Source organism: Coptis chinensis, chromosome 3 (genome assembly GCF_015680905.1).
Source record: "Coptis chinensis isolate HL-2020 chromosome 3, ASM1568090v1, whole genome shotgun sequence".
Taxonomy (NCBI): Eukaryota; Viridiplantae; Streptophyta; class Magnoliopsida; order Ranunculales; family Ranunculaceae; genus Coptis; species Coptis chinensis.
This window is the reverse complement of record NC_141458.1, coordinates 14547952-14620040: the sequence shown is the minus strand read 5'-3', so window position 1 is coordinate 14620040 and position 72089 is coordinate 14547952. Positions and strand designations below refer to the sequence as shown.

The 72089-nt window shown below is 35.6% G+C and overlaps 4 protein-coding genes and 1 pseudogene across 4 annotated transcripts in view; 4 read left to right on the top strand and 1 right to left on the bottom strand.

The window, feature by feature from the left end:
- LOC147508126 (homogentisate phytyltransferase 1, chloroplastic-like) overlaps positions 1 to 4144 on the top strand; it is a 4486-nt gene extending 342 nt beyond the window's left edge. The window contains exons 3-13 of the mRNA XM_086599106.1: positions 234 to 505; positions 616 to 699; positions 779 to 853; positions 976 to 1059; positions 1194 to 1283; positions 1549 to 1650; positions 1764 to 1859; positions 2010 to 2081; positions 2224 to 2319; positions 2484 to 2588; positions 3903 to 4144. Of these exons, the coding sequence (XP_086455232.1) occupies positions 234 to 505; positions 616 to 699; positions 779 to 853; positions 976 to 1059; positions 1194 to 1283; positions 1549 to 1650; positions 1764 to 1859; positions 2010 to 2081; positions 2224 to 2319; positions 2484 to 2588; positions 3903 to 3944 (1118 nt within the window). The 3' untranslated portion in view covers positions 3945 to 4144. The remainder of the gene's footprint in view (positions 1 to 233; positions 506 to 615; positions 700 to 778; positions 854 to 975; positions 1060 to 1193; positions 1284 to 1548; positions 1651 to 1763; positions 1860 to 2009; positions 2082 to 2223; positions 2320 to 2483; positions 2589 to 3902) is intronic.
- A 16651-nt stretch (positions 4145 to 20795) lies between these two features.
- Positions 20796 to 24839, top strand: LOC147508125 (uncharacterized). Its single transcript, XM_086600699.1, has 2 exons — positions 20796 to 21338; positions 24253 to 24839. Exons 1-2 carry the CDS (start codon positions 21135 to 21137, stop codon positions 24760 to 24762), a joined length of 714 nt encoding a protein of 237 aa, XP_086456825.1. The 5' UTR covers positions 20796 to 21134; the 3' UTR covers positions 24763 to 24839.
- A 21212-nt stretch (positions 24840 to 46051) lies between these two features.
- On the top strand, positions 46052 to 51290 carry LOC147508124 (geranylgeranyl pyrophosphate synthase, chloroplastic-like; annotated as a pseudogene).
- Positions 51291 to 55978: 4688 nt separating this feature from the next.
- On the bottom strand, positions 55979 to 63380 carry LOC147508123 (protein POLLEN DEFECTIVE IN GUIDANCE 1-like). The gene is made up of 11 exons (XM_086600696.1): positions 62793 to 63380; positions 60197 to 60348; positions 59458 to 59561; positions 59120 to 59208; positions 58915 to 58988; positions 58654 to 58804; positions 58396 to 58563; positions 57659 to 57756; positions 57419 to 57541; positions 56881 to 56949; positions 55979 to 56785 (listed from the first exon to the last, which is right to left on the bottom strand). The coding sequence occupies exons 1-11, from the start codon at positions 63286 to 63288 to the stop codon at positions 56585 to 56587; spliced, it is 1725 nt and encodes a 574-aa protein (XP_086456822.1). The 5' UTR covers positions 63289 to 63380; the 3' UTR covers positions 55979 to 56584.
- A 78-nt stretch (positions 63381 to 63458) lies between these two features.
- On the top strand, positions 63459 to 64177 carry LOC147508122 (large ribosomal subunit protein eL39z/eL39x). Its single transcript, XM_086600697.1, has 3 exons — positions 63459 to 63610; positions 63687 to 63790; positions 63888 to 64177. The coding sequence occupies exons 1-3, from the start codon at positions 63608 to 63610 to the stop codon at positions 63934 to 63936; spliced, it is 156 nt and encodes a 51-aa protein (XP_086456823.1). The 5' UTR covers positions 63459 to 63607; the 3' UTR covers positions 63937 to 64177.
- Positions 64178 to 72089: the final 7912 nt, after the last annotated feature.

Genomic DNA, 72089 nt, shown 5'->3' with positions numbered 1-72089 from the left:
CTGGAATACAAATATAGATAATAATCAAAATTGGCCTGTATACTTGAACCATTTATTAATTGTGTATGGTGAGTACCATGACAAGGGCAACTAGGAAAACTATTTCATGAATTCCTTGTAAATATGTTACTTTATGTACAACCTCTTTCAGTAGACCAAATACAACTTGTTTATGGTTTTCCATAGTTATCTGATTAGTAGTCTGTATTAAACTTCAGTTTGCGTCTGTGTAGGTCTAAATCTCAGATTTCCAGAACCGAAGGGTCGAGCATATAATATCCCAAAAAGTAGTTCAAAAATTTCGGCATCATTACCACACAATCTTGGAAAGATTGACGAGCCACTTTCAAGCAACACAGATTCACTAAGCAAATGCTATTACTCTGCGACAGCAGAGCATGGGGATGCATTTGTACAAGAAAGCTCAATTTCTTCATGGACTAAGATCTCCAAGCAATTACATGCACTATATAACTTTACGCGCCCTTACACAATATGTGCCACTGTAGGTTCCTAAACATACATACAATTATGCTGCCTTAACGAGATACGATACAATTATAAGAATGACGAATGAAGTATAACTTACACATTTTGACTCGTGATTGTCATCAGATCGTTGGAGTTACCACAATGTCATTTCTTCCCTTGCAAACATTCTCTGATCTCTCACCAACGTTTTTCCTCGGGTTATTAAAGGCAAGGGGAATAAAATGAGCTACTCTTGTTGAAAACATAAATTGGGATTTCAATTTACACTAAGCTATTGTTTCTGCAGGCTGTGGTGCCCATGGTGTTGATTAACATATATATGGCTGGTATAAATCAGTTAACCGACATTGGGGTAGACAAGGTACACGTACAATTCGTTTTACAAGATTGTTAAATATACTAACTATATCAGAACTTCCTACACGCTTTTAGAACATTTCCCTTAAATTTTATCTTTTATGATCTGACCATTGATTTTCCCAGATTAACAAGCCAACTCTGCCCCTTGCTTCTGGAGAGTTTTCGTTTGCAGCTGGAACAACAGTAGTAGCCCTATCCGTTATTCTGGTACATTTATTCAGGAGCTTAATGACTACCTCTAAACTTAACTAGAAGAATATATATCGGCAATCTCAAGTGCAAGCTAGCTTATAGAGTTGCTCATCCGCTCAATTTTTTACTTTCGATTGTCCGTCCTGCAGAGCTTTGCCATGGGAGTAATGTTCAAATCTTTACCTCTATTATGTGCCATTACCGCAGTCTTCTTTATTGGGACAGTATATTCAGTTAAAGTAAGTTTATCAACACTCAATTTTCATTTGTCTTTAGCAAACTTTTGCCCAACCTTAGCTTCCGCGAACTTATTATGAACTGGTATAACCAATCGGTTCCCTCATTTCGATTTTCTTCAAGGTATTGGAACCCAAACTCCCACATCTTGGAAGTATTTCCATATAGGAATCTTAGGACAGTTCAACGGGCGCTGGTCATGACATCATCTCACTAATGTTATGCTTGTGTTATTTTCTTTCTAAACATTTTTCCATTTTGTATTAGCTTCCTCTTCTCAGATGGAAAGAGAATGCATATCTTGCTGGACTAAGTATTATAGTAGTGAGAGCACTTGCAATCCCATTAGGGATCTTTTCCTATGTCCAGGTATTTAGGAACTCCCCATTTTACAAATTACAAAGCAAAAAGAAAAAGAAAAATAAGAAAATATAAATTGACTATAACAATTGATATTCATTCTGGTTGATGAAAAATTGCAGACATCTGTCCTTGGGAGACCACTGGTATTTACAAAACCGGTGATCTTTGCAGTGGCTTTCATGAGCATTATAGCCACCCTAATTGCAGTGATCAAGGTAAAATTCCTAAATGAAATCATTGATAAGAGTTGTGCAAGGGTCTATATAAACTAATTCAGTTGATAATGTTAATGTCCTAAATGCATAATTCCCCTGTTTCTTCATATATATTTCTAAACTTTGTTGTTTGATGTCAATAATCACTAGGACATACCTGATGTGGAAGGAGATAAAGCTTTCGGCTTTCAGTCCCCAAGCATTGTCTTCGGGAAAGAGAGAGTAGGTTTTTAAAGTTTAACTCTTTCGAAAGTTTGGAATAAGGGTACACTCAGTTCATAAATCAAAAGATGATTTTCTTATGTCCAACTGGTATCTAAAGGAGCAACAGTTTTTCAACACCTCATTATTATTCCTTGGGTAGGTATTCTGGTCCAGCGTTTATATATTGATGGCAACTTATGCTGGTGCCGCAGTTGTTGGAGCGACTTCATCACTCTTGCCGAACAAGATTATTACAGTACGTTGTTTATAATTAGATCTCAAATATTAATACAAATTCTAAAAGCGATTTGTAATGGTATTAGCTTCTTTTTTATTGATAGTAATTTCTTCTCTCTTCTTTCCCTCATATTCTTCCATTTACAGAAGTGGAATGCTTAAAACAAATTTCTGTGTGTGCAGGTATTAGGACATGGCATCCTTGCTTCTATCCTTTGGATTCGGGCTAATTCTGTCAACATATCAGCTCCACCAGAGACATTAGCCTTCTACCTATTTGTATGGAAGGTAGTAATATAAAATCTTTCGCCAACATCCCTGAAAACTCAAGTAGAAAGAGACTTCTTGATATTGTAACAATCTGAGCTACAAGACCAAGCGTAATAGTTGTATACTCACTGAACCAGAAAAACAGAAAAAATGAGTAAGAAAATCATTAACCCATGATCTAATCGAGTTCATACCGACCAAACTAGAGCCTTAGAACCCTTGCACTCTAGCGTTAAAACAAATAATGACTAGCTCGAAATAATATAGGAAAAAATGAGTTCAAACCCAAATCATCACCATGAATTCAACTTTATACTAATCGAGTCAAACACTCAGCGTAGACTAATTTCAGATTTGTAAATTCTTAATAGGTGCATTCTCTTTGGATTCTAGGATCTGTAAACCTAGAAGTCCTTGAAACACCTATCACCTTGTGCTTTCTCTTATTCATCAATACTTTTCTTTTTTTGCTAGGTAAGTTTTGTATAAAAATATATTAATAATAAAAGTATAATTACAAGTATTGATACTAGACTAGATGCGTCCTTGCATAAAAAGCATCTAGACCTCATTCAAACTTCAAATAAGTAGTGATTTTTTGCTCCCAGCGATATTGCTCCAAGGCCTCCAAGGGACAGCCAACCACCTGTCCAGCATAATTTGAAAGCCAGCCTAGCAGTAACTGACCTTATTTCCGACTTTCTAATTTGTCCCTTAATGTATATCAAAATTAACAAAATGGAATTTCTCCTCATCTTCTCCATTGAGTACGTGATTCCCGTTTCGAAGTTGGTGGTAATGAAAGGCTGCCACTGATAATCATTCCAAATTTTTCGACCTTAATTCTTTCAACTACTACATACTAATAACAGTAATTAATGAAAGGCTACTTGTATATCTAACTAAATCAAAATTTGTAGTGTTGTTCAAAACAATGGGCTATGGCTACAACACTGTTATTTTCCTCTCGATGAAAGAACCCTGTTCTCTCTTTTTCATTTTGTATTTTATAGAGGTAATATAGGAAGTCAAGATTTTCCATAGTTTTTGCCTAGCTGGCTTTCTGATTTACTAACGGGTGGTTGGCTCTAGAGCCCTTGGAGCAATATCGCTGGGAGCAAAAAATCACTCCCATTCATCAATACAACAAAAACTTAACTAGCAAAGAAAAAGTAGACTAATTTAAGTGTACAGGACCAATAGGCATAGTTTAGCAATTTATATATCGTCATAGTCAATACATTTTGAAAACTACATATGATCAAAGTGCGACGATACAGAACAATTGAGGTACAATACAAGAATTTTTATGATTTTTCTTCTTTGACGCAGTTACTATATGCCGAATACCTTCTCATCCCATTTGTTCGTTGAAAAGACCAATGGCGTTTTCCTTTCTCGATTATAGTTGATTTGGGAGCACAAAGGAGTTCTTTATGTTTATGTACGCTGTAGAAGTCTGCTGTGAGTAATCATATTCTAATATTTTAATCGTGTTGTATAAGAATGATACTCGAAGACTAAGGGCGACCAGGTTGTTTGAGGAGTAATAATGAAGTGTTTTAACATTTCAATGAACCAGATTCTCCAAAGATAGAGTCTCTCGATCTGACTTGGATATGTTGGAGGTCCTAGGCATGGAAGTGGTGGTAATGTCTACAAAGTCCAACACAAACAGAGTTCCTCTGTTTACACTCTTAAAGTCATTCCGTTAAAATAGTGATGGCTAATAAGATTGAGTTTCGTAACTTCTGTATGAAAATGCAATTTGATTTTATCATGATGTTAACATGTTGCTGGACCAAGTATTGTTAACATGTGCTAGCATCGCCCCCAACACCATAAACTCTTGAAACAGTCTCGTTCTCGGAACACTGCACAATGTTGGGCACAGTCTCGTAGATACCGAGCATATATATAGAGCTATCATAATAGAGGAAATTGCTTCTAATAGAGTTGTACTTGTAATAGAAAATTACTTAACTTGCACTCAAATAGTAATGTGGATAAGAAGAGTTTTAATTAGACTCAAACATTTAAATATTCGAGAGCCACTTAGGAGAAAGAAAAATATCTCTCATATTAAAATGTTACCTAGGAGAGAAAAAAAATCACTCCTAAATATCTCTACTTTAGTATAGTATATAGATAGTAGACTCCAAATTATACAACTGCACTCATAATTATTACCTTTTGATCAAAATCGATCTATCTATATACACATAACGAAAGAAAACAATAAAATTTGCACATGGTTATTCACCGGACTTATCACTAGTTAGTACATATGTGTAAGGCAGTCAATGGGTTTCGATAACCTGACAACCGACCCGAACCAAACCGATAAAAAACAGTTTGGGTTTTGGAAATTTAGTTTGTCATCCACCAAACTTATATGATATTGGTTTGGTTTTGGGTTTGTCCTCCACTGAACCGATATGAACCAAACCAATAATATGACATTTTAATAATATTTTATGATTAATTTTGTATAGGTTTTATCAATTGTTTGTCAAAACTTAATTGATTTGATTTAGGATTTAATTGATTTTATAGTTTTCAATTCAGGTCGGGTTAGTTCGGTTCGGTTTGTAATATATCTTATTGGTTCGATTCGGTTTCGGATGAAATATAAATTATCGATTAGGTTCGAGTCAAACGGTTCGGTTTGTAATATATATTATCGGTTCAGTTTGGTTTCGGATGAAATATAATATTATCGGTTTAGTTTCGGATTTTCCATAATCCGACCCAAACCAATCCATTGACAACCCTACATATGCGGAACTTGAAATAGAATAGTATAAGACTACAACAAACACAAATGAATTTGACATTAATTTTGTGGCTTAGAACTCTCAGCACCACTCCACGGCCGCACTACTCCAGAATGATTCCTTTCTATTGCCCATTTCCCATGATTGTTATTCTCTTTGGCATGTTATATCCATTAACCGGCCTTTTCGAAGAATAGTGGACTACGACAATAGAATCTTAATGTTTCATTGACAACGAACTAATGTTAAGTAGGGCCAATGTGACCGATCAACTTGTGCAAATCTTTCTTGATTTTTCTAAGGTCGTATGCCTAAATCTTCTTCAATTCAATTGTCTTCAAATACTCACATTATAGAAATTGTAATGCCTAAATAATCATATGATCGACAAGAGAAAGCACGACTTCGCTCAACTTATCCACCCAAGGCCGAAACACGACCATGAGGTTGGGGGTTTTCCTCAAAAGGCTTCGAAATTTAGCAAATTCAGGTAATCAGGTTCCATGACGTCTTCCTAACCTCCGTTCACAACTCATGGGTTAGGTGTCTTTCCAACATACCCATTGAGGTCGATCTAGTACTTAAATTGTGTTGAACTCCGACTTTGAAAACCAATATTAATTATAATGACCTGTCCCATTTTACCACGTCGATGATGTCCCTACTTAGCCACTACAGACATCTGACAATATAAGGTTTTCGGACTCTGGACAGCAACTTCTTAGGAGGTCACCTATCTTTGAACTATTCCTATCCGAGAACGCTTAACTACATAATTTCTATGGAATCCACAACCAAACGATCTGGAAAAGACATCAACGTTAAGATTTAGATGATCAATTACTCATAGTCGAGATATTTGGACAACCGTCTAAGTGAAGTTAGATCACACTATGGTGCAACCGTCACCCATACCCGGGCTAGGCATCTTTTCATTATACCCCTCATCGGGCCATTCCCAGAGTATCACAAATATTATACGAGTATATATACTTGGGCAGGGTCCGTTCTGAGGGGTAGTCAACATAAGCGGTTGCCTAGGGCCCCAGTTGTTTGACAAAAATTAAGGCCCCCAATTGGCTATACATACCCACTACCACGTCCATATTCTTTTTCTTTTTTAGTTTGGTTTGGCCCATTCAGTCATAAGCCGAAGTGCAGCTTAATATATACTCACAGAAAGCCCAACCCTTTAGCGAAGCAAAAGAAACAAAGCTACTGTAAGTAAGTCAGTAACTCGTCTGCTTCCGCTATTTTAGTTTCCTCTTAAAAAAAAAACTATTTTTGGGAAAAAAATTAATTCGATTACTTGGCCGAAAGGTTCAAAGAGAGGGTTTAGAGTTTAGACCACTCCACATAGTCGACATTATTTGCGTATTCTTCTAATAAATGTATGATGTCTCAAATCTAAAATTATTTGAATTGTTTGTTCTATTATTTCAATTTAAATTCTTTTGTTTAAGATTTTGAATATATAAAATGTTAGACAACGTTTTGAACTGAATTAGAACTCTTGCTAGCGGATTGGTTCTATGTTCTCTCTATGCAAATTATGAATAACAAAAAAATAAATAAATAAAATTGTGCATGTTTTTTTCCCCTAAGACAAAGGGCCCATTTTTAGGAGCTCGCCTAGGACCATCCAAACCTCAGAGCCGGCCCTAGGATACAGAGGCTCCCATGCCCTCTTACCAAACGGTAATCGATTATATATGTTGAATGTTTTGGAAGCGTTTTGGTTGTTGGTATAAAAAATATATATTTCATTTGTGAGTGCAGCGCAAATCCAAGACTAATAGTTGTCCACGCAGCCTAACTTCAAGTATTTAAGGGTGGATCTCAATTAAATAGTGTAGACGTAAAACCTTGTGTCCCGACTCCCGGCCCCGACTGGTCCTTTAGTGGGACAACTAGAATTTGAACCCGGGCATACGCCCAAGATCTTTTAAGTATCTTTCGTGATGTAAAAGAAATACTTTATTATGATAGTTTTTATATTTAAAAAATTTATGGTCTAATTCAAATACAAAATGTGTGGCTATTTCGCATAAGACTCCTAAGAGCATAAGCAAATAACCCAACCAATGAGGCAGTGACCCACTACTAATTTTACTATCATCACTTGACGTTTCCAAGTTGAAGTAGAGTTTACAAAAAAAAAAAAACTTTCAAAACTATTATGTTTATTCTTATGACTTGCGTTGCTTGGAAAGATAGTCTGCAGCCAGATATGTCATCCCTCCAAACCCCATGTATATATTGTTCCAATTGCAGTTTTTTAGTACTGCCAACTTGTTTCATATGTTTGAATTGAAACTATTGAGAGTCATACCGGATTCGACTTACATATAAACCGACTTTAATAGCTAGTACTTTAATGGGCTTTGGGCTTGGCCATTGTAATTGGTCCAAACTTAGTTGTTATTAGAGTGAAGAGTATATGTCTCTTGAGTTAGAGCATGTGTCATGGTGTCTCTTATTTCAACCTTTTTTCATGAAACCCGTATCCAATTTTTTAGTTGAAACTTGAAATTGATAATGAAGTTATTACTTTATTTTTCTTTGGATTAATTTGAAATTATTATATTCTTTTTGGATTTTTAAATTCCTTTTATGTTCTTCATTAGTTTCATTTGTCTCTTTCAACAATTCTTCTTCGTTCTTGACAGTGTTATTGCAGGTATTTATTTGATATATTTGTTTTTAAATACATATTTTAGTGCAATGAGTAAATCCATTTTAGAGAATTGGTAATTTATTAAATCTGTAGTAATGTATAGTATATTGTTGCATTGTTTATTGTTTCCTTCGAAATATACTACTTCGTTGACCATCCCACCTCAGCACCTCTTTAACCTGTCCAGTATTTTAGTTCACGGTAATGTGATATAGGTAACGATTCGGTTGTTGAATTATTTAAGTAACACTAATGCTATGGGATATTCTGAGAAGTCTATTCTTTTTTTTGTTGAGATTTTTAAACTAATAGGCCATATAAGTTTCTATTCCTGTGTGGGCCTATTATATTAGAGAAAGAATATTTTGTTCTCCAATCTTTATTGTACTTGGTCATGTGTACTATAATTGTGTATCACTGTATTAGTGTATATCATTGTATATTTGCATTTATGTTGCTTTGAGTAATCAGTATACATGCTCCAGTTTCTACATCCAAAATAAGGTCAAATCATTAATGATGTCTTATTCTCACATTTTAATGATTCAACTATATTGTCCAGATAATTTAGATATATATCCATCCCTGTCTAGATGTTGTTCTTAACACCGCCACATACAATTGCCCATGTGTGAAAATTGTAATAGATTCACATGAATTTCCAACCTGAAATTCCTATTACCTTGGAAAGCAGTGGAGGGTCTTTATGATTTTGGCAAGTCTCGTGCTATTGGTATTAGAATTTTTGTCAAAAAAGTTGGGAGAGTTTTTGGAAGTTTCAAGTATTCTTGTTGCTGTCAATCAGGTGGAATGCCACCCAACTTGGCAACAGTCTCAATTGCATGCCTTTTGCCAGTTGAACGGAGTACACCTATCCGTGAGTTCTAAGTTTTAAGGACCTTAAGTTTCTAACTTTAATATTATACCCCTTTTTGCAGAGTTTTTTTTCCATATCTGGCCTTCACTTTGCAAGGATATTAACCATTAGGTTCCCTTGGTTCAGCATGGCTAAAGAGTATTGTGCGTAAGCATATAAGATTAAGTATGGTGTCAGAGAAATTGTTGAAGACTCCTGCACAAATTTCTCTTAGTTGGGGACTCCAAATGGGTAACAGTGTGCTACCTAAGAGGCATGGATGATGAAGAATCTTTACTGCTTTGATTGGTCGATTCTTGAGGACTCTTTTGTGAAGTTCTCTGAAATTGAACAGGCAATAACGGATCTCTTGTAATACTTTTATGGAATTGTAGATAAATTTTGTTCTTTGCGTACTCTAACCACACTTAATCAATCATTACATGTTGTCCTCTTATGCATCTGAAGCCATTTATTATTTTTTATTATTCACAAAATATGATCGGGGGTTGAACACGATTTGATATGTACCATTCCAATGCTAACTAGTCATATTTTCTGTGTGTTTGGTATTCTTGAAAATAGTATGTTGGTAACCAACATGTTAGTTATTCACTTGTGTTTATTGACTTGTCTTCTACTTGTTCAGTTGTGCTTTTGGTGGTGTTGTTTACAAAATTATTCTATAATTTTTAGACATCAAAATTATGTATGTCGTAGTAGGTAGTACTATTTATGTCTTGATGTGGTGGTCAGACACTATATATTAATTTTGTTTTTTGTTTTGAAGTAACTGTAAACTTACCAAATGGTTTCATGACAATATTTTGACGCATTGAGTGAGAAGGTGTTGCAAAAGATTGGTTTGGGAATTGATACGCAAGGTAATGTCCATAAGGAGTCTAATTCAACAATCGACTTTATAACTTAGTTATCATTAAAAATGATTAAAAGTTTGGTTTTTCGTGAACGACTACCACGATCCTCGGTTGACTCTTCTTCAGTTTCTAGTTCTTCAAAATCATCAACCAATTTGTATGACTACCGACTCGGGTTCTTCTCCTACCCGTATCAAATAGAACATGCATGCTGAGCAAAATCTTCTTCATGTAAAACCTGATTGATTTAGATCGGGAAAATCGTACAGATTTTATGAAACAGTGTGGATTTTATGAAACCGTGTGTTACGGGCTCGAATCCTTAGTCACCTGTCTCCCTTGTTTGATTTCTTTCCTATTTTATTGCATTTCATATATTAGAGGACCTATATTTGTATTTAGTCTAATAAAAAATGATTTTATCATTGATGTATCCGCAATTCAATATGGATGGATATATACCACACACACACATATATATATATGCCTCTCTTACTCTTATTTTTCCCTATAATTTTTTATTACTTGAACGGTCGATTCTTTTTTTTTTTTCGCCTTATCCCTAAGGCTAATAAGATTTAAACTTCCCATATAGATTGAGAGTTTCCTAAATAGGAAATGCTTCATTATTTTGATAGATTTTACATTTAAAATTTTTACGATCTAATTCAAGCACAAAATGTGATGCTTTAGTTAAACTCTTCAATATACAAAAGGTTTTAACTACGCATTTGGTAGCAACTCCTAACTCCACACGTGAACACCCCAACTAATACATCACAATTAATCTATGTAGGTACAAACTGTAGCAAACACTTATAGTAGTAAGAACTTATAAGTTATAAGTTATAAGTACAAAATATTCAAGTTCTTTTATCTTATCCAGTCCCCTTAATATTAAACTTGATAGCTTAATTCGAAAACTTTTGGCCATCTCAACAATTAAGAGTCTCCTTGTGTATTTGCCCTACTCAAATTATCTTCTTATTTATTTCCTTCTTATAGATTTTGAATAAACTATGGTCTTTTTCCAAGTTACAGTTGGTCGATCTCATCCCTAGCGGTATTCTAGCCACCTGTCATTATTTCAAAATAGGTATTTATTTGGACCAAGTGTGTTCTATGCTCCAATACGCCTATCATCAGTCTATCCCATATGTCCCATTTCCCAAACCCCTTTGAAGTCCAAGCAAAAGCCCCATTTCCAATCAAGGTTTTTGTGATGTTATATCAAATGGATTCTATGTTAAGATGGAACCTAGACACGCACAGAACATAGTTTCTAGATTTTTTTCATGATTTTTTGACAAACACACAATTTCTCTAATTGAGTCCCGTTTTGTGTTTTCTTAAGTGGCAATGAGGTTACTTGGCCACAACAATAATGATCTTCTTTTCTTTAATTCCAACATGAAATATCAAAATCTATTCACAAGGGCGGATGGAGATGTCTTGGTGTCAAGTCTTGTTTAATTCAATACAATGGTCATTCTTTTACAACTTTGAATTTAATGAGTGTGTTTCATTTCAAGTCCCATTATGCACATTTATTTTGGTGGTGTCAATTCCTACAATTTTATGACGACATCCTCTCACTCATATTTTATGCTTTTACCTATAATTAAATTGCTAATACCATTGGGAGTAAGATAATGCGTATGTGACATATCTATATACACGCGGTTTATGCTGCAAATAATAATAATAATATGAAGTCCATTTATGTTGTTGAGAATGGAAATCAAGGCATATTTAACATTGTTCTTTCCATGATCACCGTGTTATGCTAGTTTCCGGTCAATTTGTATTCTTTTCTACTGTGATTTTATAGCTTCATTGCCTATTATCTATTCTCTCCGAAACTTCCAATTATTTTTAAGATTTTTAGGAGAGAACTTCAGATTTATGTATTTTTGAGAAAATAATTGCTAGTTAAACATAATTATTTTTGTGGAATTTGTGGGGTAATTTCTTTCCTATTTTTGAGGAAATAATAGCTAGTTAAAAATAATTATGTTTTAGGAAATAATTGTACATACTAATTTGAATTGCACTTAAGTTAAGAGAGTTGTACTAAAATAGTATGTCTTGTTAAATGGCTTATGTTGATCTTTGATTCCAACATTGAAGAAAAATCTATACGTTCGTATATAATTTGTGGTGGTAATAAGATCATATTTCCTATTTTTTAGGAAATAATTGATATATTCTTTATACGTGCGGAATTTGTGTACAATTTCTTTCCTATTTTTGAGGAAATAATTGCTAGTTAAACATAATTATATTTGCGGAATTTGTGGGGACTAATTTGAATTGCACTTAAGTTGGGAGAGTTGTACTAAAATAAGAAACCATGTGGTAGAGCTATATTAATCGTAAGTAGGCACTCTTTTAGAAAGTGGAAATTGAATCAAACTCTCTAAAGAGTCCATGTGGCATGGTAGAAAGCATTATAGAAAGCCACGTAGGAGAGAGAAAAAGTTATCTCTCATATTAGAATGCCACCTAAGAGAGAGAAAAATCTCTCTTACAAGTCTCTGCTTTAGTATATAGATAGTAGATATTGGTACTAGTGAAATCCATAAGCCTGGACACATCATCCTTCAAGCCGCCAAATGGGATGTGTTCGGACGTAGTTAATTCCCATGCAATCAGCTGTGCTCTTTTTTTGCTCGCTTAAATGTATCAGGCACTCAGCATCAGTCAAGTATGACATCCTGTCCTATGGTTCTTCAATTCCCTCCTTTTTCTTGGGAGCAATAATGGCACATACTAGCCTTCGGTCCCTTAGAGCATCTTTAATGGTGAGACCTGAAAAACACCAAATATTTTGAGCAAATAAATACCAAACCAAATAAACACCAAACATCTTCAGCCAAAACATCAAATATTCGACATCAAATCCCACTACTTTGGATACACCACAAGAAAAATCCCGCGCGACTTTCAAAAAACTGTGTCATATAAGCCCAAAGAACAGGCCCAAACCCACGTGGTGTTCGATAAACCGTGTGGTGTTGGGTATACCGCGTGCTATCTCTTTATAAGCTAGGAATACTTTGCGGCTTTCCTCATTTCTCACATTCTTCTCTAGTAAACTCCTCTCCTTAGCAAAAAAAAATACTACTGAAATTCTTGAATTTTTTCTATGGATCTTAATGATTTTGAACCTTTCGACGATAATGGTGAATATTGGCATTACAAAATTGATATTGGCGATGACATACAACAAAATGATGTATAAGAAGAAGAAAACGAGGAAGCATAAGACAATGAGGGAGAAGAAAACGAGGAAGCAGAGTCGACTGATTTACATCCATAAGTATTGACTACCAAATGCACGACTTCGATTGGCAATTTCATACGAATGAAATGGTGGATATGCAAGTAGTGTCTTCTACACATGATCCAAAACACGTGTCGAGTCTAGTGACTAATTCTCATGTAAGTAATTAGTTTTGATTAAATATTTTGAATATTACGTATTAATTTAAATATTTAGGTTTAAATTAATTGTTTATCTTATATGCATTATTTTTTTTATAACACCAGAGAGTAGTAAACTACCGGGTTAGATAAGCTTTACATGGTGTAAGAGAGTGGTGGAACCTTTTTAAGAACTCGGATGAGTTTATACATATTAGAGATAATATTTTGCAAACACTTTTGGGTCCCTTGGTAGATGTAGATTATGAAAGGGTTGATTGGACAGTAGTGATTGCTTTAGTAGAAAGATGGTGGAACACAACTCATACATTTCATTTTTTTTGTACGGAGTTGGGGTTTGCACCACTAGATTTTACCATGATTTTTGGGTTGAGTATTGGTATAGGCCAACCGATTTTTTTAGTACAAACTACGAGAACATTCTGCAAATGATGACATGTACATTTTCTTCTTTTGCCTCCGGATACATATGATTCTTCTGGGATTAAGCTTTCTCACATGGATCCTCTCTTAGATGCTCATACACGAGCATATTTAGCTTTGACCGTTCTACCTGGTAGTGAGAGTGTTGGTGTCTATGTCAGGGCTTTTTTGATGTTTTTCATTAGTCATGTTCTGTTTCCAAATGGTTATTCTACTATACGACTTGGGTATTATGCCTATGTGTCTTATTTGCATCGTATGAGAGATTATGACCTTGGTAGTTCAGTATATGCGACATTGATAGCGGCATTAGACAAATCTTCACAGACATTTAAAAGTAAATATCCATAAATTGTAGGATTCACAGGACTTTTGGAGTTTTGGTTTTATGAGTATTTTCGTTGTTTTTGTCCTAACATAGATATGATTGCTGACACTCGCCCTAGATTTGCAAGTTGGTCCCTCACTTGACTAGTAACAGAGGGCAGATTAAAAATAATGTGTGTATGGCTCGTGGTCATATTGATATTAGATCACTGTCATCTATTGAGTGGAGACTTTGGCGATCGTCTACTGCCTTTAGTGATCCAAATTGCCACGTCCGCGAGCATCTAGTTGTTTTTTGCCGCGTGGATGTAAGGTTTGGTAATCGTGGGCGGCGAGATGTTGGAGACAGTTGACTGGACGTTTTGGAGTTCCATTTTCTCCCCTACCAGATGTTAGTGATGCTAAGTCGTGGAGTTCAGCGAAAGTTCATGAAGTTCATGCTAGTGGTGGTCCTTGGCCAGATGCGTCTTAGTTTGTTGTTGAGCAAACCGCTGATCAGTATTTTAGATGGTGGCAGCGTGTTTCTATGAGTCCATTGTTGCCCCCTGTTGGTCGGGGTAGCAACTTCGAGTTTGTGGGTCTACATAGGATGAGACGTGAGCTATGTATTCCTCACCTGTCACAGCTTGTTTACAACCCACAACCTCTTAATGCATATCATCTAGCTCCTGTGTCTGCCACTGATTCGATGATGTATGCCGTGTATGGACCTAATGGGGAGCCTACTTACATTCCCATTCCGGAGGTGCCAGATACTCGTGTATATGAGTTAGAGCCGCAAATTGATAAATTCACCCTAGTGAGTTTAGTTGTTTTATTTATCTTAGTGATTTTATTTATCTGCTCTATTAATATAATACGTACTCACATTGTATATTTTTGGATTTTTAGGATGTATTGTGGCAAAAATATGAGTACAATCTTTGTATGCTTGATGGGATGAGGACTGGCATGTATCACTACAACCAAGAAAGAGAGGATGCATATTCTCAGATATATCAGCAATTTCAATGTGCATATGAGGAGAATCCCGAAGCGTATGAGGAGACTCAGCAGATGTACACTCAATAACATTAGGCATGTGAGGAACTTCAGGCTGAGGTAGTTAACCTTCGTGCAGACAAAGAAGATCTTACTACTCAGATTGATATCTTAGAGCAGCAGGTTCAGAGCCTCCAAGTGGGCAGAGGAGAGTCATCGACTGGTAAGGTGCGTAAGAAGAGAGCTCAGAGATGATGTTGGTTTGTAATGTATAAGCATATGTAACTTTTGAGAAATGAGATGTATATATTTTAGTTTGGTAACTTTTGAGAATATGTAGCATGAGATGTTTGTTTCAGGTTATGACAGGATTTGTGTATATGAGAATGTCAAAAATATAGAGGAGACTCTGCCAAATTTTTTTAAGAATGTGATGTTAATTTTTTACACTCATTTGTTACATTCCACTCATTTTTTACACTTACATTCACTTATCACTTATCACAGAGGAGACTCACATTTACTTATCACTTGTTACTTTTTTACACTCATTTGTATCCACAACTCCAACCAACCACATTCACTTACACTCATTTATATCCACAACTCCAACCAACCACATTAACTTACACTCATTTATATCTACAACTCCAACCAACCACATTTTCATTTATATCTACAACTTCAACCAACCATATTCACTCCACCATTCTTATATATCTCAGTGAACACTCTCTTTTACATACGCACATTCTCTTCTACAATCTCTTCTAAAACCATGGAGAACATGTATGAATACTCTTCTAAGTCTTCATCTTCTTCTTCTTCTTCTGATTCATCGAGCTCTTTAGATGATAACACTGCAATTAGGCATTGTTACCATTGTGGATTTGTGGTTTAGTTGAGAGTTTGTGAGAGTAGAGAGTTTGTGAGAAGAGTAGAGAGTTTGGAGTGCATGAAGTTATAGTGCAAGAATGAGAAATATAGCCATTTTTTGACCGTTTTTTCAATCAGAGCACGCTGCTTTCAATACACCGTGTGGTTTTATCAAAACCGCGTGGGCCTGAATATAAAAGTTCACGCTGCTTTTAGAAAACCGCACCGTAGACGCCCATAATTCACTAAAAGCCCATGCAGTGTTCGCAAAACCGCGCGGTGTTGGGTAAACCGCGATGTACATTTAGTTTAACACCAAAGCAAACACCAAATTTCAGCCAATTTGGTGTTTGGTTTGGTGCTCAAGAGGTCTCACCATTAAAAATGAAAAACACCAAATTTTTAAGAATTTGGTGTTTGGTGCTCAAGAGGTCTCACCATTAAAGATGCTTTTAGTTGCAACACGTGGGATGATGTTAGCTTTAGACCCTGGCACCCACGCATTCTGTGCTCATCTCAAAATATCCATCGATCTCAGATCCGAAGTACAGACGTACAATTCTTACCTTGAGAATCGATGTTATTTTATCAAGTTTAAGACTCTCAGGTCTACCTTAATGCGGGTGCATCAAAAAGAAAAATAATTTGTGTTGCAAATGCCTCGCTCCTAGTTATATACAATGATATCCCAGATATGTGTGCCTCGCTGCTAGCCGGCTATACACAATTCAAGATATTTATTCATCACGTTCTATAAATACAATATTATGCTGACAATATGAAAAAAAATTACAATAAAATAAATTAGTAAAGAACTCTAAATGTTTATGAAAAAGCGTGATACCAAATGTGAGATTGGGATGATTTTATTTTGTGATCATGGGTGTCACCAATTAACTAATAAATTCTATCAGCTATAGAATATGGGCAAAATAAATAAATAAATAAATAACAAGGAACGTTATATGCTTAAATATATACATATATTGAGAAAGATTTTAAACTAGGTTAGAGATTTCTAAATGAGACGAATTTTTGTGAAGATGTTATCAATGGTTAGTAGATCATATCCACAAATTATTAGCACTTAACTCATCTTATATAAACTATGGTATAAAAAGTATGGTAAACGGAACCTGTTCGTATATATTGGGTCCCATAATATATATATGGTTTTGCTCTTATGCGAACTCTTAAAATACGGACTTGAACGGACTTAAATTTGTATAGGAATCTCACGTGTATCTCCTCCCTTCATATTTATGTTTCTCTCACCAAGTCACCAAATATAACTAAATATTGGGTCTCACGGGCCACTAAGCAAACACCGATTCCTCCTTCCACTTGCTCGTTCCAAGAAAACAAATGAACTCGGATCTTCAAGAATCCTGTGTAAAGACGCAGCTTCCAAGTTGTCACAGGTTGAGGCTCAACTTGTAGAATTGTCGAAAGGCAATAAAACTACTAGGAAGCTACCAAAAAAGATTCAAGCGTCACACAGATTCTCCTCCGGTTTAGAATTAGAGATCAATTCTCGTGGAGATGCCAAATCATGGGCATTTTATTTTCTTTTATAATTAGAGAATGCCCACAACGAAAAACCAAGGGGACCACCATTATACAAAAATGTTGGAGGTTCAAACATGAGTTTGATGGACGACTTCGTCGAGATGGAAAAATTAGCAATAGTTTGCATGGGATACAACGTTTGGTGACTCCAATGATTCTTCAAAAGAAGCAACTAGCAAGGAACTAGTTCCAGTTGTGACACTGAGAAATCCTTATGACATCATTGATCAAGGATCTCAAAGTTGCTTTGGCATATATGAATTACATGAGCCCTAGGGAGATTGATGATGAAAAAGAAAAATTAAACCTTTCTAGCCCATCCAAGCCTCTGTATATTAGTGGTAACTGTTAGGGTTATATACTAAAAGCAATACTTTTATATTAACTCTAATTATTTATATTTTGAATGAGAATCATATGGGCAAATGTTATGCATATTATATATGTTATTAGTTATATGTATGTGTCTAATACTTTATGTTGTAGATGATATGGTGTGTGGTGACACACAGAAGATCATATCATCGTGATCTTTATAAAGTATAAAATGTAAAACGTTCACAACCTAAATGGATTTGGACAAACCATTGGTACGGTTGTAGTATAATATGGTATTAGTCTATCTTGACTATAGGATTACACTAGTACACTTTGTGTATATTGAACAGGACCAAGTGAGGTTGTTTCTCTTTATACTGACTATATAAGAGAACAAACACCTCTGTTATTATGGATGTTTGTCCTCTTAATCCGGATATAATAACGGGCACTTACGTGCATTATACATTGTTTTAAATCATCAATGAGTGAGATTTATTTGTGAATCAACAAACTCGATGAATTGGGTAATGACATTGTATGTAAGGTGTGCTATTGATTATAGAAGGAATCCGTGACTCGCAGGAAGTCGGGCTGATGATGTCCCGTTGAGGAGCTCATAAGGATTGTCATGTAAATCCTGCAGGTGGATTTAATCCGACATGACAATGAGGTTGAGTGGTACTACTCAAGGACATAAGAAGTTGATTAATGTAGTTGTCAGTAACTTAACTTAATCAGCGGGCATTCGATATCTTAAACACGGGGAGATCAACAAGCATATAATATGGAGCCCATAAACGTAACACGTAATTTAGGATTAGGGTGGTAGTGCAACAATGGCCTTTAGTAGAATAAGCCATTTGTTGACGGACTTGGGCCGTGTTTTCTGGGCGAACATGGGAAGCCCAAGCCCATCAGGTGGCCCAACCCTAATTTCTCCTCATGGTCCCTGTTGTAGCCTATAAATAGAAACCTCTTTCTTTGGCCATTTTTTAACCAAGGTTTTGCTCAAGAAAAATAGATCCAAAATCGGTTCCAATTTTGTGAGTGAGAGAGGCCAAGAGAGAAAGAAGAGGGTGGTAGATCGTTGCCCACACAACGTCCATTCCATTGATAGGAATACAACAGAAGATCAAGAGGTTGATTCGGATTCGTAGAGCTTGGATTCTTAGAGATAAGAAGCCGATCTAAAGGTATGATTTCTATCCAAAATTGTGGACACCCCTTATTCCGCTGCGCGTGTGTTTTTGCGGTTTGTAATCATTTGGTGCAACCATAATGGTTCCTACAGTAACATCTCCTGGAGACCTCTAAATTCCTCATCCAATGTCTGGTATAAGAGTTTTTTGGAAGGAAATAAGCACCAAACAGCTCCAATCAGGTCTTAATGATTATATTTGCAAAAATGATGAAGCTCATCATAGAAGGAATAAACCAACAATCTTTGACAGACTTCAGTGGCGAACATATACTATCAGAAGAAAGTGGGAGTCATTTACGTAATATGAAGGTGATATCATCATAGTCATCTACAGGGTACACATACCTTGCTTCCCATCATGAGAGAATAATCAGTAGAGTGAAAGATGAGTGAATCCAGGAGAGAGAGAGAATCACGAAAGGGGAGCAAAAATAGAAAGGGACAGGAGCAAAAATGGATAGATATTTATATTTGGTAGGACTTGGTTATTTTTTTGGTAAAACTCACGTGAGATTCCTAAGTTTGATTGAGTCTGTTCAATCAAACTTTTGAACTATTTCATTTAAAAATAGCAAAATTTCAAAATTTCGAACTATTTCAAAAACTAAAAAACGAAAAAACGCAAAATTGGTTTGGAAAACTCATCTCGGTCTTCTTCTTCTGCACTCCAGAAACTCTCAATTGCAAAACCTTTCCAAACCAATAGAGATTAAAACGAAAATCACTTCTCTACAGGCATGTTGAGCTAAGACACCTCATTACAATTTGATCAAATTTGGTTTACTTCTTGCCTCTCTACAGGTAAATGTCAATCTTTTAGGTATTTGTTATATATATATATATATATATATATATATATATATATATATATATGACACCCTTATTTTGCCACCCTTATCTCACACCCCTCCTGGTCCCTCAGATCTCATCCTGAGATCATCAGATCTAATTCATTTAAAAATCGCAAAATTTCAAAATTTTAAACTATTTCAAAAACTAAAAAACGAAAAAAACGCGAAATTGGTTTGGAAAACTCATCTCGGTCTTCTTCTTCTGCACTCTAGAAACTCTCAATTGCAAAACCTTTCCAAACCAATAGAGATTAAAACAAAAATCACTTCTCTATAGGCGCGTTGAGCTAAGACACCTCATTACAATTTGATCAAATTCGGTTTACTTTTTGCTTCTCTATAGGTAAATGTCAATCTTTTAGGTATTTGTTTGTTCATTGTTATTATAGTGACTAAGTTTAATTTGCTTGGTGAATTATGATTTGATCTTTTGAAGTTAACCATTCATACATTTGCGTGTAAGTTTGTTTATTGTGCAATGTCATCAAAGTCTGATAATGTTTGATAATTTTCAAGCAATTTTCGTTTGATAATGTTTATTTTTTCGATAATGACATCAAAGTCTGATAATGTCATTCATACATTCAAGCAATTTCCGATTATCAAGCATTCTGTGTATTAGTAGAGGTGATGGTGTCCTCAAAGTCCGAAAGCATTCTGTTAGTAGAGGTGAAAGCGCGCGCTTCGTTTACCCTTCTGGAAGGCGTGCACGCACTCAGGGCTTTTGTTTGGGCTTTTATGCGAATAGTCTTTTGTTTCGCTTGTTTTTGGTAGGATTGGTTTGGTGAAATCACCGCTTGTTTGTTTTAGGTTTAGAACGCCTATAACAACCCTATTTTTTTTAATTAAATAAATAAATATTTATAGCATGTATTTTATTAGTATTATTTGGACATGGGCTTAAGTGGGCTTTAGTTAGAAAAAATAATAATAAATAAAAAAAAAATAAGGGGGGATAAGTAAAAAAAGAGAAAAAGGTGGGAGAGATAGGGATAGGGGGTTATAACCACCGAATCTTTTTCCTTGTTGCAAGAGGGAGGAGAAGAGGAAGTTGCGGGAGAAGAAAAGAAAAAAAAAAGGAAGAAGAAAAAGAAAGAGGGGAGAGAAGAAAGGTTTGTACTAGTACTGATGAAGAACTAGTTGAAGAAAAAGGGTGTTAACATTAACATCGAAGATAGCTATGTTGCAAGTTTTCTTAATGAAGAACCTGAGCAGTCGGAGAAGCAGCTCACAAATAACAACCAGTTGCAAGAAGATGAGGAACAACAAGGTTCATCACAATTCGAGGAACAGCAAAGACGTAAAAGGCAAGAACTCCAGAACGAGATTTTTAGCCTCCAGGTAATACTTCGTGATACTAAGCAATGCTCATCTTGCAATATGGCAATCTCTCGAACTGCGGGTTGCAACAAGATGGTATGTGGAAACTGCACACAATGCTTTTGCTGGCAATGGAATAAGGCCATTAGTGATGGTCACTTCAGGGAAAATGGATGTGACCAGATAGGAGAAACTCCGAAAAAAGAGAACAAAAAGCCGCTAGTGGTTCAAAGGTACCCTTGTTCATTTTGTGCGGATGCAAAGGTGAGTATTTATTAGTTTAGTTAATTGTTTATTTTTATCGGAAAGCATTAACTTTTGGGACATTGGTGAAAGTACTAATCTAGAAGGTGGGTGCAAGTATTGTACCATAGTGATTTTCTTATGACTCTGTGGTGACATTCTTGTCTTGTCCACATGGTTCCAGATTGTTTCTCCCTAGACAGTTAAGTTATTAGCTCACCACATACAACTAGTTAGGCGTAAAAATCAAATAATAGACTTACCTTTAGATCATCTCGGTGAAGCACAAAACTCCTTTAACAAGTGCAAAAGTAGGTGCCATATCCCATAGTGGTGACAAGTTGACATTCAGAGATGTCGCAAGAATGAAGTTCCATAGGGATGCCATGTATGGGGTAAACCACATACATCTGGTTTGCTGGTTCGCTTTGTGACAAATCAGTCTTTTATTGTCCACCAGCCTTATCCTTATCTCTCCAGTACGGACCGGTTCTTTTCACGTCTTTTGTTCCACCTTGGCGATAAAGAAATTCCTTGATCCAGGCTATTAAGTGTTTGCCAAGTATAATTTCTTACTAAGGAAACCTTATAGCATCTTTTATCGGACGCAGTGAGCCTCACTTAATTTGGATGAGTGACGGAAAAGATATATATGACCTCGACAATTCTATGCGTCAGATATTCTATTCGTCAGAAAACAGTTTTCTGCATAGGGTTTGATCACAAATTGCATAAAGCCAGCGAGAGAGTTAGAGTTTTTGTAAAACATGAAAAGTTGAGTTTTATGAGTCTTCTTTCTAACTCAATTGGCCTCGTCCTATTCCGAGTCTTGTAGAGACAGCTATGATGTCTGGAAGTTTGGTTGATAGAAAATAGTGCGGCAGAATTCAGTTTCTGTGCACTGTGTTCGAGTCCAGTTTTCATATAGTTAGAGTACGAGTTAGTATTTTTGTAAAACATAAAAGAGTAAGTTATGGGAGTCTTCTTTTCAATTCAAAAAGCCTTGTAGCGTTTGGACACTTGTGGAAAGAGTTGTGGTCTCCGGAAAATAATGCGTCAGAATTCTAGTTTGTTGAAAATTGAGATTTTTACCGTTTTCAACATAAGTTTTATTTTAGATGGGCTGAGGTTGGGACTTCAAGTTCTACATGAAAAACTAAGTCTACCTACCCTAGTTTCTAAATAATAAAGTTGCGTGTCTTTTTGAGGAATGTAGGAAAACACTATAGTATTAACAAGTTTGCTAGAAAACCTACCGTGGTATCTTTTTATGTGCATGAACCTGTTTTGAGAAATATATCTAGTAATGAACTAAGAGTCTCTTAAACTTTTCTTGGGTGTTTATATAGAGTTTGTAGCCTTCTTTTAGAATGTGGTTTTATTTGGAACCGACAGGGTTCATGAGATCGTTTTTGGATAATCGAAGTAGAGAAATATTCATTTTTAGCTTTTTGGACTTAAAGGTTCATAGTGTATCTCTGGGGATGAAACTTTATGTATATGATTGTGGGAGTATTTGAAACTTATTGTATGTGATTCTATATAGTATAAATTGTTGTTTTCTTTAAAGGCACATACAAGTATATTGATAAATTGGTTAAGAGCTACGTAAGGCTTGATTCTAATCTTGAAAGATTGGATACGTAGGCAGCCTTTTGTAAAGGTGCAGTCACCATATTATATATTATATATTAGTTTTAGTGATAACTATATGTGTACAATGTTAGTACTAAATTGGGTACATGATACTGGTTGTTTAAAAAAAATGGTATTCATTGAAGGTGTCATGAATGACCTATTGGTGTTATGATGGGTATTCCTTGAATGTGGCGAGAATTACCCAAGATATTCATTGAATGTATCATAAATGACCTGTTGGTGTTATGATGGGTATTCCTTGAATGTGGCAGGAATGACCCAAGGTATTCATTGAATGTGTCATGAATGACCTGTTAGTGTAATGATAAGTGGTATTTCTAAATATGAAGGACAAACCATGTTTCATCAATTAGACTTCAATGTCTTAAATAAGGTTTGATTATGAATGGAAATTTGACTGGCTGAGATAAATCATTTTATTGTGATGTCTAACTCTGTTTTGCAAGAGGGTAGGATCTATTAATCTTTTCTGCAGGGACGTAAATATCCTACCCTAAAACGACGTGATGGCTTAAAGGTAAGGTGTATCAAACTCATATTTAATTAAGTTATTATATGTGTATTAAATAAGTGGAATGTAAGTGATATTTATATTGTGAGTTAATTTGGAAAATGAGAATGATGGGTACGGTTATATGAGTTTCTTGGAAATGTATATTGGGATTGAAATCTTACTTGGGAAGAAACTACATGCCGTTTTAAGAAAACGGAACTAATTTGTCTTCCAAGTTGAAATGATTGAAATAGCTTTTATTGGTGAATGAAGAGTTGTTCTTTCGGTTTTAATTTGATCTCATGTTTCTATATCGTGTTTAGTAATGGGTTATTAGGGTTTCGTTTCATCCTGGGTTTTCAGAAGATGGAATAGGGTGAGGATAGTTCCCTATTTTAATTTTTTAGAAATTTGGGGTGTGACAACGCCAAAATCTATCGCACTTAGTATTACATTAGCTTCCTTGTGTATGTGAAATTTATGAAACACATTGCAGCCTGGAGGTCCTTTTATGGTAATTTTGAAACGGTGAATCTTTTGGCAAAGTCATGGCGGTTACTCTAATTTTTCATGTTGTTTATCAATTTTTCTGCTTCAGAAAATGTTAGTCAAGTTTAATTTTTATCTAAATGTTTATTGATTGTTTTTCTACGAAGGGATTATGGGGTGGGATAATCTCTGGAGTTGGTCTACAGACCATCATTCTTATTTTACTGCATCTCTTTAATTTGATTCAATTTGAGTATTTTTTTAAAAAAAAATTTTTGTTTTAATCAATTACAGGTAATGTGTTTGAGCTCAGTCACTTCGGATTATTCTTGTTTTTGTGGAAAGCGTGCACCCATTCAAGTTTCTTTCACAGACAAAAATCCAAAAAGGAAGTTTGCTGGATGCAAGAAATTTCCAAATGGGCATTGCAAGTTTTTCGTATGGGTTGGCAAAAAGATGAATCCAGGGGGAAAATATAGGGAGTTGTATATGAGACATGAAGCATTGAAGCATATGCATGAAGCTTTGAGTGATTCAAGGGTGAATTCAAGGCAAAAATATAAGGATTTGTGTATGAGACATGAAGCACTGAAGCAAAGGTATGAAGCTTTGAGTGATGTGAACATGGAACTGAAGAATTTGAACAATTTATCAAGAGATTCCATGGATGCTGAGAAAAGGCGCAAGGTGGAGTTGCAGAAAAAATTTGATGAAATGGAGAAGAAGTATTTAGCTTGTAGGAAAGCATGTAGGAAACTATTGATTTTTATCATTATTGTCGTTTTATGGTTGTTTCTTAAATGAAATTAGTTTCTCATGTTTTTTGTTGCTATGTAATCGTATTTTGGTGTAATTGCAATTGTAGTTTGCTCTGGATTTCATATTTTGGTGTAATTGCAATTGTAGTTTGCTCTGGATTTCATATTTTGGTGTAATTACAATTGGTCTAATGGTGGTACATATGCTCAAAGCTGTTGGAGTTATCCCTCATATGAGGAAGAGGAGAAATATTTGTTAATGTTTGCGTGGAGAAGTGGCCGAGCGCCGCGACGCCAGTTAGCCTAAACGCGAGGCCTCCATACCTCATGTTACTAGATTTTTGGTTCGAGGAAAAATCATAGGGCGCGCGCACGCTTGATTTTGCCTTGACAAGGGCGCGCCCATGCTCATGTTAGAAGAGCCCAAACAAAAGCCCTGAGCGCATGCGCGCCTGTCAAAAGGGTAAACTAAGCGCGCACGTGCTTTCACCTCAACTAACAGGCAAACTTGTATGTGTACACTTGGAAGTTGGATTGATATACATATAACATTCTAAAACTTAAAACCAAATCAGGAACTTGACTGTGATTGACATAAAATGAGGATACAAGGAGCTACTACAATTAGCAGTTTTATAACAACGCAATTAGCAGAACTGCAGAAGCTAATACATTGTCGAATACACAATCCCAGCTAAGATAATAATTTTATATCAACTAATGACAAATGTAACCTTATAGAGAAACATAAGAATAAAACAATTCCTTAAATCATAAATGAAACATCTGACGAATTGGTGTTCAACAAAATCAAAGTAGTTAATAGCAGTCTCATCCCCCATGATCAGTTGTTCAAGGTTCATTTAAAGCTGCCACCACTACACACTGCCACCACCACACACTACACACTACCACCACCAGAAATTGCCACAAAAAATGGGTGGTGTGCAATAATCAAAAGGCTGCAAAGTCATATATACAGTTAAACTTAGAAGCTATAGAATCAGTCCATATATCAAAGATACTTTGTAGAAGCTATACTTACATTTCACAGATTACTTATTATTTTTCTCCAGAAAATTTATCGAGTCATGGTTAGCAATCTGTCCACATTTGTGACACTTTCTTCCTGAATTGTTTAGGGCTATCTCTCTGGGAGATTTCAATCTATCCGCTTTCTTCTTCCCCCTTCCTTTTGTTTGAGAAATGTTGAGATTCAAAATCAATAGCTGAAATAAAGATTTGAAAGTCAAAATAAATAGCAAATTAAAATAAATATTTATATCAAATTAAACACCGAATTAAACACTACATTTATATCAAATTAAACATTCAAATAAAAAAAACATGTGATGTATTAACCGAAGGTATCGAAGGCTCTGCAACTGGAGGCGCTTCATCATCTGCGTCTCCTTCATTAAACTTTGAAATTCCAATAGCCATTTCACCAATCTTTTCAATAAAATATGAATAACCCTCAAAAGTATGCGACGCATCGTAAGCCACTTGAGAAGCAACCTTGATACAATGAGCCACTCTCAAAGGTTTATGTGAGACATTCCCAACCACAAATCCAGTATCAAACTCCGCTCTATAAGTGTTAGCCTTTTGCATCCACCGCGTCAATCTAAAATGGCTTGGAATCTCTTCAATGTCGTAACGAATAAAAACCTTCAAGATGTGACCACAAAGTATCCCCATAAACTGAAAATACTTGCATTCGCAGTCTGCCTCTAAGGTTCCGCTATCGAAATTCACTTTCCAAACGGACTTCTTCTGCGGGTCTTTGAACTTCACCATGTAGCTTCCGGTTCTAGTGTTGTCCATTTGTTGGCCATCAATTTTGTACTCCATCTTTGCCTTTTCTAGTTGCTCCTTAAATTTATTGAATATTGAGATCGTATAGACCTTCGCGGCATGCATAAAGAGGAAAACATTGTTAGGCACAATTCGTGAACTATGCTCGGTGTGGTAATCAAAATCTCTTTCTTTCCTAGCAAGCAAAGCCAAAGACTTATCATTATCATGTACAAACTGCATGAGCGTAGTCGTCGAATTGACAAACTAGTCATAATGAGCATTCATCGATTCACTTCGACCAATTGTATGCATACCAGCAAAAAAGGTGTCACTAAGATAACAAGGAACCCATTTCTCCCGCATTGAATATATCTCTCTCAACCAAGGATTTTCAGACAACTCATACTTCTCAATGATTGTACACCATCTTCTCACAAAATCAGCAATCCTATATGAAAAAGAAATAGTGTTCTTCATCAACTCAGTTACCAATGTCTCAAATTTGGTAAAGGACATCTTCTCTTGGAATTTCTGCATAATATGCCAGAGACAGTAATGATGACGAGTACCAGGAAACACTTTAGCAATAGCTGCGGTCATCGCTCTATCCTGGTCAGTGATGATTGCAGTTGGTGCACGACCACCCATGGCTGCAAGCCAGGCATTAAACAACCATATGAATATATCTTCTGTCTCATCAAGCAACAATGCGCAACCAAACTGAATCAACTGATAATGATGGTTGACTCCAATAAAAGGGGCAAAAGGCATGGAATATGCATTGGTACAATATGTGGTATCAAAAGACACAACATCCCCAAAATAGTCATACTGGCATCGAGACCTCCTATCAACCCAGAAAAAGTTCACCGCAGTCCCATTTTCATCTAAATCAATAGCGTAGTAGAACCGAGGATCCTCTGCATAAAATATTTCAGCACGACAGTTGCATCACCTTCTTTAGGCATCTTTCTGGTCAAACCATAATGATGGTTCCAACAATCCTTTTGTGTAAACCCAACTTGCTCTCCATGGAAAACAAATGCCACTTTCCCAACAGGTAAACTGTAATCAATAAACATCTCGGTCAAGCACTTCACTGCTTCAGGCATATGTTTGTTAGTTTTCATGCAAATTCTCTTCGATGGGGTCACCAGACCGTGACTATGGTCATTCTGAGCAACACTGACCTCGTATATCTCTTCATGTATTCTTTTCTTAATACGAATTCTAGCTTGGCAACCACACCGGATAGTTGATGTATTTCTTAATCGGACGTGATCTCTCTTGTTAGAATCCCCTTCATGTGAGCAAACCAACAAACAACCACTAACCAAATCCATATGATTTTGTTTCTTATTCGTCATCCGAACATGAGTCTCAAATCCCTCTTGTTGACCATACTCTTTGTAGTAAGTCTTTGCTTCGTCAACACTTGTAAAAGTCATTCATATATAAGGAGCAGCTAATGTTTGCATGCCTTGAACAGGGGATTTAGTAGACGAAGACCAAACTACGTCTTCTTCGATATTGATTGATGTCTTTGTCTCCATTTCTATAATCGAAAAAATTAAAAATATAAATAACTTAAACAGACAAAAATCCCAATGTACATAAACAGTGTAAATAACTTTAAACAGAAGAAAATCCCAATTAATGTCATTTTTAGGACATATTTTTGATGGTGTATGTTAAAGCCCAAACAAAAGACCTGGGTGCATGCGCGTCTTCTAGAAGGGTAAACGAAGCGCACGTGCGCTTTCACCTCTACTAATAGAATGCTTTCAAACTTTGAGGACACCATCACCTCTACTAATACACATAATGCTTGATAATAAAAAATTGCATGAATGTATGAATGACATTATCAGACTTTGATGTCATTATCCAAAAAATAAACATTATCAAACGAAAATTTCTCGAAAACTATCAAACATTATCAGACTTTGATGACATTGCACAATAAACAAACTTACACGCAAATGTATGAATGGTTAACTTCAAAAGATCAAATCATATTACACCAAGCAAACGTAGTCACTATAAGAACAATGAACAAACAAATACCTAAAAGATTGACATTTACCTGTAGAGAGGCAAGAAGTAAACCGAATTTGATCAAATTGTAATGAGGTGTCTTAGCTCAACACACCTGTAGAGAAGTGATTTTCGTTTTAATCTCTATTGGTTTGGAAAGGTTTTGCAATTGAGAGTTTCTGGAGTGCAGAAGAAGAAGACCGTGATGAGTTTTCCAAACCAATTTCGTGTTTTTTCATTTTTTTTTTCGTTTTTTAGTTTTTGAAATAGTTTAAAATTTTGCAATTTTTAAATGAATTAGATCTGATGATCTCAGAATGAGATCTGAGGGACCAGGAGGGGTGTGAGATAAGGGTGGCAAAATAAGGGTGTCACTATAGCATATATATATATATATATATATATATATATATATATAGGCTATAATGACACCCTTATTTTGGGGCAGGCTCATCCCTTTATATATATATGGTTAGAGCATCTCTAGGTGGTAGTATAACCTGTCTTTTTCTTCATATTTGAAGAAAAAGTTTGAAATTTCTCGGAATTCCATCTCTAGGTGGCTCATTTATGGTCGCATCACCTGCTTGTTCGCATTCTTGTTCGCAAATTTGGCAATTTGGATGCGGATGCCGAGCGACAATAGTAATGTCGCCCCACTTTTTTTACTTTGACCACAATTGCTGAGCGCCATTACCACTGTCACGCGCCACTCATAATGTCCCGTGCTCCAACGGGGAAAAAACGGGCAAAAAACGGCCGGATTTCTACATCCATATATCTACACTCATCTCCTTCTTCATTTTCACACACAACACTCTCAACCATTTCACACACAACACTCTCAATGTCACAACCAAAACAAGGAAGGGGTCTAAGTTGGACAAATGAAGAAAATATTGCTCTTACTAGAGTGTGGATTGAGATTGGAGAAGATCCTATAGTACGGAATGATCAATCGGGATAAGTTTATTGGGAACGAATTATGGCTAGGATGAATCAAATTCAAGGTTTTGACCGCAACTGTAAGTGGAAGGGAGTCTCACAACGTTGGTCGATTATTTTACTGTTCTTCAACAAATATCATGTTATACTAAGAAAGCTTGAAGAACAACCTCTAAGCGGGTGGGGACGTGAAGACATTATAAGATTCGTTTATACTTCGTTTTATATACTACTTGATATTGATTTTTTTTTTTTTTTTAATAAACGTAGCTTTCAGACGCAGCAACAACTTATGCGGCTACTACTGGAAAACCATGGATATGGCAAGGTTGTTATAATCTAGTAAAAAATACGCCAAAGTGGCAAAGAACTCAGTTACGCAACGAAACTCTTGCTCCAAGACCAAAGAAGAAAGCAAGATCTGGAGATGTTAAAGGTTTCGATTCTTCACCCTCAACCCCATCCCCTTCAACGCCTTACTCTACCCCTTCACCTTCACTGTACTCGGAATACGATCCTAGCAGTACTGAAGGTTTTTTGGAGAGGTCGGTCAGTAGGAAGCAGAGCAAAGAAATTGAGAAAAACAAGAAAGTTGCTTCTACTATCGAGGGTAATGTTGCATCCACTGCTAAAAATATGGATGAATTTCTTGAAGCTTTTAAAGAAAGTCCAATAAATAAAGAAGAGATTCTAAATGGGCAATTTCAAAGTATGATGAAATTAAAGCAAGAGAAGACACAAAAAAAGTTATTTTTGAAGCAAGAAAAACTCCGTGTTAGAGAGGAGGAAAATGAGACTAGGTTGTTGGCAATGTCACTTGACAAAGTCAATCCTCATTTGCGAAGGGTTTTAGAGCTAAAACAAGATGCAATTGTAGCTAAATATGGGGGGGTGGGAAAGGGCTGGAGCAACTAGTACAAATGAAGCTTCCAACGACGAAGAAGCCAATGATGAAGAAAATGATGACTGGCTTGATAACTAGAGTAACTCTAGTAGTATGTAATAAGGGTGATATGTAATAGTTGTCTTTTTTATTTATTTATTTTAATTTTATGTTTCATGTATTAGTTGTCGTTATATTAATAAAAATTGCAATTCATTTGCTAAATCAAAGGAAGTAAATTAGAACATATCAAAATGATCAAATGAACAATTCTAAATCACACAACATAATAATAATCATCATACAACAACCTCCTCGACTGTCCTACATACGCCTCCTCTGCCGTGAACTCCTCCTCGACTGTCATTGTGCTGAACTCTCCGTCTGTCCATGCTGTGATGAACTCACCCTTGTGCGATTAATCTGAACTTGTAACTCATCAATCTGGCATTGCAAATCGTCATAATCTGCATGAGCATGGGAAAAAAGTCTCTCTCTCTTAACACTGTAGGCGAATACCGAGGAGTGCAAGCCATCATTTACACGAATGCTTGTCTCATATCTCATGCGTAGGTCATCCTAAAATAATTATTCATTAATAATTTATGACATTTTCATAATAAACAAAAATAATAAACCAAAACCAATAAAAATAATTACCAGAGATAGATGTCTAAGGTCAGGCTCTAACTGTACGACGCGAGTGGCATCAATAGAAGAAATGGGCTGGTAAATCGTCTGGCCACTCGGATCGCTCAAACTGAAAACCCAAGGGCACTCGATCGAGGGGATCTCGGCTGAACAAATGTGTACACAGTCCACCAAACGTCGGGCCGTGGACGGTGGCCAATATGGAATTCACGTCTGACACCCAAATTACTAACCGTATGAATGTTGCCTGTACAACCCACAGCTGGGAGCAAATGACCAATAGACACCCTAAACCAGTAACGGTAGTACTGCTCATAAGTCTGCAATGTAACTAGGTTAGAAGCATGTAGCCAAGTCCAATGCACGTTACTCTCGATGACTTGCTCTAAGGTCATGTCCTTAGCCTCTGATACATGGGTAGGCGGATCAGGGGGGATACCAAAGTATGGTGTGAGCTGTCTATAACATCTATCCCTTAAATACCACTCCATATCACTCCCACAAGTGAATATCATTCTCCTATGAGAAATAAACAATGCATATCTACAGTCATTCGCGCCGATGTGCACAGATGTCCTCCAAGGCCTCCAAACAATAGAAGGATGTGTGCTAAGCTCGATTTGGGTTCGGAAATAAGTTATGTTATGACTGATCTCACTGGTTAGACGAGCTCGATGAGGTTCGTGCCAAGCCCTGAGCCTAGGCCTCTCATCGGTATACTCTGTGAGGATAGGATTTGCAGCACGGAAATACTCATAAAACCATACCTCTAAGAGAATGACAAACCCTCCCATCTGGGGACTACTGACAACACCAGTCTGCCGAGAAGCCCTATCTAAACAACGCAACAAATGACAGTATATGGCTCCACCAAAATCAATACCGCCCAACTCATGCAACTGCTCAAAGTTGGCTAGATACCCCAAGTTAATCACGAATGGCCAAAAGGAAAAAAGAAGATGCCTATCAAATACATACAGAAATCTCTTACATACTCATCAACATGTGCTTGACCATCATCAGAATCAAGTGACAAATAATTTATCAAAAACTGCAACCCTAAATCAGTAGTCAACGGTGTAATGTATGCAGCTTTGATACCATAAATCCTAACACCAACACTGTCATATGACTCCTCGGTCAGACAAGGGAAGAAAGTCATCATTTGGGCACAACTTTGGAATTCAATGCTACATCTCAACGGATTACCTAATCCTATACTCAAACCAGATATCATACAAAAATCTAGTGGAGTGAAACCCAACTCTCCCTGAGAAAAGTAAAAAGTATGTGTATTATCCCACCATCTCTCAACTAAACCATTAATAACTCCCTGAATGTCAGTCTTATTGTAAGGGATGTCAACTAGATGAGCAAAGGGAGTCACTAAAATTGCATCTCTGACATGGTCAAGTGCACCGACTTTTTTAATATCATCCCACCACGTTTTAAGCGCATGTGGAGTGCACCAAACCCGATACATAACACATCTCTAATGTACGCAAAATGAAACTAAAATTAAAAAAATAAAAATAAAAATGTACGTATTGAACTACTAAAACTAACTACTACTACAACTAATATATGAAATTAAAATACATACCTATTGTTCAAGAACAACTTTTGAGACATGCCTATCATGAAACCTCTTAGACACCGGCCTAAGATGGCTGAAATCAATAGACTCCACAGGAAATTCAAAATCGACTTTTTGTCGATACTAAAGCAATGGATCGTCGACCCGGCTCCGATTTCCGACTCGAGTGGTTGGTTCATCATCTAGATCACCAATGGGATTGTTCTAAACGTATGCACTATTACCACTATTTTCTACTTCCTCACCGTCACCACTCCATTGTGTTTGGTTATTATAAACGTATTCGTCGTCAGAACTCATTTTTTTCCTAGAACTAGAGTGACTAAGTTGAGAAAAAAGGTTGTGAAATGACAAAAGTCCTGACCGTCGCCGCGACATTATATATTAATTATAACAGCGACATTAGTCTTGCTACGCCGGATTTCATCGTCTGTAACAATGATACTGATGCGCACCAATACTAATGTCGCGCAGGGTGGGCTCTACAGGTGATTTTGCGGGCGAAATTTGCGACCACCTAGAGTTGGTCGAAATTTGCGACCAACTTCTTCAAATTTTTTCTTCAAATATGAAGAGTATGCTACCACCACCTAGAGATGCTCTTAGGTACCAAATAAAAAGAGAGAGATCAGATAAAACACCTGATTAATGCGGAAGAAGATCAGTCAGCAGCAAGAACACTTGATTAAACTGAACTTTTATTTATAAGATTGTTTATATTACAAGGGGGGAGAAAAAAAGCACTCTTATCACACTTAAACAAAGAGAAAAATGAAAGGTAAAATGGAAGATATCCCTCAACAAGGGTGAGGTATCCCTTTTATACTAGTCGGATCTCAAAATATAATTTGGAGTCCATACGAGAAGTGGCTACACGCATGTCTTCAAAGGAGTGAATCGAATCAGGCCACTTTGACAAGGCATACTTGTCTTTAATTTCTGTCTTAAAAGGATAAGAATCCTTATAATGCTCCACTTTTGACTTTAAGAAAAGCAAAAGGTAAAATGTCCCATTCAAGGGTCCCATCTAGACAAAAGCATTGCAAATCCAGCTGTAAGGATAAGAATCCAAGCAAAATAATGCTGATTCTGTTTCTGGTCATTATCTTAGGCCATAATGTCTTCTCTTTATGGAGAATAATGCCGTTTGATGTCTTCTTCGAAATCTTTTAACTCTCTAGAAGACTTGCTGTAGAAACTTATACTTCTTGTAACGCCCATATTTAAAATACGTAATTATTTATTAATTTATTTATTTATTTATTTATTTAAAAATCTGTTGGATTAGATTTGGGACATGTGGGCCTGATTTATGGGCCCGAGTCTGTGTTGGGCTTGGGTTTCCGACCCAAGTATATAATCACATTGTTCTAGAAAATAGGGTTTTTAGAGAATAAAAAAATAATAAAAATGGAGGCAGAGATAAAAGCTGGATTGCTGGAGGGTGGAGCGCGACGATTCGGACTACGTGGGATTCGTCGAGCTGCTAACTAAGGTGAGTAGTTAGTTTTCTACTTCACCGGTATACAATAACAATTTTACTGTTCATCATTATTCGTCATGTCGCATTATTTATTAAACTGGATAATTATTAGTATATGGTTTTAGTTATTATTGAAAACTGTCCGAATTACTGGAACTCGGAATAAGTCGCCAATGGCGGCGCGAGACAAAGAAGTCGTCTCTGTATACGGGTTGGAACTGTTTGTAGATTATTGAACACTGTTTATATATTAAATCTCGTTGGTTGTTGTGGGTTATTGGAGGTTGGTTGGATGCTGTCGAAGCGGGAGCGTGGAGTTCGTTAATGGCAGCGCTGTAGAGGAAGGGTTCGATACACTTTAAATCGGTAGTTGTCTTGGTTGGGTGAGAATGGATGAGTGGGGTTTGAGTGAGTGCTGGAGGTTGGTTGTTGGTGATTGGACGAGCTGTCGAAGCTCTGTTAATGGCGGCAGTAAGAAAAATATCCAGTAAAAGTTAGGTGAACTGTGATTGTTGTTTTTTTGTGTTGATTGAACATTGGGGTAGTAAGGGGTTGAGGTTTGGGTATTGATGTTCGAATGGGGGCTGTTGAAAGCTTGAAGAACCATTAATGGAGGTCGATGGGTTTCCAGATCTAGTTTTGGTGAAGTTGGATTTAAGGAATTGAGGTTTATGCCTTAATTAAAGTTATAGGGTTTTTGTTTATGAGTCAAACCGATGTGATGAAGTTGGAGGGGGAGGAGGACTGGTGGTGGCCGATTTGGGTGGCTGCTGGAGGAAGAAGATGACCGGCTGGGCCTTGGGCCGATTTTCGGTTTTTGGGCTATTTTGGTTTTGTTTTGGGCCGGTTTAGATTAAGTTGGTTGCGCCAAAAACCTTATTTTGTTTGGGCCTTTTCTAATTGGTTTTCTTTGGGCCGAACCAAATTAAGTTTTGGACCAATTTGGTTTAGTTCAATGGGCCGGTTTATTTGGTTTAGTTTGGGCCCAATTTAGGTTAAGTTGTGGGCGATTCGGGTTCAAGTTTTGGGCCTAAACACTAGTTAGTTATTGGGCGGATTAATCTTTTGTTTCGGACCAGTTTAGGTTAAGTTGTTTGGGCTAAAACTAATTGCTTTTCTTTGGACCAGTTTCAAGTTAGTTTTAGGGCCAGTCCATATAACTTAAAATAGATCTAATTGGGTCTTTAAATGTTTAGACTTTTGGGTTCTAAGGTTTGGGCTTGGCCAGTTGGGTCCGAACCATTACCTTAGTCATGAGCCCATGAGCCATGCACATTAACCTTAGCCACGAACCATGGCTATGACCCTGAACCTGTTGAACATGGAACGACAGTTTGACTTTGACAATGACGTGTTGACTTTGACCTTTGACCGTTGATTGTGGAATGTTGACTTTTTCCAGTTTTTCACATATTTGATTTTATGGACTATTGTAATAATAAAATATTGTCGAACATTGTATAACCTTGTTTATCATTATCTAATTAAGTTTTGACGTGAGTAGTGCAATATAATATTGGCACGTAACTAAAGGGGAATTCTGATAATAAGAATTTGATATATATGTTTTTATGAGTATTAAATTATATACGGACTTTGATTGTGGACTGTTGACTGTTTAATTGTGTTACATTTTTATATATTAAATTGTATAGACAAATCAAATGCTAAAATGCTATGGAAGCTTGTATAAATTTGGTTGTCATTATCTAATTAAGATTTGACGTTGATATTGTGACATTATATAATATGTTGGGATATATATATTAAATGCAATAGTTTTGGAGACATAAATGTATAAACGCTCAATTATTTTATATGTGAGATGCTACTATGAGGTAGTATAGTATGTGTGGATATTTTCCCACGGGATTGTGGCTTAGTGCAATAATATATTGGCACGTGAAATAATGAAAGTGGGTTATGAGATATAATTAAGATATTTCTAAATATTTTGGCTTAGTGCAATAATGTATTTGACCTGCATGTGATATAGTGGAATTATTATGAGTCATAAATGTATGACACCTGAATAAATTACGTAACGAAAATCCTAGAACCTGACTACCACAACTCATGTGATTTGCCCTGTGTGGGCGTATGTGATATGATTGGCCCTTTTGGCGTTTGATTGAATCGAATGGCCCGGGCATAAATAATGTGATTGGCCCTTACGGCGTTTTGATGAATCTGAATGGCCTTCGGCGTAAATAATGTAATTGGCCCTTCCGGGCGTTTGATGAATCTAAATGGCCTTCGGGCGTAAGTAATGTGATTGGCCCTTCCGGGCGTTTGAGTGAATCTGAATGGCCCTCCCGCGCGAAGCGAATAGTGGCTTGATTATTCCGTTCGCAAAATAGAACGAGACGCGATATTTTATGCGAATAGTGGCGATACTTGCATAATGGCTTTCGTGTGAGGGTTACCTGGTGCGGCATCCCGCCGAGTTAGTTATTCACGGGTGGTTCATTATGTAAGGGGAGGCATGTGGATGTACATGTTCGGCGTTGGGAAGCGATTGTGGTAGCCAGGGAAACTAGGTAAGACATAGATACGACGTGATTTTAAGGACACACAAAGAAAGCTTTAAATAATATAATTATGGTAATGTGTTGGTTAATAATGTATCTTTAGATAGATGATTGTATATGGTTTTGCAGAAGTGGGGGTCAAACTAATTACTTGGGCAAAGACGACCCACTCTGTAAGTGAGCATGAAATGCGGTACGGATATAATATGCTTGGTTGGTTATTTGCTTAGTTAGAACCTAAGGCGCCTCGATGGAGGAACTACATGCCTTATTTATGATGCATATAGTTTGTTGTGTGGTTAGTGGGAAGTTAAGGCGCCTCAGTGGAGGAACTACCTGCCTTACTTATTGTACTTAAGGATGTTGTATTAGTCGTTAAAAGTTAAGGCGCCTCGATGGAGGAACTAACTGCCGTATGGATTGTGTATATATATGTATAATTATATGTTGTATTTTAGAGCTACTCACACCAGCATTTTTATAATGCTGACCCGATTTGCATGTTTGTTTATCGGGTGTGTTCATTAAATGAACATAGTTGATAAGTCTTGACAAGTTTAGTGTTGAAGAAGATTGGTTACTGCTTGTAGTTTGCGTTAGCGTCGCATTTCAAGATAGGCTTGTTTTTCTTGGAGGTGGTATAGATTTTCAGTTGAGATAAGGTTATTTGCATTTTCATTTGTTAATTTTTGTAATGAAGAGGACTTTGGTTTAAGTTTAAAATTTTTATTAGTTTTTAAATTATCCGCACATTTAAACTGTTTATGGGTTTTTGGGAGTTGAGAGTGCATCACACCTCGAAGATCGAAGAGTCGGGAACAAATAATGTTTTTCCGAATTCTGTCGAAATTCGAGGTGTGACACTTCTCTATTTAGAAGAAGTGGGCTTGGACTCCTGTTTAGCCTTAAGAGCTTCTTTGAACTTGGCCCAAATGTCAATAGGTTCTACTGGAGATTTAGAACTCGGATATATCTGAGTTAAAGCTTCTGTAAGCTCAAAATTGTCACCCAATTCCTCCTCTGGCTGACCTTCTCTTGCTAAGCAAGCAAATTGATTTGCTTCTTCTTGACTATTAATTGATGTCATAGAAACATCATCATGCTGAGAAGAGACCATTGCATTTTCTGAAGATGAAATCTCCTTAGTACCAGGGGATGCTATAGCTGGTCACTTAAAGGAATTCAAAAAATGACTTTTAAGCTTCTCCATGCATAAGTCATTGATTTGACTTTCTGAGAAACCAGGATTCTAAAATTTGATAAGATTCTTCATCATATCAAAAGGGTTCCCTGTATCCACCTCTTCGACAGGATTAATTCTGGGAGTCTATTCAATGAATGACTTCAAATCATTCTCAATGCTGGTAATGGCTTCTTCTGTTGGAAAAGTAATCCACCATCTTGAATAAAACTTTCTTTTGAGAACTGGAATTTTAAGGTGATTATATTCACATTTAAAATCCCACTTGAAAATCCATGGTATACCATATATGGTAAAAAAGGTTAAAGATGATAACCCTTTTGCCATTTTATCATCACCTTTCAGTTGAGGATGATAGTCCGTCTATTTTAGAAAAATGTCTGAAAGGTTCTCAGGAAGAATTTCCAATTCTGGACCAAAATATTCCCACCACTGGAAAATCCAATATGGATAATCAGTCTTGATAGACTGGAGACATAGTTTAATGAACCACGAATGTTTCCTGTAGGAATTATGATAGAAAAACACATTAGTAAAAGCTGAGATATAGTCCCAGTAATTATAAAGGATATTTGTCGAACTCAATTTTCGACACTTGTTGGGATCCAAACCCCACTCATTGTAAGAGATAATTCTCTTAAATATTGCCTTGCTGTAAGAGATCGGACTATATTCCGAATCAGGCTTCTGTAATGTATGGTTAATATCCATACTGGAAGTAGGCGAAGCTAAAATTTCTTCATAGATATATCTATGTTTGCCTTCAACAACAGGATACTATTGTATGTCAAAATATCTTCTTTGAATTTCCCAAGGATCAGGCATCCACTGCCCATCACCTGGTTGAAGATAAATGACTGTCTAATCATCCCTTTTATTAGGGACATAAGGAGTCAGAGGAGTAAGAACTGCCTTTTTCATTGACTTTCCTTTCTGCTGTGATAATGGAGGAAATTGCTCCGTATTGTCAAGGAAATTATATTTTCCTTTGCCTTTTCCTCGGCCTTTAGTGGTATAACCACGGTCTCTTCCTCTTTGGGAGGTATTCATGATCCCTGCAAAAATTCTCTAGTTAGAAAATCAGGCAAAGAATTGGAATCACCCTTGATATACTCAATATCAAAATCAAAGGCAGAAAGATCCGCTTGCCATCCTGCAAAAATCTGTTTAGAAGCAATATTCTTGATATCTTTCTGTAATACCTGTTTAGCAGCACTACAATCAATTCTTACGAAGAACTTCTGATTTAATAAATCATCCTGGAATTTATGAATACATTTTACCAGGGAAAGAATCTCCTGTTTTATAGTAGAATAATTAATCTGTGCTTTCTTCTAAGTTCCAGAAGTAAAACGAATTAATTCTTCTTTACTAGAAATAGGATTCTTCTGTTTTAAGATACCACCATAACCAATATTGGAAGCATCTGTTTCAACGATTTTAAACCATTCAAAATTAGGCAAAGATAAGCAAGGTAATTGCTTTGCTTTAAGCTTAATTTTTTGTACTGCAAGAGTATGGCCGGGCTGTACTCGATGCTGTTGGGACCTTAGCTAGTCTGGAGTATAGAATTGAGGTATCCTGTGAAAGATTCTTATTAAGACTGCCAAATAATTAAGACTACCAAGAAATCTCTGTAATTGAGTTTTATCTAAAATTTCATCAGGAAATTTAGATGCAAACTCAATACTTCTGTCAATAGGAATTATTTTTCTTTCAGTAATGTTATGACCAAGAAAACGAACAGTTGTTTGAAACAACTTCATTTTAGGTGCAGACACTACTAAACCATTCCGTTTAATAAGCTCTTTAAAAATCTTTAAATGCTTAATATGCTGTTCTAGAGATTTAGAATAAATTAGAATATCATCAATATAAACAATAGAAAAATCCGAATAAGGATTACAAATATCGTTCATAATATTCGAAACTTCGGAAGGAGCATTTTTCAATCCAAAGGGCATTACAGTCCATTCATAATGTCCAAAGGGTACAGTAAAAGCAGTTTTATACCTGTCTTTAGGGGCAATTTGGACTTGCCAATATCCTGACTTTTGGTCAAACTTCGAGAAGATGATTGTCGTGGATAAGCGATCTAATAAATCCTTTTTATTAGGAATAGGATATCTAATCCATTGTAAGGCATCATTAAGAGGTTTGAAATTAATAACCAGTCTGGGAACACCTCTTTCTTTCTCAGCTGCTTTGTTAACATAAAAAGCTGTACAACTCCAAGGAGATTTACTTGGAGTAATCAACTTCTTATCCAGAAGACTCTGGATCTCTTTTTGACACAAAGCCAAATAATCTGCTTTCATTTGACTAGGCCTAGCTTTAGTGGGAATAAACTTTTCATTAAAGCTTGATTTATAGGGTAAAGAGACAATATGTTTCTTTCTTTCCCAAAAAGCATTGGGAATATCACTATAAACTTCAGAGATAAACTGGTTTTTTATCTTATCAATTATATCCTGAAATTCCTTACTGTTATGCCTTTGCTGTAACTTCAAAGAAGTTATTTCTTCCTTGAGAAAGTTTAATTGACTTTCTTTTGCTACCAAATTATTATTAATCATAGCAATCTGCTTCTGCACAGGAGGAGTTATGAATTCAAAAATAACTCTTCTATTATTAATTGTTGCATGAATACCTATCTCAGTAATACTGGTAATAGGCATGATAGAATTAAGGAAAGGATTCCCTAGAATAGTATGTTGGGACATATCTTTAACTAGAAGGAAAGTGGAAGATAAACAATGTCCCTCTTTGCATATGAATACATCTGTTAATTTATATGCTACCTGCATAGGTGCACCACTAGCAGTAGAAAGGTTTTGAGTAGATTTCTCAAAATATTTAGTAGGAATTAAACCTTCCTGAATGCAATTCAGATCTGCTCCACTATCAATGAGAGCAATATGATTAGTAAGAGTATATTCTCCTTTAATCACCAAAGTGACATAAACATTCCATCTTTGGAATATAGTATTATCCAACTTGTTATAGTTCTGAGAGACAGAACTATCCAAAAGATTCTTATTAATCTTTAAGGTTTTTATTTCTGTTTTAAGGTTATTAACCTCATATTGTAAATCAGGAATATTAGTAATACGAGAATTACCCTTAAAATAAAGATTGCTGGGAAGTCTCATGTTATTATAAGAACCAAGATTCTGTAAAGTCATAAAGTTCTGAAGATAATTAAGATTATATATCTTATCTTGTGGATTAATCTTAAATTTCCTTATCTTCAAAAGATTACTATAGTCTTGCGGTCTAATAGAACACTGACTAGACTTATGACCATAATGATCACATTTATGACAAAATCGGAGAGCTTTAGCTTTAGGCTTGAGTCTCTTCCAATGTTGTTTCTCTTTAAGACTTTTTGGTTTCATATAAGTCTTAACTTTATCATTAGTCTTCTTGACTAATACTTTCTGCTTTTTAGGTGGTTTCACCTTTTCAATATTATCCTTTATATTTAAAGGTACTATAGGCGTTATTGGAGGATGAACAAAAGAATGCTTTTGATCACATTCTAAAACTCCAATATAATTATCAACAGGAGTAAAATTACATTTCTTAATAGTAATGTTCTCCTTATCATTAGTGGTAATAGGTTGAGAAATAATCTCTTCCTGTACTTGATTAAGACTTACCTCTTTATTAGGTAAATTAATATCCTTATTAATTAAGGTATTATTATTATTATTATTATTATTATTATTATTAGATAGCTCACTATTTACATTGGCCCTAAGCCTAGCCTTTTGTTTGGCTATTAAATAGTCAGTCATCTCTTTTCTCAGAGCTGCACGTTCAACTCTGCCATTCAGGATTTTATGATCTTGATACTCAAGACAAAACCATTTTGCAAGAGTAGTTCGATTCCTTTGATGATAATCATAATAATCATTATGAGGTCGAATCATAGGTTTCAATTCTGTAAGAGTAAAATATTTACTCAACTCTTCATATTTTAATTTATAAAATTGATATGTTTCATAAGGTGTATAATCCATTATAAAACAAAATCCATTTCTGACGCTGTGGGAGATTCCCTAGCTTTTTGTGTATAAATACCATGTGGTATTTGTTGATTAGAGATACGAATCTCTTCTACAGATTGATTATACTGAGATATGGATTCAGTATTTGAAACTGAATGCCTAGAAGATTGTGGTATGGAGATCTTATAGGAGGATCTCGAAGACAAACTTCTACTAACAAAATGTTTCTTAAAGTTCAATATAACTTCACCTTCTGTTGATTGAATTATTTGATCTAAATCATTATTAATGATTGGCTGTGGTTGAACAGCGTTTTTGCATATCCATGAATCTGGAAATTGGATTTCACTCCAAGGAATCATCCTGGGTGTTGCTACACTAGAAGTTAAAAGATTTATGTCAATCAACACAGTCTTACCTTGTGTAGTTTTATGCCGTGCATTTGGTGTTAGAGTTTGTAACACCTTATAATGAATTCTGTAAGTGATTCCAATCACCTCATCAGGTAAAAAGTTATAATCTTTAGCTTGAATTTGTAGTGATAAAGAATCATAAAGATTTCTATCCGATAAAGATAAACTTAAATTAGGATAGACATCAAAATAGACTGGTCCATGACAAAGACTAGTCTCTACAGCTCTCATAAGAGACGGTAAATAGTTGAGACATCTAGCATCTCTGAGAGTTGCTTGAATACAAGCATTCCTACCCAAAAGGGGTCAAAGGTTTGAAAGCAACATGTATTAATCCTATATGAATAAATTTATAATTTTTCACATAAGGATATAAATTCCGAGGACATAAAAGATGCAAATTATTACTCATAGAATGTAAACTAATAGTTTGTTCCATAGTTTTTACTGCAATTTTGCTGGTCAATTTTTCCATCCAGCTGCCATATTTACATATGGTCTTGGGATCCATATTAGGAATCGTCCATTTATTCATTTTGTATGTGTGTCGAGATCATACTCGATTAATTCTGTGTTCTTAATTGAACTCAGATCATCATTATTTGATGACTGTGCCATGGGTGTTGAGGTGTTAGTGCAAAATAGGTAAAGTATAATGAATTATAACTATACCAAACAGTATTAAAACTATTCATGATGCAATTGTTGATACATCGTCTTCTTCTCCAAATATTATGAACAGTACAATTAAAATCAAGTCTTTAATGTTTATATTAAGTAAAACCACGCCTCAATAACGCCTTCACGGGGTGCAAATGACCTAAACGCATATCTCGCTAAACGGCCTTTGCATAATCCCTACGCCGACTTGGGTGGCGTCCCAGAGTTACCAATATAAACGTAAAGAAATAATAATGACCTATTGCTTATGCAAATAGTCTTATATCAACAAGAATGAAATTAAGTGATCCTAACTTCATCTCTAATAAGATACTATTCATAATACTGGAAAGGAAGAGTCAACAGTATTTTAGGATCCAGGCGGACATTCTTGTGGTCGGAAAACCGAACCTTTTAGCAAGTAGTCCTTAAGAGTAACCCCTCCTCCTTTTTTTCCTTAATCATACTAATATCTCTTACTTACATCTTTTTAGGAAATAAAACAATTAAATATAATTGTAAGACATTTCCTCATCGTTATGCACTAACCTCAAATTAAGCTGCCATGGCTCTGATACCAAATAAAAAGAGAGAGATCAGGTAAAACACCTGATTAATGTGGAAGAAGATCAGTCAGCAGCAAAAGCACTTGATTAAACTGAACTTTTATTTATAAGATTGTTTATATTACAAGGGGGAGAAAATAGAGCACTCTTATCACACTTAAACAAAGAGAAAAATGAAAGAATATTTATTTAAAACAGCATATTTCTGCTGGTCATATTAGACCATCTATTCAGCCTCCTTTGGATATTCCAAACTTCAAGTTGGATCAATCGTCATCCAAAAATAATTTTATTGAGAAATTATATACTCAATTAAGTAAATTGAATCTTAACATTCTCTATCTCGTGAATCTAATTAGAGGATGATATTAATCCAAATGAGATTTTGGATATCGAAACAAATTTTGTTTCACCCATATTAAAAAGGTCACTTATGAGAAAAATACTCATAAGATGGGTCATGTAGGCCATAGTAGGAATTATTATCCTCGACCTACTCCCCAAGACATTCTGTATGAAGAAGCCTATTTTAATGACCAAACGTCTTATCGGGCTAAAACTATTTATACATGGAATATTGATGCTAAATCGACTATCGGTTTTATCACACTTTTACAGAAATGCTCATGTATCAAGAAAGTTTTGCAAAGCCCATGGTAATCTGAATCTTGGATGTCAGTAGATTTATTACCCATGGTTTTGTTGGTATTCTCAAAGGTTGGTGGGATAATGTTCTCACTAATGAGCAAAGATTTGAAATCTTTAACTCTACCAAATTGGAGTTTAATTCAGAAGCAAAACCAGGATATATCTATATATGATGCGGTTTATACTTTATGTCTTTCTATTGTCCATCATTTTATTGGACCTGATGGCCTGTCAGCTAAAAAGAATAGAGAGATGCTCCAGAATCTTAGATGTCCTACCTTATCTCATTTTAGATGGTATAAGGATGTCTTCTTAGCCAAAGTGCTTAAATTACATGATGCTAATAGTGAGCATTGGAAATCTAATTTTATTAATGGTCTCCCTAACTTCATTGCAGAAAAGGTTAGGAAAAAGCTTAGAGATTTAAATGGAGGATCTAATATTTCTTATGAGTCTCACACATATGGGAGTCTCATTAACCAGGTCATTCAGGAATGTGTTAGCCTTTGTAATGATCTAAAGCTACAGCATCAGCTTAAAAAGCAAAATCTTTCTAGTAGGAAAGAATTAGGAGAATTTTGTGAGCAATTTGCTTATGATATTCCTCCTGAGAGGAAAAAGAAGATTTCTTCTCACAAAGCCCAGAAACCCTACAAGAGAGAAATACTCTCGAAAAAATAAAAAGGATTTCAACAAAAATTGGAAACCTAATAAAGATTTTTATAAAAATCCACATAACAAGATTAATGTTACTTGTTTAAAATGTGGAAAGAATGGTCATTATGCCAACAGGTGTCAGACCAAACAGAAACTTAATAATTTAGAGATTGATGAAGATCTTAAATTACAGTTAAGTAAGATCTTACTTAACACCAGTTCTTCTGAATCAGATAATGAATCAGAAGATCGTTATTCTAGTTCTTCATATAATGAAGCACCATGTCAGTGTAACATGTTGCAATCAAAATGTGATAGCATGGAAGCATGGAAGCTATCTTACAGATGAATGGTTTGACCATTAATGTTTTAACCAATGATCAGCAGTCTGTTTTAGATCTTATAGAATCTATTACTAACCCAGACACTAAGCTAAAGTTAATTAAAACTTGCTTTAAAGCAGTAAAAGATAATGTTGTTGATCTTTCTGAAGGATACAATTTGAAAGAAGTCTTTGATCGCCTAGGAAGCAATAAACCTAGACCTGCAAAATCTTCTTACCAAGACCTGGATAAAGAGGTCCAGGATCTCAACAGGGAGATTCTTCAATTAAAACAGAGAGTGTTTCAAATTGAGAAACACCAAGCTAAGGAAGTTATTACAGAAAAGTCTGACAATAACTTCTAACACTGCAATTTTATTTCCTCTATATTTTCTAGGAAATGGAATATTTTTATAACTTTGATTATTAACAAAGAATATATTCTTACATATTATATTGCTTTAGTTGATAGTGGTGCAGATATGAATTGCATCCAAGAAGGATTAATTCCTCAAAAATATTTTGAAACTACTACTCAAACTATGACCAGTGCTAGTGGTAGTAAAATTGCAATCAAACATAAACTTACTAAGGTTGCTATTAGTAAGAATGAGGTTAATAAACCTCTATCCTTTTTATTGATAAAAGATCTTACCAAGCAAATTATACTGGGAACCCCTTTTCTAAATACCATTTTTCCTATTAATAAAATTAATAATTATGGTATTTACACTAACTTTGAGGATCACCCTTTGGTCTTCAAATTTATTTCTTCTTCTTTGCAGAACATGAAGGTTCAAGATTGTGAAATATAATTCACAAAACAGATGTTTCTTTGAGTATCCAAATATTTTGGAAACAACATACTCTTCATTATTTAGAGAATATTTCTCCGGGATTATATCCTGTGCATCTAAGACATAATTTAATGTCTTTTACAGAATCCAGAATGCTCCAATTTGGTTCATTGGAGAATCCATTATATGGACAGCACACAGAGCAGCCCCCAGTGGCCTCTAAATCCTTACTTGATACTACTGATGTTGAGTTCATCAACATCCTTGAGGACAATTTAGGCCTCCCTAATTGGGATTATTCTCAGGAGTCTGTTGGTATAGCTGACAACATCAACAAGAGTAAAACCTTGGAGTCTAATTATATCAGCACCATTGCGAGTTCTTCGCATAATCCTTCTAGAAAGTCTAACAGTACTACTAAAAGAAAAGTACGACTTGATGATCTAGAGTTACCTTATGTCCATGATAACAGGCATAAGTTCTTTACACATCAGAAGCTTCATAGCTTTCAGAAGTTCATTTTAGACAATGTTATCAATTCTTTTTATCAGAATAATAAGAGGAATCTTCTCCAGGTCCTCAAAATTACTACTAAATATTTTAGCAAGATAAATCAGAATTCAATCAAGCTTTGGTCAGACTTCAAAAATAAAATCGCTAAGTCAAATAGATCCCTTGATTGTGTGTCTTGGAGTACTCTCTCCAAAGACTTTTCAAAATCCTTTTGGAATAAAGCTAAAATATCTCTTCCAGCACCTTTGCCAGAAGTAATTCAAAACCTCCCTCCTTCACATTTTCAGAAGTGGATTCTTAATTGGAATTCAATTGTTTTGGAAACTTGTCCTTTAATTATTAAAGGTATTGCCCATATCACTGAAGGAACCCACAGTATGCACCCAAATCTTCATATCCTCCTCCCAGCCACATTTTGGCAATATTTTCTTCCTGGAGATATGTATTTAATTGATGAATTATTAGAGTTTGGATTTGTTAGATCCATCACCATCAGTACAGAGGTTTCTTTGGAAGCTGGAAAGAATGACGGAACATTCCCCGGCCTTTCCTTTGGTCCGAAGCCATAGAGAATACTATGATGAAATGGCATGGAACTATTTATCGTGAATTTACCACGGACATCCACGAATACGAAATATGAAACTTATCCTTCGGTTTTTAAATTCCGAATCCACAAAACAAAACCTTTTGATATATCAAAAGCTCTTTCTCTTTCGGAATCTAAGGAGAAATTTCATACCATTCTGGCAGAAGCGAGTTAGAGAAATGGCAGAAATTAGGTGCTATTGGTCTTCATCGATTAAGTGGTTTATCATATATAATTCAATACAAAAGTATCCATAATTTACTCTTTTTGTCCGAATCGATAGATTCTTGATCCTTCCACGAATCTCGGACAATTCTAATAGAACCCAGATTTTATGAACAATTCAGTGAGAACCAATTCTTTGGCTCTTAGCCCAAAAAGCTATGGAAATTTTCAAGCTTATTAATGAAGAAGGACCTTATGAGTTTCTTAATCATCTCGGATACCTGTCCTCTGACACAGAACCAGAAGATGTGGATAATGATATCCTTATCCAAGTTGCTGAGAATCTACGCACTCAACTTAGCACTCCTGAACATAATGACTGTCATTATGGCCCATGATAAGGCCGGACCAGAAACAAAATCAGCATTATTTTCCTTAGATTCTTATCCTTACAGCTGGATTTGCAATGCTTTTGTCTAGATGGGACCCTTGAATGGGACATTTTACCTTTTGTTTTTCTTAAAGTCAAAAGTTGAGCATTATAAGGATTCTTATCCTTTCAAGACAGAAGTAAAAGACAAGTATGTCTTGTCAAAGTGGCCGATCATTGCGACTCTTTTTTAGCACGTGGCGTAATTTTTTCTGCGACTCCAAATTATATTTTGAGATCCGATTGGTATAAAAGGGATACCTCACCCTTGTTGAGAAACATCTTCCATTTTACCTTTTATTTTTCTCTTTGTTGAAGTGTGATAAGAGTGCTATATTTTCTCCCCCCTTGTAATATAAACAATCTTATAAATAAAAGTTCAGTTTAATCAAGTGTTCTTGCTGCTGACTGATCTTCTTCCGCATTAATCAGGTGTTTTACTTGATCTCTCTCTTTTTATTTGGCTCATATATATATATATATATGGAACAGGTTCCGTTTACCACACTTTTTATACCATAGTTTATATCACACCCCCCTACAAAATGAGTTAGGGGCTAATAATCTGTGGATATGATCTACTAATCATAGATAGCATCTACACAAAAATTCATCTCATTTGGAAATCTCTAACATAGTTAAAAATCATTATCAACTTTGAATTTTTTTTAACGACTCAGAATATTCAATTTTGTAATCATCTTTTGACATAGCTAAACATTAGCAAATGAGTTGAAATTTTATAGAAGTGATCTTCATGGTTAGTTGAACCTATCCACAAAAAACTAGGTTATAATTCGCGTTGTAGGTGAAGTTGTGGGCCATGGTATAAAAAATATGGTAAACGAAACTTGTTCATATATATATATATATATATATATATATATATATATATATAGCATGGTATAAAACCATGGTATGAAAACCATGGTATATATATATATACCATGGTTTTCATACCATGGTTTATACCATGACCCATAACTTCATCCACAAGACGAACTAGAACCTAATTTTTTGTGGATATGTCTAACAAATCATGAAGATCACCTCCACAAAATTTCAGCTCATTTGATGATGTTTAACAATGTCAAAAGATGATTGCAAAATCGAAAAATCTGGGCCGTTAAAAAAAATTAAAGTGTCAACAATTTTTAAATAGGTTAGAGATTTCCAAATGAGCCGAATTTTTGTGGAAAATCTATCCATAGTTAGGAGATCATATCCACAAAATATTAGCTTTTAATTCATCTTGTAAAGGGGCGTGGTATAAACCATGGTATAAAAAACCTTGGTATACGGATCCCTCCCCATATATATATATATATATAGGGGCCCCATATATATAAGTATATAAGTAAAATTTCGCCTATAAAATGAATTCAAAGCTAATTTTTTGTGGTTGTGAAGCACTCACCATAAAGATCATCCCCACAAAATTTTAGCTCATTTGGAACCTTTAACATAGATAAAAATTGTTGTCATCTTTAAAAAGAAATCTAACGGTCTAGAAATATTGAGTTTTTGCAAAAATATTTGCTAATGTTTGAGGTTTTCAAATGAGCTGAAATTTTATAGAGATGATATTTACAGTGAGTATATTATATCCACAAAACATTGGGGTTGAATTCATTTTATAGGTGAAGTTTTACCTACGTACTTATTTTAAGTTAATTTAAATAACTACTTTTTAGAGAATTACTGTATATATATATATGACAATTATTCAATAATTAAAAAAATTTGATAAAGATATTATTGAACAAGTCGTTGGAGGTTTTTGAATAGACAAAACGATGAACCACTACTACTTCATGAGAAATTTTATTTCCTGCAGGTTTCAGCTACTGCTTGACTAAACATGGCTTTAGATGTTCATATTTGTTGTATATATGTTCAACAATGCCAGTAAGTTAACTTTTCCAATGTCAACTAGACTCAATAGATCCCAGTTATCTTCGGAAAGAAGCAGAAGTACACTAATTTTCTCTCATGTTTCAACTTATGCATCAGCAGTTCGTTACTGGTATACTAGAAAAAGTACAACAAAAACCCTCCAATGATTTCACCTACAATTTTGATTCCTACATGTACAAGCTAGAAAAGAATCTTTGTCAATGAAGCTCTCGACAAGGCTATATTGCTATAATACTCAAAGAACCGCAAAAGATTCACGAATCTATGTGATACTGTCGTCTTGTCGAAGGGAAATGTGTTCGTCCAATTCATTCTATGTATTGCAGCTTGTGAATGAGTAGGTGGACATGAACTAACCGCAATGCCATCAACATATGCATGTGCATGCAATGAGAGATGATACACACTATGTCCTTGATTGATGATGATCTTCCCTGCATGGATAATAATGACAATTTTTGTCAAGGTATGAGAACTAATCACATGGTGTTTGCGAAAAGTGTTGCAGTCTTAGCTGGAGATTGATGCGGAACAAATAGAGAAAGAGATGAAAAGATGCAAGATTTTTTTTTCTAAGTTAGCAATTTGTATACATATGCAAAAAGTGTTGCAAGAGGTTGGTTTAATTAGGAGCATGTTCCCTAATTAACCTATTTCAAACAATAAGTGACATAAGGAGATTCCCATTTGGAGATTCAATTGGGTTTGCCTAGATATACCACTTGATTCTATATTGATCAGTGGCAAAGTTGACTTCATGCTAAGTATTTGATACCATCACATAGCTTAAAAGAGGAAAAAGATTGAATTGAAAAATTGTAGAAGTAGAGGGAGAAAAGTATTTAGGTTTTGAGAGATTTGATAATTTGATAATTGATAATTGATAATTGAATGAATGAATTAAATGATCTCCTTATAGATAAACAATACTTGATAACCAAGAAATCTAGACTTCTAAATCTAATTGAACTCATAATAGAAAATACTAAATATTCTAAATTCCTAATTGATAATAATTCTAATTTAAAACTGGCGCAAGAAGGGGAAACAATCTTTAGCATAAGCGGAAGGAATTCTGGCGCAATTAAAAGAGTGTACGTTATGCTTGATGTCCTACATCAGAGATTCAGAGATGCTCTTCTAGCATTCGCATTTGAAAACATCACGAATTCTCCAGTTGCAGTTTCTTCCAGTAGGATTCTTCGCATCATAAATGAGTTAGCCAGCGCGACTGGAACAGGCCTTGCTGAGCAAGTTCTGTATGTTGGGTTTACTGGGGTGTCTGATGTTAAATTGGATCAACTCGAATATATCCACGTTCACAAAACAGCGGTTTCCTTTGCCTCGTGCGGTAATGGGAGTAACACTGGGAGGTGGATCAGATGAAGAAGTTGAGAAATTTTGGGAGGTGTATTGGATTGCTATTTCAAGTGGTGGACGACATTCTTGATGTTACAAAGTCTTCAGAACAATTGGGTAAGACGGCTGGGAAAGATATGCTAAGTGATAAGACTACGTATCCAAAACTTGTCGGTATTGAGAAATCGAATGCTTTTGCCGCAAAACTGAACAGAGAAGCCAAAGAACAACTATCTGATTTTGAGATGAAGAAAGCAGAACCATTGATTTCTCTCGCAAACTACATTTCTTACAGAGAGAATTAATACGGTGTTTCATTTATCACTAAACTATCAGTTTTTGTAAAATTTGTACAGTAAGCAGTTTAGCACGCCATCAGTTTCTCTGCTAATGTAAGGACACACTATATGCAAACTTTAGGCTTTAGTTAACCAGTATATTGGGAAATTCTGTTGATGGATGTTGCTAAAAGCTTAAGAGCTCCATTTAACAGAATTGGGACCACACGCCAATAAACTAACGCATTAGTGTTAATCAAGGTCTGTAACTCTGTATGTCTGCTATTATTGCAGGACTAAAAAAGTTAATATCCCTACCTATAAGATGGAAGTATGGAACTGTCTTTCATGGGTGTTACATCTTACTAATTACTTCTACGCTAATGATCTCTTCCTCTCTCTCAACCCCACCCAAGAAAGAAAATCCCCAGACTCTCTATCCCCGACTTTCATCCCAATTTCCTTCCGGTCAATCGATGAATCAATCTGAGAGACAATTTGCAGTTGATTTTGTTGAACAATTCAGCAGTCCAGAGATGATACGGAAGAGAGAAATAGTTGACATAAGGAAGGTTCAAGCTGGGCAATTAGGGATGGAGCATTTTAGTTCCATTATGTTGTTCTCTCCTTTCTGAACAACCCCCCACTCCTCCAAAACCACTGGAGAGAAGTGTGATTTCGTTGCCAGTAGATTAGATACATAAATTCTGTATGTTCGGAACCACGACATGATTCCTTTTTCTAGTTTCTCGCATTACACCTTTACATATATTTTCAAAGACTGACTACTCAAAATCATCTATACTCACAAATGTATATATGTAACTAACTAACACAGAATATGATACAGGGCTGTTGGTGGTGTGGGGGTAGTGCTGATGATCAGGAGAATCCTGGCCCTTTTCTGGGACGCCACTGCAGCCCGTGGCCCGTGGGTAGTCCATCTGCACCCGAGTCTAGCCGCACTTAACAAAGTATTTTTGTTTTTCTTGTGGCCGGTTACTTAATTTAGATCCAGGTGGAGTGCAGAGTAGAGTCCAATGGTTGCAATCAATTATGAAATACTCAAAATTCAAACTGATTACACTGTTATGCTTACAGAGATCTTCTGTTTCATTATTTTCATACCATATCCATTTTATATTGGTGTTTTGATCCAAGATTAATCTTAATTTGGTTGTTGCAGTTCGTGTTGTATAATCAATCTATATGGAGATGTGAGTATGATTTTTGATGAGCACGATGTTAGTATATTAATATCCCGAACTAATGTATTTATGTAATCAGTGGAACATTATCTATTCATATTACAACCCTTGCTTCGAGTTCTAACGTGAGATAAATCAGGAAACATGATTCTCGAGTAAGTACTTTTCAGTTTCTTTCATTTTAAAAAAGAGAGATGCCACTCATGTCCCACAACTCAAAATTTTATTGAGGTTGTCATCAATCACGGATTCAGGGATTACTTGACACCCAGAATCAAGGTAGAAATATTTTCCATCGATGAATTTCTAAGAAGCATTTGATCAAAACAAAATCAGAGGACACTTAAGCATGCATAATGCATTTAGTAGTGGATTAACCAAAAGAAATAAATATTAATGCTTAGTAGTGTATATCAGTATATGTATAATATTTCGATATTAATTGTACATTTGTACGCCATACCATTGGAGGCTAATCAAAACTTTGAACAATGTATGAGTGTATGACAAGTCTTCAATATATACTTCTCATTCTAAGGAGAATTCAGCACTACTAAGCAACAAAGAGGACGTAGATAGAAACACAGAACAAGTAACTGTAGCAAATATAACCTGATAAAAAAATAAGATATCTACACTAATACTTGTACATTTGGACTCCTCGTCGTAATTCAGGCTGCAGCAAGCCAGCAATACAATCGATTTGTCTGCTTCCCTTGCAAACAATATCTGATCTGTCGCGGGATATTTCATTAGATTATTGAAGGTAATGATTGGGGGACGAACAAAAGAGCAACTTATGTAAACAACTTACAGTTGAATTTTCTAAACTGAAACTATGCTGTCGTTCTTGCAGGCTTTGGTACCAATGGTGTTACTTAATATATACTTGATTGGAGTATATTTTCTAAATATATAATCGACATTGAAATTGACAAATTATGTGTTCATTTTCAGAGATCATAAAACATTGTATTTCCGTCTAATATCTATTACTGTTCGACTTTGTTTCTCTTTCTGTATTTCCTTACTTCTCAGTTCTCACTCACATTACTCCTTTACAAATTGACAACCCAAGTCTTCCCCTTGCTTCAGGAGAGTTATTCGATGCAGCTGGTACAGCTAACCATTCCAGCTATCTTGGTAAGTGACTCGGAGGCCTAATTGGCACCTTTAAGTTTAACAAGATATTCTATTACTTATTACACGGACTACTTGAAAGATCACGATTTGTAGTTGCTACTTGCTAGTAAAGTTGGTAAAACTTTTGGGTGATGATACTATAGGTTTGGGGCTCGAATGCCAGTATCAAAGAGCTACTGATCTCATTTAAAACAAACTTGCCAAAAAACCAAAAAAATAAAAATAAATAATAATCCCAATTTTCTTATATCTGCAGAGCTTTGTCTTGCATGTGATATTATTACTTCTTATTATTGATTCTCCCTTCCGGGCGAGTCCTGAGGAACATTTACTTGATAGCAGGGGTGGCCCTGAGATTTAGGGGGCCAAGCCGAGTTCCAACTGTGTGGCCCTAACTAAAATATTAGTCCTAAATTCTTTTTTGAAATGTATCTAAAAACAACTACGGGTACCAACTAGGCTATCTTGTTTTAAATGTTTAGTTCTTAATAAGCTAATATATACATAACCTTTCTAAAGGACGGGGCCCTTATTTTGCACCAATTTCTGGGGCCAATTCCTTACATTTGTCGACTGTGCTTAGGGGCGCCCCTACTTGATAGTCTTGGAATTTGATCGTAGTCCGGTTGTATTCATAGCAAGGGAGCTAGTCAAGAACTGGTACAATAGACTTGACTCCAAAGCGCAATCTGGGTTTGGTCATGTGTCGCGAGAATAATTACATTCATAGAATACAAGAGAAGGGTCCGCAAGAAAATTGAAGAGGAATCAAATTATGCATCATGGCTCACAAAAATTGTAGCCGAATTGGCAAAGTTAGTTGTTCATCCACTATATATACGTGAGTACGTTTGATAATGGATATGCAATTATTCCAAGTCTTCTTTTACCTCTAAATTCTTCTTGATCTTGTGTCTCAATTCCCAAATTCTTTTTATAATAGTTAAGGTTCCTAGTAATTTGGTATCAAAACAACTTTTTTGGCATCAACATGACTATTAAAACTCGTGAAGAACAAGTTCAATTCCTTACCCAACGAATTGATGAAATTACTGAAATTTTATCGGAAACAAAAACGAACATCAACAATATTCCAGGTTTAAATGCTGGTCTTAGTGCAAGATGGGATATATTAACACTAGCAACGACTCCTCTTATGCAACTGGTTGTTTCTCCTCAAAACGTATATCTAGGTACTATGGTTCTCTCTCATCCTGTTTGTATTGATTTTTCCTTATTTAATGGCGAGGATTCTGTTGGATGGGTTTTTAGAGTGGAGCAATATAAAATGGTGTCCAATATTCCATATGCTCAAATGTGCCTCTAGCCTTGGCGCATCTAACCGGTGATGCTATTCCATGGTATCAATAGTAAGAATGCACAATATAAGAGCTAACATGGGGCAATTTACAAAAGCTTTGTGTATGCGTTTTGGTACTTTAAAAGATGCAGATCAAGTAGCTCTTCACATCAAATGACAAATAGGGATCAAATGACAAATAGGGGCTGTCACTGATTATCAAGTATAGCTCAAACACTTGGTCAATTGTACACGAGGGTTGCCCGAAGAGTTTTTGATTAGCTGTTTTATCTTGTACAAGCTTTTGACTTGCAAAATATCAAGTTGAAGTTGTTACAGTTGCTACGAAAGGCCAAGCTTTTCGTCCAAATTTAACTCGTTCGTTCATCCAATGTACACTCTATTATTGCTGCATCTCCCAATGGGTCCACTCCATCCATTCTTGGTCCTGCTTCTGCTCCTATTCATCGTCTATGCAATGTTCCCTCAATTATTGCTCCATCTGTCAATGGGTCCACTCCATCCATTCTTGGTCCTGCTCTATTCATCGTCTATCATCTCTAGAATAAGTTGAACGCCGATTGAAGGATCTTTGCTTCAATTACAATGAACAATATAAATCAGGACATCATTGTGGAAAATCTCATGTCTTTTGGATGCTGATACTTCCCTTACTGATTAGAGTATTGAACCTGTTGTCCCTAACTAGGCTGACGCTAGCACTAGTATACGTTGAAACCACCGTTCTTACCGGTGCAAGTCGCCCAGAGACTAGAGACTGTTTTAATGGTTTTCTTAAAAAAATGTCTTGTCACTATTATGGTGGATTCTGGCTCTACTCACAAATTTTTTGAGCCCCCATCTTGCTTAACATTGTGGTTGTGCTATTACTACTACAACACTACTTTTTCGTTACAGTTGCTGATGGTGGAGTTTTTTTTTTTTTGGCTAAGTGATGAACAGTATATATATATATATATATATATATATATAGAGCTACATTCTTATACGCACATTATAGCCACATTTTCGACATACAAATACATTAAGACCTCAAAAAACGCTCCAAAAATTTTGTGAGCATGTCCTAAGATTAAACTTCTTTGAATAAGCTAAATTTTTGTGAGTATATTCTCCATAGTAGAGAGATCCTATCTACAAATTTACAATGTAGCTCTATATATATATATAATACAATAGGTGGTTGCACATCAGATACCAAACACTTGTGTGTTCAGCTTCATTGGGCTAGGCTCTGTCGGGCTGTATTTTCAGGCTGCATCGAGACCTTTTTCTTTCTTCCTTTTTGGTAACGATTTCCGTTACTGTTTTTGGGTTATAGTAGAAATACTAGCGAAAACATAGTAGTCTGCAATTCCAAATGGAACCGAATTTAAATCTCAACAATTGGATGATATGATAACAGATATTTCACGTTTGCAAGAATACTTGTCGAGAATGTTGATAATGTGCGTTGCTAAATCCCGTAAATGTACACATGCTCAGGGGTGTTACTTCCCAACTTATCCTCTTGTATAATTTGCCTTTTTTCACTTTGTAAAAGAAAAAAAGAAATCCTCAAGTTTGTAAGTGAAACTCAAACCTCAAGACCAGAGAGCTCAACTACCGTGCAAGTCCGAGCAGTATGACCCATGAAGGCTTCTTAAACCTCAATTCCAATCAGTCCAATCCATTACCAATTGGAGTGAGGTCTAGAATCTACAACCGCCAAAGAGAGCAAATACCAAAATTTCTGTTGAAGCTAGTCTGAATGTAGTTTTCTCTTTTGGCACCTATTTATATACCAAGCGGCATGCTTGTGCAGACCCATGCCAACCATCACCTTGAGACTAGCAAGCATGACATATGTCATAGCTGACAGTAGGAAAATCCAAAGCAATCTCCAAAGAAGAGGTCCATAAGGAAGATGAGCTGCATACACTGGGGTCAGCACTCGGATAACCTGAAAGCAAAGTTGAGGTGGGCAATTGAATTACTGTCGTTGTTGAGGACAAAATTTATCGTTTTGTGCAATACCAGATCTAAATCAATGCTTACCACACATGCTGGTGCCAAAGGAACAAATGTCAAGTTGTTCTTCCCATCCTCAGGCTGGACATTCATGGTCTGGAATAAAGAGAAATAGTCAACAAAGCTAAACATGCTTTTCCAACTATAATTTTTCTGGTCAAGTAATGGTATTGATATCATACCATTGAGCGCTTGTTTGACTTCTCTTCTGAACCTACTTATTAGCTAGGTTCCATTGACACGCCGTATCGGACACGGATACGAATTGTCGGACATGGCAAAATATCAAAATTCGAGGTAAATTACATGCAATATGTGTCCGACACGGACATGTGGATACGTATCCAACACGGATTTTTTTCAAAATATGGCGTGTCCATGTAACCTAGCTTATTAGTCTAATCATACAGATTTTTTGCTTAAGCTATTATATGCTCATTCATACAAGTTTAATTCCTCTGTGGTCAACAATCAATATATCTTACATAAATAAAATACCATTGGATTTCGGAATGAAAGTTGAATGCATGAACAAGCATCAGGATAAATTAAAAAGGACGAATACCTGTTTACAGAGGTCTTCGAGAAACTCAGAGTATACAATGGGCTTTATTTCATTAAATTTCGCAATGAATGAATGCTTGATGATGTCAATAATCATCTCACAAATGAAGACTAGAAGAGCATTCTGAGTCAAAACAAATTATCTGTTACTCAGACTATCAGTGAAACAGTTTTTTGAGAAAATAAAAGAAAAACTAAAATTAGAAAAGGTTAAAAAAAATAAAAAGTTTAGTAAGCTTACAGAGAGAAAACTCCCAAACCAGGGACCTTCAGCCTCCAGTATATTTTGAGCTAGTACAAATAAGATAAATGCTGAAATGTGGAACCTCTCAATTGAATCTGATAAATGAAAATTAATATTACAGATAATTAGATGAGAACATATAACTAAAACGTTGATGAAAAAAAAGTAGCAGAAAACGACAAATAAGAAACTTGAAACAATACTGAGAGGAAACTTTTGACGTGTATGCATTGGTTGTTTACCCTCAAGAAGGTAAAAAGGTTAACATGACTCTGTATTTCATTTTTCAAAATCACTGAAAATTAAGTAGGCAAAGAAAAGGGAATCGGAGGAACAGGGCAATGTCTGGCATTAACAGGATACTATGACAATCACCTATTGAAAAATGTCAATAATACTGCACTTTACGGGCATGGATTGCCCAAGCAGCCTATTTCAACTAAAGAAGTAAAAAGGTGGACCTGTGAAAGCATATAAAGGATACCTTTTGGAGCAATAAAGTAGACCAAAGGAACAAAATCCCAATATTGACAAAAATAATCACCAAAAGAACATTACGTTTATCCGTTCACGTCACAGAAAACAGGTCAACTTAAGTTAACTCTTTATTTATTGAAAAAAAAAGGTTAACTCTTTCCTTGAGAACCAACAAATAAATAAATATTTTATGGATTGATATTTAGTACAGCACCCCTTTATTAAGGAAGATAAAAGGTGGAAAGAAGCTGACTCACCAAAGTATACCAGGCTATGGATGTTTTCTTTGCTAAAACGTTTGAACACGCTGCTTTTTATCTCCGCAAAATTATTTGATACAAGCAAAGCCAGCAAAGCATTATTATGCGAAACAATACATGTTGACAATGTGATTGCTTGAGCTAATAAGATGAAAGAATGAACAAGTATGACTTGTTAAGGAAACAAAAGGAAATAAAAAGGCTAATGAGTACTATCATATAGGAAAGAGAGAGAGAGAAAGAGAGAGAGGATATTAGATGCAACAACAGTTAATGCTTGGTCTGAAATAAATCTCCAAAGCCAAAACTTCATATTTTCTGGTGGACTACTTGCCAGTCCCTTTGCAGAACTGAACACGGTTTGCAAGACGTCTCCACCAATGTTTTGACAGAGTTTATCAAATATCTGTTATAGAGGCACAAACATTGGTTACAAGACGTTTTCAGTCAAGACCTACACATAATTCATTTAATACGACATGACTCTATAATATTAAAGAATTTCAAACTTCTTACCTCTAATACATTGTACACCACATAGAGTTTGATAGTTCCTTGGCCCCGTATCATGTGATATATTAGGCTAATATCTGAGGCAAGTAACAAGAGAATGTGGAAAACCAGTCAACAAATAAGTCAACTCATCGTGTATTCCCAAAGTAATAGAATGAAAACTTGAATAACAGCAAAAAAGACATATTTTACATGTTTTTATACCCACCTGCTTGCTGTAAAAGGGTGACTCCACAGGCCAACACCATTAAACAACTGAAATCAGAAAGTTCTGCTGCAGATAGCCTCTGAAACTGCCTGGCAAGAGCATTGTTACCTCATCTTATGTATGCTGCATGTCATAGTAACATATAGACAAAACGATACAAGGATGTTGACTACACTACTTCATACATGAGTGGGCCAATCATAATATAATCATTCCGAGGTTAACTAAGTCCTTAATAATGAAGTCTGCCAATCATAATCCTCGAAAAAAGAGGAGTCTATAAATAATAATCCTCTGCTACAAGAAAGTAACAGGCAATTGAGGTTTTAAGATCTCACCTGGTACTTAGGAACCTCCATAAGGTCATCAAGATCCTTGCTGGCATGATTGTGAGCAGTGAAAGAAATGAATCCAAACAGACGAAGAAGCCAACGTCAATAAGCTGCAACCATGTCATTTAAGCATGAGAACTTCCATTGCAGAGAAAGAGAGAGAGAGATTGTGAAGCCTCAGGTAACTATACAATTTAAGTCAAGGGACCTTCCCGTGCCTACTATAACTATGAAAACTGCAAACAATGTATCACAGTACCAAGCCAAGCATAAAGAGGTAATTCTGACCTCAACGTGCTTAATAGGATACATTTAATTTTGAAATTAAAAACTTAGGGTGTTTGATTCTGGAACAGTTTCCCATTGTAAACTTTCTTTAAGGTAAATAGGGATTGAACTCCTGCTTTTGCGGGAACAGTTCTTCACTAAATAGTTGTGATTGTGTGGGAAAGTTTCCATAGGTAGGGAGAGTGGGAGAGCTTGGGTGTAATTAGATTCTTGAGCACGAAAAGTTCCCACTATATTACAAAATCAGCCAAAATTTCACTAGGTAAGTGTGAGAATAATTCTCACTAAGCAAACACATCCTTAATATGACAAATATATAAAAATGATTTCTTGGCTGAAAAATGTATTTACCGATTACAAGAACCCCATGTTAAACACTATGTACCATGATCTATTAGCACCACTGCCCGTAGGGTATTTTCTTCCTCAGGGGAATATAAAGGAAAACAAAAATTACCAGTTCACACCTCCAAGGCAAGCGGAATATCGTATCATATACCCGCTCTCGTTCTTTCTCATTTCCTAGAGTAGTTGTGCCATGCAAAGAATTTCCACTATATATTTCTCCCATAAAATATTTTACTGGTGACTTCTCCATGGACGACAAATCTGCATTGGAATCAAATTGGTATGGTATATTAGTCCTGAAAAAAACAATGATAAGCGGTATTAACTCATTAACTAAATCAGAAACTGTTGTCATTCACACTTGCTTCATGCGCTACAGAGCTAGTTTTTTTTTAACCTTTTTGTGGTAAGCTACTACTGGGAAAACTACACAAATACACAGACACAAAAATAAAACTAAAAATATCTTCAAGCATCTTTTCCCTCTATTGAAATCTTCAACATAGTAAAGCAGAAAGAGCAGTATGAACAAGGCCGCAAACTAATAATGCACAAAAGGCTGCACTTGTTTAGGCTGAGCACACAGTACCAATAATGTTAGCCTATCTTGCGAAACAGTGCAGCCTGTGAAAGGCATCATTCTTTAGATCCCTCAGACGTCTTTTTCTTTCTAGCTGAATATAACTCCAACACCAAAGGTGTAAAAGTGCGTGGTGATAACAAAACCGTTCGATTTGTAATTCAGTTATAATTCCACTATGGCAAAGGAAGTTACATGCTACGAGATCACTTTGACAATATAAACAGAATGTATCAACCATAAGTTAAGAGTCCACCAATGGACACTACATTTCAGTTGTTTGTTCCAACTAAAGAAAAAACCTTCTGACTTACGACCTTAGGCAGATCAAACTCAACAGGGCTGTGATATCTTCAACCAATTCAAAGAACTAAAGCATTCAAATTCAACAAGGTCTTGCGTTGAACCTTGTTACTTCCTTTTCTTCTTTACTTCTGGTTTTTCCAAAACCACAATGGTACCGTCCATACTCTATTATTTATGGTGCAGGCGCATCTTAAAACTCTATTGTCTACATTGAAATGTTAGCTACTACTAAAGGCTTCCAAGTGGCTAAGCACAAGGATTACAAGAATATAGTGGTACAGAGTGATTTTTTCAACACTTGCTAACTTGTAGAATATAATGCCCAAATGAAAAAGTCAGGTCGCTTGTCATTGGAGGGGTTTAGTAACAAACAATCAAGCATATCTACAGAAAAATAAAAAATGTAATTAGTTATTCATAACCTAGGTAGATATTGCTCCAGAATGGTCTCGTGCCCTACTTCATCGATGTTGGTAATAATGGTGGTGGATTGAATAAAAAAACATGGAACGTACAAATAAGACCTTCACGTCGCTATTGGTTCATAATTCAAGTGACCGTCCAAAACCTCCAAACACGCCTTTCTCATCCTGATGGACCAAGGCCCCGACTTTCACCCAGACATATTATCTGTGCTGACGCAAACAACAAAAATCCCTTACCATTTACATCACTATAGTTCCATAATATCAATATGGTCGTATAAAACCTCCAAATAGCCAACCAAATACACACCTTTTCTATCCTGCTAAGACCAATCCCCGACATTTATCTTATATGCTGAAACGAAGAACAAAGATCCCTCATTATTTTCTCCGAGCTGTTGGGGGTTGGGGGGGGGGGGGGGGGGTTGTAAATTGTCTTCGGTACTAAGGAGATGAGTGTCCAATTGTGCACCATGCATCTTATCACTTCATCCAACTCACCAAATGTTCATCACCTAGAGCTACATCTTTGGTGTCTGTTAGTCACAACTCTTATGACCTTACTGCCGCTCCCACCCTTAAGCCTTTAACCAGCTCTAACTCTACATCTGTACTCAAATCCTCCATAAAAATGGTGATTCAAAATAGAAGAGGAGCCGGTCCTTTTACCTTAAAACCTTTTGACTTCCAAAGAGTCACATACAAGAGGCTTCAGCAGGAAAAAAAAAAAACGCAGAACTACATTTTCTTATCCAGCTTATCTATCTCTCCCCAAAGCCTACCTAAAACTTGGTAGTAAGATTCTACACACCTTCGCCGAGGGCTCCGGCCAAACCAGATCCTGGCCGGACCTGGTTGGCTATGAGAACATCATCAAGAAATTCAGATGTATCGAAAGTAGAAACTGGATGCTCAAAATAATATCAAGGAACCTCTTTCACCATTGAAGACACCTTCATATTCATATGCATACACGTTCTACTCTATACAGCAATTATAGCATATCCAATAGTATCATATCACATTCTACTTCATACACTCCTTTGAAACATTGCCCTCAAGAAATATACAAGAATTAGTATTGGTAAACCAATAAGCTTTTTTTATGCAATCCCCACTGGGAGGGAAGACCCATTAAAATATGGCCCAAGTCTATTTATTTCCTAAACCTACAATCTCAAAAGACAAAATGTACCACAAACACAACTAAACCTACTACAACCTTGTGGTCTTTCTTTTTCTTTTTTTTTTTCTTTTTTTTCCCCCATTAATATCACAGCATTTTCCAACTCACAAATATATATTAAACGCTTAGAAATAAGCAGATTGCCCAAACAAAACATAGACACAAATTATTACAAAAACATTATACAGATATAGATTAAACTGGTAACCTGAATCTTCCGTCATAAGTCGTTTCCAATCCAACGACTCGTCATTATCTAACTTGGCAACAAACTCTCCCTTGGGTTCCAATCTCTGCTTCCCAGCTGAACTAGTCACTTCTGCTCTACTTTCCTCCTTTACATTACTATTACTAGTATTACTACAAACCTCACCACTAATTACCACTGAGTCATCAATGACATCACTCCCAGTTCTACTACTCCTTTGCCTCAACTCCACATACGGACTATGTCTAACTTCTTCACAAATAACAGTCTGAATATTACTAGCAAAACTTTGATACGCATTTTCAACTCTCTTTTTCTTTGATCCTTTTGGCTTTCGTTTACGCTTACTAGGCTTGCTGTTGCTGTTGTTATCGTCTTGACAGTGAATATTTGTTTTGAATGAATCTGATATTGATCTGTGAATAATTATTTCTTCTTCGTCGATGAAACCGTTGATGCCGCTAAGGACATCGAATGAAAGTTTTCTTCCACCCATTGGATTGGAATAGGATTTGATTAGGGGTTTAAATGGGAATACATATTTATTGGAGGAATGGGAACTGGGAGTTCGATCTGAAAATAATATTTTGGTTTCTTGGACAAGGGACGTAGAGAGTACGTAGTGGGTGGGTCGGGCTAGAGATTGGCCCAGGCCCAAACAAGCTCACGTGCAACTCTCGTTGATCTGGACTATAAATACAACTTTAGAGCGGAACCGGACTAGCTAGGGTTTCATTTTTTGGCTTCAGATTAGGGTTTGCTCACTCTCTCAAAACCCTCTGCCTCCCCCCCGAACTGCACCTCAAGCTTTCACCATGGTAAGTCTCTCTCTTTCTCTTATTAATTGATTAAGTGAAATATTTCATTTACTTATTTTATGTATATATTTTACAGCCGTCACACAAATCATTCATGATAAAGAAGAAGCTGGCTAAGAAGATGAGGCAGAACAGGCCTATTCCTCACTGGATCCGTATGCGTACTGATAACACCATCAGGTTTTCTTACTTTATTTTCACCCACTCAAATCCATATTTTATTTTATCATTTCTTTTCAGTTAACTTATTTGTGTTTTTGTGTGTGGGCTTTTTTAGGTACAACGCAAAGCGTAGACACTGGCGCCGAACAAAGCTTGGATTCTAGACTGCTCTTGTTGTTGTTGAGGTTGAGAGTAGGTTGGTTTTATGGCAATGGTTTCATCATAGAAACAATGGAAATGGGATTTCAGTCTTGTTTTGTAATGTGGTAACTCTTTTGTTATTTAGAGTCCAACATTTTTAAGTATGTTTTGGAGATGAGTTTTATGTGTTCAAATGATGATGACTCAAGACTTGGTTGGCATTAAATTGTGTTTTCTGGATTAATTATTAGGTTATTGATCTCATGCTTCTGAATTTGTTTTCTATTGATTACATGAATTGTGACTATTATATGAATTATCATTTTCATTGTGTTGCCTTTTGCAAATGCCCATGCTTAAATGTTTCATTTGGAATCAGAATCTAACTGACGGATGGAAAGGATTTGTTAGGCTGTCAGTGTATAGAATGTGTTGTTGCATACCATTTTCAATGTAAATGTAGGGTATTAGAGTAGGGATTTGTATCTAAGAGGTCTAGGTTGATAGTGAAATGATTTCGCAGTGAGGATATATAAATGTTATGACTTTGATAGTGTCTTTGGTAGAGATGGTGTAGTAACCATTTAGTCAACAAAAAAAAAAGACATGTCCATCAAACACGTTATGTTTGCAGTTTGGATCTTTATTAGATAATCATAGTGGTTGTCCAGGACTTGGGATTTGAAGCCAAGAGGTAGCCTGCCCATCATTAAAAAAATTTATGAAGCGTATAAGATATGTTAAGGCCAAGTGCAAAGGCGATTAGCCTCAAAAATATTGAACATGCTAGGCGCTTGCCATTACTTCATTGCTCAACATATAAAATAACAACACTTGATTTTTGGTGGACACATACCAATCATTAGTGACCTTGATGCCTATAAAGAAGACGTTTTTTGAAGATGTTAAAGTCTCCCCATCATTTTTTTCTATTAACGTTTAGTTTAGCCTTGCTTTTGGTCGGTTTCATGCTTGTGATTCTCGGGTTGGTCCCTGTTATGGGGATACTAATCAGAATACCTTGATGTTGAAATAATTGTGAAAGGAAAGCTACGTTAATTTTTAATTAATTTGAGGGAATGCAATTTACATCAATTGATTGTCCGCTCGACTATTTCTCATATGGCTTACCTGATGTGCACTATTTTGATATTATAGGTTCCTTATTTTGAATCACAAACAAGGGAAATTAAGATAAGATGGCTATCAGATAGAATTATCAATGAATCTCAGTTCTTTGTTTTGTTAGTTTGACACATCATTGAGGTAAGAAGAGGCTTGGTACCTGGAACAAATGTAGATTGTGGTCTTTAGCCTCAAGTCCTGAATTTCTGACCTATAATTATCTAGGAAATATGTCATCTTTTTTCTGTTTGAATTTACCAACTCTTTAATATCTGTCGGTGTGCGCGTGCGCATCCTTTCATTATATGCTATTGCTGTCTCATCTTAAGGTGGTTTTATTGGTCCTATCTTTGTGTCATTTTTTATGTTTCCACTTGGTTATTGAAAGTAGCCTAAATTGTTTAGTACAGATGTAACACTAGTCTCTGCTCTAGTTCTTTGCAAAACCATCTTTGGTTTAATTAGTCTTCGTAGACGGGTGGAAAGGATTTGTTTTGTTAGTGTGTTGAGGAGTTGTTCTCATACCACTTTAATTGCAAACAAAGGGTATTAAACCAGGAATTTGTCATCCCCTTTTTAGAGATTAAGATTATTATTTCGAAAACATATATATATGATTATTATAGGAATGTTGTTTTGTTTTCTGTGTAGTTTCAAGTAAAGTCCTAGTGTGACTGATAGAATTTTTCTTTGGTGGTTGTGGCTAGAGGTAGTGCTGTGTACAAGTATGGGAAAAGTTGACCATCAAACACCTTATATTTTACAGTTTGAACCTTTGTTAGATCAAGGTTATTTAGGACTTAGGTTTGGAGGCCAAGACATAGCTTGTTCATGCATCAAAAGCTTTTATAACTTTAAGCCTTCGGATTAAATAGGTGTCAATTAATGAACAGATGTATTGGGGCGTTGATCATTTTAGATTGGCTTTTTGAGATTTGGTGCTTTAGTGGTGATTTTTTTTCATTTTCTTACTTTGACGCGTACTTGTAAATCTAACCGATCCAATTTGTTGGGGACATCAGATTATACTTTGACATCTTAAATTAGATTGATTTTTCTAGTTTCTAGTTTCTTTCTTTTTTCTTTGTTAGAACTTCAAAGACCTTTAATTTTTATTGTGTTAGTATACAGGAGAAGCTTGAGAGGATCATATAGAACAGAAGTAGGATCCAATAGTGTTCCAATTAGGAATAATGCGTCAAATGAAAACTGTGCAGTTAAAGACGCAAGCAATTTAGACCATGGAAGTGAACCTAGGGCTAGGTGAGAGGTGCGAACCCAGTAGGCCTTAGGAACGAGGGGATTTCTGTTTCATTCTAGAGATCTAGTGTAGTGTACCATTTGGTGTGTGTTTACTGATTTCCAAGTGGGAGTCCTATATGGATTTCTGCCTTCTGATAGGTGCTTATACCTTTTAGATTATGTTGATAATAATACTGATGTGTTACACTGTTACTCAACTATTGTTGTCGGGTTTGGATGACTGGCTGCTTTAAGGTCAGGTTGTCTGTATATGATCTAGGGCGCCCCACCCCCACCACCTGTGATTGTGCTGTGGAGCTATTATGTCATCTAGCTTCTATTTCATTCTTTTGCTTTTATTGTGTTAGTTTCTCGTTTGTTAGTACCTAGAACATTCCCAGTTGAAATGCACCTACTTTAAAGTTGCAAGCAGAATACAGCAGGCTATGGGCAATGCACTGTTTTGGGGAGAGTCGTTACGTGCTGTTGAAACACCCTGAAAACTGATCTTTAGATGGTAAAAACTCTTCTTACTGTTGCTACCAGATTTTAATTCTTCTAGAGTAATAATGTTTTTTCACCTAGTTAATCGTACTACCTCTTCTTGTTGGCAAGAACATGTATTTACGGTTGTACTTTTGGTGAGTTCGGCTGTGCTTGTTTACCTGGAAGCTGTGCAGTTTAAGCGTTAATTGGCAGCAAATCGAAACTAATTTAAATCCAAGAGTGTATAGCGATTAATCGGAATTAAGTGGGGATTAATTTAAATTTAAATTTAATTTATTTACCATAGTATTTGTTTATGACTTAATTTCTCTATTTTTTAATAAAAAATAAAACCCACATAGATGGGTCTGATTCTGAATCACACACATTAACGGATTAACCCAAAGAGATGGGTCTGAATCACACATTAACGGATTAACCCAAAGAGATGGGTCTGAATCACACATTGACAAAATTTGCGTAATGTTCCATTTCAATTTAATTGACCACTTGATTGAATAGAAAATACAACAAATAATTTTTTGATATATATTATAAATTTCTACACATAAATAATGGAAAATAAAAACAAATGAAATAGTTATCTTAAAAGATTAGAGGCATTGACAAGTATCAACACAAAGTCACAAATAATGGAAAATAAAAAGAAATGAAATAGTCATCTTATAAGATTACGAGGCATGGACAAGTATCAAGCGGAAATTCCCTAACAATATTATTGGCAAGTCCCATATTAATTATTTCCTCTTGCAACATGGACAAATATCAAGCGGAAATGCCTTAACAATATTATTGGCAAGTCCCATATTAATTATTTTCTTTTGCAAGAAAAGTTAGAAAGTGTTTGACTTTGACCCATCAAAAGGTGTCTGACTTGACCCATCGTCCTCAAGCCCTAGAACGAAGATACCCAGTAACCATTGAAGTCCAAAAAACCACATCCGGTTCACAAAACTTTTCAAAAACTCGTAAAGCATCTCCTGGCTCTCCACACTTGGAATAAAACTCATTAAAAGCCGAACCCACAAACATATCAGACCTAATCTTCTTCTCACTCTTCACCAAAAACTATTAAGCGGCGATTTTTTAAAATCGGTTAATCAGAAATCGTCCGATTAAACGGCATAAATCGCCCAATTTTTCAATCCTGCTCATACCTCAAACATTTTACTTGATCGGATCGGTGTAGTAGTGCATAGTGCTTATGCGGCCCTTAAACTGCACAGCCTGAAAGTAGGACTTATCTAACCGAAAAGTAGGTTATTATTTGAAAATATTGGATATTAGATTCTGCATCATTTTTCTCTTTTTGGATATATATATCGGTTTGGCTAGGATGACATCTTTATTGTACATCCTATCAAAAAGTGCATTTCAATAATAAATTAGTGTATGATTTTTTGTAGATATAATCTACTCTTCATGGATTAGATATCTACAATTAGCTCAATTCGATATTTCTAGCCTTATCAAACTTAAAATTATTTCTAGACCGTTAGATAAAATTGCAAATTTAAACACTGGCAGATGACAAAGTTCCACATATTGGATTGAGCTAATTTTTTGTAGAGATATAATCCATGAAGAGTAGATTATATCTACCAAAAATCATACACTAATTCATTGTTGAAATGCACTTTTTGATAGAATGTACAATAAAGATGTCACAGTTAGAATGTCACCCTAGCCAAACCGATATATATATATATATACCCTCTTGTCTCTATTTTTCAAGCTTTCACAAAGTCTCTAATATTTGCAAAACACTAAATCAAATTACGAAAAAATAGGAGACACAACCTAAATTGCTAAAAATAGTCTCTCAAAAAAGTGAAACACTTTGCCAAGAAAATAAACTCTTACTAAAGTATCTCCTTTTTTTTTCACTTGAACAAATTCGTAAAGAAAAAATATATAACCCCGAAGCAGCAGGCAGATGATGATTGGTGAATGTCACTTTAAGCTTATGTTTGCACCGAAGGTTAAAGAGAAGTCTTCACTACCCTAAAGTTTGTTATTGAAAACTCAGTTGAGGATTGCCATATATGGACATTGCCGACGCACTCACCTATCTATACTTGGCCAACTCCAAAACCATCATCCATAGGCACATATTATTTTCTTGGACCAACATTTTGGTGTAAAATTGTCTGATTTTGTTCTTTCTAAATCAACTCCTTACGGAGAAAGGCATTTAGATGCACAAGTCGTAGGTGCTTTTGGATTTATTGCGCCAGAATGCGTAGCTACAGGGAGGTATACAAAGAAGAGTGATCTTTTCGGCGAATTTATTCTAACAAATGCAAGCAAGCACGCCTTTAAAGTTTGAGGTGCCCTCATCTTTAATTACTTGGGCCTATGTATTCTCGCACTCTAATCCTTCAAAGTTTCCAGAACTCTTTAAGCCAACATTTGTAGGTTGGCAACTTTGCAGTACCAAATACTCTTGCAAGTCTGCAACTTGCAGCAAGGTAAAAAACAAATCAATTTTATGGGCAGCCTCAAGACATGATGGAAACCATCCTCTATGAAAGGAAAGGCTTAAGCTCATGAATTGTATTAATACATGGATCTAATTGCAAACAAACAAAACAAAATCTTTCCACATAGTCTAATAAGGATGGAGAAAAACAGTCAACATGTTTTTTTTAAAACCTAAATTCAACTAATTCAATCAAGGACTTTGGCGAGGTGCGGGAAAAGAGACAACATGCACACATTTTAGTGGGGATAGACACCTCATTTCTGGACATTTTCTTGGCAGCAAGCCACCTGCTCCACAGCCACACTATTTATTCTATTTTAGAAATACACCATGACTCACAGTAATTAGAACCAGTCTGTGGATACAGGACTTAAATGGAGAAACTATTTATTTACAGTTAAGTGTTAACAAACACTTTGATACACCCTAGCTATTCGATCAGTGATACTTAACATTTGTGTATCGAATGGACACAATTCTAGCATAGTGTAGGCACATACATAAGAACACAACGTTTTTGCCACATGTCCTCATAAAAGTTATACGTATATGAACAATAACACCTAAAGTTTGAATTCGTGGGACTTTAGTTAATTAGTTGTAAGCCAATCCATCATTATCTCCTCTTGATCAATAGTTCAATAATCTCTGCCCATGCATATTTTTCCTTCAGTGTGCAGTGCATGCTGAATTTAATAATGTGCAACAACCAAGGTGTCATCTTTATCTTTTGATTGTGGAGTCAGAACATTTGAAGAAGGCTTTGCTTTAGTGGTAAAATGGGCTTGCTTGACAAAAAATTTCATAGTAGGAGTCAATAATACCCGTCTACTAGAATCTACTGATAAATACATCCAGCGACAACGTAACGATCAAACGTTTTTACTTTATTTAAAATGAGCTTAACAATGCATATGGTTCACGTTGTCAATGCGAATTAGAAGTACAATAGTAACCTGCCAACTTTGATATATATTTATCATGTCCATTGCTAAAACACCATGCCAATATTTTGAATTGCATTGTAACGTAAACAAACTCATGATCTATGTACTCAGTTTCAATTGGTCAAGATTTTACGTACCTAGAACTTTGTAAATTTATCATTGCTATTTAATGGATTTATTATCTACATTGAGGAAAAGATGCAACCATGGAAATCGTAAGAATTACCCTTTTTAACCATTAAATAAAAAAAAATATATAATTCCGTTAATTCTTAGTTATATTATTAGCATTCAATTACATATATATAAATCTTTGATGATCCCACAAATTGAATCAAGTATAATTTTTTTTTTGTACACGCCATGTTTAAAAGGACACTACAAAAAGATCAATAGGATAATTAACAAGAAATCAGAAACTCGATGCAAATACATTGAAAGAATAACTAATGAGAAATCGAAAACTGGATGAAACTGCGTTAAACTAACCTCAAAGAATAATTAACGGGAATTGGGAAATTTGATGCAAATGCATTGAACTAACCTAAAAAAATAATTAATGGGAAATCGGAAAATAGATGGTATTGAAATAACCTCAAAAAATAATTAACATGAAATCATAAACTGGAAGTAACTGCATTGAACTAATCTCAAAGAAGAATTAACGGAAAATTGAAAACTTGATGCAAATGTATTGACCTAACCTCAAAAAATAATTAACAGGAAATCGGAAACTAGATGCAAATGCATTGACCTAACCTCAAAGAATAATTAACGGGAAATCGAAAAATTAATGCAACTGCATTGACCTAACCTCAAAGAAGAATAAGTAACGAAAAATCAAAAAATGGATGCAACTGCATTGAATTAACCCAAAAAAAGAATAATTACAGGAAATCGTAAACTGGTGCAACTGTATTTGACTAACTTCAAAGAATAATTAACGGGAGATCGAAAGAATACCTAACGGAAAATCAAAAACTGGATGCAACTACTTTGAAGTAACCCAAAAAATAATAATTAACGGGAAATCGGAAACTAGATGCAACTGCGTTGAATTAACCCCAAAAAACAATAATTAACGAGAAATCAAAAACTTGATGCAATGAACTGTATTAAACTAATCTCAAATAATAATTAATGAGAAATCGGAAACTATATGCAAATGCATTAAATTAACCTCAAAGAATAATTAACGAAAAGTCGGAAACTGGATACAAATGTATTGAAGTAATCTAAAAAAATAATTAATGGAAAATCGAAAATCGAAAACTGGATGCAATCAAATGCATTAAACTAACCTCATTGAATAATTAGAGGAGAATCGGGAGCTGGATGCAAATGCATTGAACTAGCCTCAAAGAATAATTAACGGAAAATCGAAAAATGGATGTAAATGCATTGAACTAACCTCAAAGAATAATTAATGGGAAATCTGAAACTAGATGCAAAAGCATTTAACTAATCTCAAAGATTAATTAACGAGAAATCAGAAACTGGATGCAAATGCATTGAACTAATATCAAAGAATAATTAATGGAAAATCATAAACTGGATGCAAATGCAATAAACTAAACTCAAAAAATCAGAAACGGAAAATCAGAAACTGGATGCAAATTAATAACTACATTGAACTAACATCTAAGAAGAATTAACGGAAAATCGAAAACTGGCATAGATGGCAATGCATTAAACTAACCTCAAAGAATAATTTACGGAAAACTTGATGCAAATTCGTTGAACTAACCTCAAAGAATAGTTATTGGGAAATCAGAAACAAGATGCAAATGCATTAAACTTACCTCAAAGAAGAATAATTAACGGAAAATCGGAAACTGGATGCAACTGCATTAAACTAACCTTAGAGAAT

What these genes read in the sequence shown, in the direction of transcription:
- LOC147508125 (XM_086600699.1), top strand. Translation starts at nt 21,135, where the DNA reads ATGGCAATCTCTCGAACTGCGGGTTGCAACAAGATGGTATGTGGAAAC. An exon ending in CATTTTGTGCGGATGCAAAG is followed by an intron (nt 21,339 to 24,252) that starts GTGAGTATTTAT and finishes AATCAATTACAG; the next exon opens with GTAATGTGTTTGAGCTCAGT.
- LOC147508123 (XM_086600696.1), bottom strand. Translation starts at nt 63,288, where the DNA reads ATGGGTGGAAGAAAACTTTCATTCGATGTCCTTAGCGGCATCAACGGT. An exon ending in TGGAGGTTCCTAAGTACCAG is followed by an intron (nt 59,209 to 59,457) that starts GTGAGATCTTAA and finishes TGCTCTTGCCAG; the next exon opens with GCAGTTTCAGAGGCTATCTG. An exon ending in TGGTGTACAATGTATTAGAG is followed by an intron (nt 58,805 to 58,914) that starts GTAAGAAGTTTG and finishes CCTCTATAACAG; the next exon opens with ATATTTGATAAACTCTGTCA.
- LOC147508122 (XM_086600697.1), top strand. An exon ending in CGTACTGATAACACCATCAG is followed by an intron (nt 63,791 to 63,887) that starts GTTTTCTTACTT and finishes GGGCTTTTTTAG; the next exon opens with GTACAACGCAAAGCGTAGAC.